The sequence below is a fragment of the Panthera pardus genome, unplaced genomic scaffold (genome assembly GCF_024362965.1).
Source record: "Panthera pardus isolate Hobbes unplaced genomic scaffold, ASM2436296v1 HiC_scaffold_7, whole genome shotgun sequence".
Classification (NCBI taxonomy): Eukaryota; Metazoa; Chordata; class Mammalia; order Carnivora; family Felidae; genus Panthera; species Panthera pardus.
The window spans coordinates 15,495,355-15,567,443 of record NW_026527002.1 but is presented as its reverse complement, the minus strand read 5'-3'; the positions used below and the strand labels follow the sequence as shown (position 1 = coordinate 15,567,443).

Sequence of the window (72,089 nt, the reverse complement as noted above, 5' to 3'; positions counted from 1 at the left end):
ATGCCGCCTCTGCTGTGGATTGGGAGCTGCAGAATTCGGAAGCCACCTCTGCTCTGAACAGGAAGCTGCTGAGTTAGAAAACTGCTTGACAAATCAGGAAGTTGCCACCGTGACTGCTGGCTCCAAAATCCTGCTGGGGATTGGCTCACACCAGAGCATCCGAACAGCAGTACCTAAATCATATGCGGAATCTTTGCTCCATAGGAGTCTGGGAAATGGTGTTTTAGTATGAAAGAGAGGCCCACACTGGTTTTAATCTTGCTTGGATGATGATGGGACAAATTTAACGTCTGTGACCCCCAAATAAGACGATGGATATGAAAGCAGTTTGTCACAAAGACTTGCAAAATGCCAGTTATTTAGTGTCATTCCCCAGGCCGTTGTACCCTCCTAGTTATTCCTACTTCTTTTAGCCTATGTGGCATGCTAGTGGGATGAAATACAACTATCTTACTAGAATATCACTCACTTATTCAATCCCTGAATATATCTGCCCATGAAAATAGTACAAAAGGGAATGGGGAATATGATATCTTTAGCTTGGACTTATTTCCATGGCTAAGTTTAGAAAAGCGTTTTAATGAGTCTTCTTGTTAGCAGGCTATAGCTTAATGCCATTTGGCTCTCCCTGAAGACTCTTCTAAAATTATTCCTGATCTTGGGACTTATTTTACTTTAAAGTAAGCGGACATGCTGAGTCTTGTGCTGGTTTATTAATTGGAATGAGTGACCGAGAAAACTTGGCTGGTGTCATTTGGCAAAATTTGGGGCTATTAAAAACATTCTGAAAACCACATTCAGAATCTAACTTGCTGGCCTGGGAAAATTGACCCCCCCACTCTTCACTCCCCGTTTTCCAGTGGTTGCACTGTTTTGTGTCCTCCGTGACCCAATTCAGCTTGATCTCAAGTTGCTACCCTTCTTCTCACTGGCCTTCCGCTCACTTCCCACAATCTTTGCCGTGACCCCACTCTGTTGTTTTTATTTCCAAGTCTATGAAATAAAAATGTAAAGTACTTTCCTACATATGTTCTTTAAGTTCTCTTGGATAATGAGCCATCGTTATTGTGGGTGAGAAAGATGATCACTGATTCATTTTGTGGGGGAAACATGATACAAATTAATTTTCAGTATTGGCAGGTATTTGTACTTACACTTCCCTGTGCTTAAAATAATATTTCTTGCCATTTGAAAAATGAATTCAATATTATGATTTGTAAATATTGCTTATAAGAATTATAAAACTTTCTATAAATGTAGGCTATCTCAAGTGTGGCTGCATAGTGCTGGTAAGTCAAACTGTCTCTGACGGAGCTCAGGTCGTTGGGCAACCTCTCTGGTCTTCCATTTTCCTATGGATAAATCAAGATGAGTTTCATCTCCAGCAGTCTAACATTTCTATGAGCGGATGAATGTTTAGCTACCCGGCTTGAAAGTGATGGCTTGCCTCCCTCACTAACCTATCCCAAAATAAGGATCTTAGGATATGGGATTAAAAAGTGCATTACCGAATTCACTTCTCTATTTTTTTCTCTTCCTTCTTCCATCTCTCTCTTCTCCCTGCACTAATAGATTTCAAGATGAAAGAACAGACCCTGAGGGGTTGTCTTTCTTTACATGACCAGAGCTAGAGGTGGACACGGTCATTAGGAGGGAACAGCGGAACTATTTTTGAGCGTTTCTTTTCCATAAAGGAAGTAACAGGACGCACCTCACCGGGACAATGTCAACAAGGAAAGTTTTTACTTTCTTCCTTAGCCTGGTTGCTCACGATGAGCAGTTACATATTCAAATGAATCTGTCAGGGACAAGAGTCTGGTGCTTGAGTTCCTGCTCGGCCCGATGACATTGATTTGTGAGCATAATGCTCGGCTGCGGGATGTGTGACAGATAAATTTTATCAAAATTAAGGCACAATTAAACATTTCATCTTCCTAATTACTGGCTGTAGATTCAGCCTGATGACCATGTGCTGTAAGAAATCAGCGACCATTACACATTTTAATGGAGCACAGCTGTCTTACAGCTTGGTAATATTTGCACAGTGCCACAGAACTGTAATTTATGATAAAAAGAAAAAATGTGTATTGGCGCTTTTTTGCCAAAATAGATTAAGGATTCATATACTTTAATGAGATTTGGACCTAGTCTTGGATTATCGTTATAAATGATTTATGTGCATGTTGGTGGACTCCTGTAGTTCAGAGTTGATTTGTGTTTTGGTCTACCAATATGTAATTCAATATCTATTCTTGAGCCAATACCCATCACTTTCCCCCTTTTCCATTTCTTTTGCATCTTACATTTCTTTCACCTCTCACAAGGAAGGACAGATGGGAAGGGAACAAAGCAAAAAGGCAATGGCGGGAAGGCAGGAAGGACCTTGTTGAAAACAACTGTAGCTTCTTAAAAATTCATCGGGAGCAAGCTGGGGGAAGGGTGGAGGTGCCCGGACTGCAGGAACAGAGGCCCCCGTGGACCTGTCTTCACCAGCCCTGGCCTTACGTAGGGACACAAAAATCCGCGGCTTAGTGGGTGGAGCGGCAGACAGGCCCACGAGGACCAAACCAACCCTGACTGCAGAACTGATCTTTGCTCTTCTGAGAGGAGAGGTGACTGACAATTAAACCCTCCTCTTCTGTTTCTTCATCTGTGATGGAGGGAAAGGCTCTATCCCCTTTCCTGAGACTCCTGAGAGCACTGAGGGAGACTTCCAGTTAGTTATTACTGTAAAAGGCAACGTGGCAGTGCTAGTCTCCTCACCACTACCACCGTAAGGACTTCTGGGCTGTGAGTTTGGCTCCACTTCCTGTTAACCACCGTTGCTGTGTGTCTCTTTATTACCGTTCTTACTGGAAGAACACTTCAGCATGTTTGATGAATGAATTGCTGTGAACAAATTGGTCACCAGTAGGGTCATGAATTAAAAAATGTACACAGAGATTCTATATAAATTGCTAGTGCGTGGTGCATAGCTGTTGTGAATAAATTGGGGAACAAATGTAAATTTTGGTATCTTACTGGTGATTATTATGATGATTAGATTTGTCCAGGTAAATTGATGGCACATCTCCAATCCTTCTTATGTGCAGAGGATGCACATCTCTTCAGAAGTATTTCTTTTCAGAAAGCACACTGTGGATGAGAGAAAAAGGCAAGATACCAGAATCTACATGAATCTGCTCAATTTAGGTGTTAACTTGCCTACTGAAAACAGAGAACATACCCTAATGAATTCAGAAGGCCTATATATATATATGTAACAGGGAAAGAAGAGCTCATCATTTTATCATCCCGATCTTCTCCAGGCTTGATTTATTTCGGCACTCATATGCTGGAATGTTTCATACTGTACCAGGTTGCATATGCTTGCACACTAATTCTCAATTGCCGTATGCAGTTTGTGACAACCATCTGCTTCGACCTCCCTTTGAGTTCTTTCTCCCACTCAGCCCAGCTGAAGTAAAAATATGGACAGAAACAACTTCTGCAGGGAAATGAAAAAGTTAATAGGAGAGTTAAAGTTACATTGTGTATCTGCCTTTTGCATGGATGTGCTCCTGCAACTTATGCTCCACTTATCAAATATTTCTGCAATGCAAAGCCTGACACTTAGCAGAAAGCTGTAAAGAATGCCATGTTTCTTCTGACAGTCTTGGCTGTGGAGGAAAGGTAATAATAAAATACATACATCTAGTGCACATCTCGATGCTGGAGCCCACTAGCACTGCTCCCCAGCCTAGACCTACAGTATGTAGCACCTTGTCACATACCAGAAGATGAGGGGGGAGGGGAGGAAGGAAGAAAGAAGCAAGCGTATTTGGAAAATGCCTGACAAAAATCAACAGTGCATTTTGGAATTTGACTTGAAGAGGAGGGTTGATATATGTATCCTAAAAATTATTGAATGAGGGCATAGGAGAAAGAACTTCCATAACAACAGAGCTCAGATCCCATGTCTTTTTGCATGGAGCATGAAAGGAGAAATAGGAAAAGGTGTCTGAGAATTTTATACATGTGTATTTGTGTTTGAGAGATTAAAAAAAGAGAAATGCTTGAGTTATTAGAAAACACACTACGTCATGAAAGTGATTGTGTTTATTGTACTTCATCAGATCAAAGGAACCACCAATTGTATTGGACCCGATCTCATGAATGCTGAAAGTTGAAAAAAAAATTATGTCTTAAAAACAATGAGAAGTTCGATATCTCTATCTATATATGTATATGTAATTCTAAATCCACATCCATATCTGTATCTCTCCCCAAATGGATCAAAGTATGGTATCTCGGTCTTCCGTACTGTGAGCATATGTCTGACTCTAAGAACAAAAGAAAAATGACCTGGAGACCATAAGAAAAATTATGGTATGGGAAATTTATGGGAGAAGAAGAAGGAGAGAAGAAATAGGAGGATGGGAATGGAGGAAAGAAAAAACTGGGTATGTATAGAGAGGACTAGAGAAGCAATCTGAAATAATGCTGTCACACCAGCATTCGGAAGACCACCATCACAGCCTCTGTGTTCCAAAATCATTAATATTACTACAGGAAAAGCACAAAGTGAGAACATGAAATGAAATTGGCAGATAAAGAAAAAAATGTCCTGGATATAGCACTGATGAATTTCAGATGGAGTCAGATATAAAGCCTGGTGAATCATTACTAAAATGGGCAAAATACAAGTTCAGTGTGTTCTCTTAGCGTCTGAACCACCAGATTCTGTCTAAATATAATTGATTAATTCTAAAAGCCACAAGACACGCAAATATTATTTGCTGCGTTTTACCTTTTCCTTCAAACTTAGATGGTCTATCGGAAGAATTTCAGTTGAATATGTCAGAACCAGATTATGTAATTGGGGTATATTGCCTGACAATTGTTGAGAGAAATTTAAAATCCTTTTGAGACCTCCAAAGGGAATAGTTAATGATCAATTAGTAATGATTTAGAGCGTGGGCTTTGGAATCAGATGGACTGGGTTAAAATTCAGCTCCACTTTTGACTTGGCCATTTTTAACTTATGAACTTGAGCCCCAGTTTCTCTATTTGTAAGATGGCCGAGAAGAGCACCTACCTCACTGTTGTTAGGATAAAGTGAGAACATATATGTAAATCACCAGCACACTGTTTAGTACATAATAAATGCTCAATTAATGATAGCTGTACCTATTGCTATTGAAAAGTCTGGAGAGAACAGATGATAAAAGCTTCATGGGCAGTGGGAAGGAAAATGCAGGAAAATGACCATGGACAGTTTGTGGTGGATGGGGCACTGAGTTCTTTCCTGGGCAGGTAGGGGCATGAGATGTTAAATTTGCTTAGTTGAGAAAATGTGATCTTTTGTTATCATATGATGATGAAGCTTAAATATAAAGATTACACACACCACCGATTCTTTGGCAAATATTCTATAAAACCACAGCACATGGTTCCATTTCTGGAAATATAATTCCTTCTCTATTGAACTGGAATATTTTATGAAGGCTGAGATTTGCTACCTTTGTTTGATTAATGCTTGAGGTCAATTTGAAATGTGTGTGTGTGTGTGTGTGTGTGTGTATTACATATTTGAATACATAGGTATATATAGTTCCTGATATTAAAAAAGACTCCTGTAATTTGGATTTTCAAAGAGTCTCTGCTTTGTTTCTCTTAGTTTCTTCCAGAAACAGAAAGACTTGATCACTCTCATTTTTATTTTCAGCTAACTGGTTTCATCTACTTTGATTTGTGTTATGCAGCAGAATTTTTGGATGCCAGATGTCTAAAACACATAGGTTAAAAGCAGGTCAGTTTCAACTCAAGACTATCATTTTACAGTTTAGTGAATATATTTACAAATTCCATAGTAACAAGCCTGTTGACACTGGCACAGTGAAATTATTATCCTCAACAAATAATCCAGTACAAAGTGTTTTCTTCAGACCCTGTGTGCCTATCAGTCACTGATGAGAGCCCAGCACCTGACGATAGGGCTTATGAAAGTTTGAAGTGGAGGAAGAGGAGCTGTAGCTTGGGGCTCTTGTTAATGACTCCCGCATCCTCCCTCTGCAGCCAAGCCTGGCAAAGTCCACAAGAAACAGCAGGGCTTAAATAGCTCACTGCTAGTCCTAGCAGGGTTCTTGTCAGTCAGATATATTCACTGCATACCTATTGTGTGCAGAACGTAGCGTTTCACTTGCCAATTCAGCACTGAGAGGTTGGTTTAGCCCTTTTTATCTTTATGACCTGCAGACTGGTAACAGCATTTCTAGCAGTGTGTTCATTTTAACAATAATTTATTCCAATAAAACAAGGTGGATGTTCCCTAGATATGGACACCATATGCCCTGAATTTTCTGGGCTAATCTTGATTTCATGTAATTTTATTTTCATTACAATAAAGGCAATTAGTGAAATACATAATGAAATGTGATTTCAATTTTTTATATTATTCTGAGACTTCATATAATGAATTGGCATATCAGGAAAAAAATATTTTGCTAGATTACATGTATGGATTTCTTTGGAAAATGTGGTTACTGGGTAGGTCATGGTGATCCTTATGAAGGGATTTTATTTTTACTTCTTGAACAAAAACCATGCTCTTTCAGGAGGGTGTTCTAGCACCTATGTAAACCTTTGGCTCCACTGATGACTTCCCAGCTCTTCCGTTTCCCCTTCAAGGAGCATTAAAGGCTGTATTCTGATATAGCCATGGATCTTAACATCTGTTAAGAAATTTTAGGTTTCAAGTAATAGAGACACCAGCTTAAACTGACATAAAAATACGGGAGATTTATTAGGTCATATACTTGAAAAGGTAAGTCAGGGCTGGCTGTAATTGAGGCTTAACTTGGAAACTCATATATGTTGTCCAGGACTTTTTTTGTCTCAAGTTTCCCTGTCCTTTGTGTTGACTTCATCCTCAGATTCCACACAGGGCTGTGGATAGCCCTCAGTTACCTTCAGCGTCTCAAAATGGCCCTCGCAGTTCTAGACCTTTCATCTTTACTCCTCACTGGCAAGGAAAAGAAAGATTTCTTTTGGTAGCATCCATGAAGGAAGTAATTTCAGTACCAGAAACCCTAGCAAACCTTTCTTCTGCTTCATTGGTTCTGCTTGGGTTCTGTGTCTTGTTGTCAACCAATTAGGTCCCACTTTAAAATTTGGGGTGAGGTCAATCTATATCTATGCCATGCCATGTGATTAAAAATGGTTCCTCCAAAACAAAATTAGGGAGGGGAAGGATGCTGGAAAGAATGAAATATCCAATGTCTACTGTAAGTCTCTGTGTTTGTGCATACCGTTAAAACACAATTTCCTAGACTAAAAGAGCAATTTGCAATGCAAAGCAGTCAAATCATATTATCTGTACATGTTGAGTGGTCAGCCAGACTCACACACTGGCTGAAAGGTTTTTTTTTTTTTTTTTTTTTTTTTTTTCTGAAGACGAGGCACATAGTTCATAAGGTGAAATTTCATGCCTGACACAGAGTGTTGCACCCAGGAGATGGGCAGGTTTACTCATATTTAGTCAGAATTACAAATAGATCAAGAAACTCCACGTCGGCAGAACAAAGAAATATAATAATATCAGTATTTCTCTTAAAAAGCATGGGAATTATGAGGATTCCAGAGGCCCTCAGATCATGGAACAAAGAAGAACATCCTAGAATTATGAAGCTAAGGTGAAATCCTGAATATGCTGTCTCCTGTAAACTTACTCCACTATAAGAATTATCTGGGGGAACTTGTTTAAAACACAGATGTTCAAGTTCCACCCCAAACTTTCTGAATCAGTAGTTCCAGGGGAAGGGCCTAATAATCTGTATTTTCAAAAGCAAGCAAATTGGGAAACATCAATTTACTCTACATCTCCCACTCATCTGTGAAAATCACATAAATTTGTATTAGAACAGGGAGGATACTGCTTGCAATTGCCTCATTTATTCATTCAGCAAATATTTATTTTACATTTATTCTGTTCTAGATACCATGCTTCTAGGCAGTAAATATACAGAGAAGTATAGTCAGATAAAGCCTCTGGATTCATGGAATTTATGGTGTTATAGGGAACACAATTAATAAATTAGAATTACATAGACACATGATTACTACAAAGGGGAATTATAGACTGCTTGAGGAATGATTAGGAGAGCTAGTGTCATCAAGAGAGCCTTAACTACTTACCCATTGGTGTTTTCACGCATGTGAGATACAACTGAATGTCCAGTAGGAGATGACAAACGTGAGAACGAGTCCAAGATAGACCACACTCCACTGATGACCAGGGAAGCAAACTGGCCAGATCATGTAAGTATAAGAACATCATGGAAAGAGATCTTGAGGAAACACCCCCATCACTGGTGTTTATTCTATCTTCATACATCTCCCGAATGTTTACTTAAACTGAGAGGTGAAGCTGTTTCCTGATCTCAAAAACCGAATTCCTAGAACCAAGGGATTGCTGATTTTACTACCTTCGGCACTTAACAATGGCGAAGTCAAGCTCATGCATATAGAGTTAGATGTTGGTGCTGTGTGCTTGTAAAGAGCTTTGCAATTTGGGGCACCTGGGTGGCTCAGTCGGTTGAGCGTCCGACTTCAGCTCAGGTCACGATCTCGCGGTCCATGAGTTCGAGCCCCGCGTCAGGCTCTGGGCTGATGGCTCGGAGCCTGGAGCCTGCTTCCGATTCTGTGTCTCCCTCTCTCTCTGCCCCTCCCCAGTTCATGCTCTGTCTCTCTCTGTCCCAAAAATAAATAAACGTTAAAAAAAAAAAATTTTAAAGAGCTTTGCAATTTAGTCAATTTAATCAAATAGATAAAACTTGCCTTTGTCGTTTCTCTCACATGCAATTTGAATATCAGAAAAGATGAAATCAGAAGATGTTCTGTCACTTGCATTCACGAGAATAGAAGACTTTCTATCCACTTTTCTATTACTGTTTCAGTGTGGCCATTCAGTAACATGTGAAACAGTGGTATTACAATGCTTCTTTTGTAAATGAGAATTACTGTTGGGATGTATCACAAATTTTCATTGAGGGGGGCGGGGAGAGGGGCAGAGGGAGAGGGAGGGGAAGACTCTTAAGCAGGTGCCATTCCCAGTGTGGAACCCGATTGGGGTTCCATATCACAACCATGAAATCATGACCTGAGCTGAAATCCAGAGTGGAAGCTTAACCAGCTGAGCCACCCAGGGGTTCCCCAAGTTTTCCGTTTAAATACCAAATTTTTATCTCTGAAGATTGTTGATTCAAATCACAGAGTAGTAATAAATATTTTGACTTTCTGAATATACTTTCAGCTCTGAATCTGGTATAGAAACTGCAATTCTATTAATTCCATTATGTTGATATTTAAATGTTGTCTAGTAAAAATGCTATATGTAAGGCAAAGGAGTAAAAATATCAGGTGATTCTTTATAACACACAGATGAAAATCTATGGTGTATTAATTTCAAGTTGATAGTCCAATATGGAAAATTCTTGTCTTACTAATACCCAGGATTTTAAGATTGTGTTATTTTTATTGAAAACCAGCTTCTTGTTTTCCTCCAAAGTAGTTTATTGTGTAAACATAATGTATTGTTTGGCTTAGACAGGATTTTTTAAAAGTATCAAATTTATAAAATGCTGCTTTGAGACTGAATTGCACTGGTCAATATTGCCATGATTTCCTGGCATCTTGGAAATATAACTCAAGATTCATTATAAAATACTTCTTACTAAGACTAAGTTTGTGTCTTTGGAGTAAGAGCCCAATGGCCATAAAACCAACTCTTCTGTACACACAATTAGTTGCTTGTTTTTCATAAGTATGTTTTGAATTTTGCCTACATGAGGCTGAAATATCTTCAGGAAAATTAAAAATTCAATTAACAAATCAATATTTTAATTTTATAGCCTAGGCACTTGGAAATACAGACTGCTGGGACTTTTGTTGATGATGCTATTGTTGCTGTTGCTGTTTGGTTGATTTTTTTGGTTTCCTTCCAGATGTTTTACAGCATAAAGATAGCCATAGAAAATCCATTCTTAAGTAAATGGACACGTTTCTCTTCCTTATTATATAGAGGAGATAAAGATGACTGTAATCAGTATACTTGTTGGCAACTACATAATAATCTTTTGTTTGAGTTATACCTGGCTTAGAGGCTACAGTATCAGCATAATGAGATAGAATTCTTGAGGGAAATCCTTGGGGGGAAAGTCAAAAACAAAAACAGGAAAACAAAATGATTGTCCACTTATGATACTGGGTATTTTGGGGGATTCAGATGGTGTGCTGTTTGTCGGGCAAGAGAGGATAGGCAATGAGCAAAAGAAGACATAATTACAGAATGGAGAGACGGAGACCTGATAACATCATTTGAATTCTTAGATCCAGCCATGCTACATGCAACTTTAGACTTTCCATATTTATTAACCAATAAATTTCTTTTTTTTAAAACTTATGTTACATTGTGTTTTATTTCTGGCAATTGTAGCCAAAAGTCCCAACTTATATATCAGGTGTTGAAAAAAAATGGTGCAAAGTTCTATTTGTGGTTATGAGAGAATAAAAATATAACACCATGTTATCTATTATTCATGATCTTTAGTAGCAATATTATAAGTTTTGATAAAATGATATTTCTTATGAATTGAAGGTGGGTTCAATTAGAAAGCGGGTTAGGGCTGATAACAGTTTTACTGAAGGCAAAATAACAAACTAAGATAAAGTTTTTATGCCTTTAATTTAATAACTACTTTTGTACTTCTATGGTATAGGAGGCTCTGCCATAGCACATTCTGCAAACCCTCTTTAGAAGAAAAAGACAAATGAGGAGAATTCACTGTAAAATATATTATGGTGGTTTATTGTGTTTAATAGAGTCAACCTGATGTCCCAAACCTTCTGCCTTTATAACACAGATGACCATAAGTTCAGTAAGTTCTGTTAACTAACACATAGAACCGTATATTATACGTCTGGTGAATGTTGCTATAAAAAAAGGAAATTTAAAGATTTGGAGCACTAGGGGCTCCTGGGTGGCTCAGTCCGTTGAGGGTCCAACTGTGGCTCAGGTCATGATCTCATGGTTCATGAGTTCAGGCCCCATTGTTGGACTCTGTACTGACAGCTCAGAGCCTGGAGCCTGCTTCAGACTCTGTGTTTCCCTCTCTCTCTCTCTCTGCTCCTGCTCTGCTCACACTCTTTCTCACTCTCAAAAATTAATAAACATAAACATTTTTTGAAAAAAATTGGAGCACTAAACTATCCATAAAATTATTGAATAATTCTAGATAACTGAGGCCTTGCAGAAAGATGACAAATTTTAATGATCCTTAAGCAAGAAAAAGACATTTGATATGTGGGAAAGATTGTAGAATCCCTGGAGTTTAAAGACGTTTCCTTCTGGTTTATTGTCTATTGCATACCTGAGGCAAACGCAGTCAACATTTTAGCCCGTTGTTTCCTGACACCTGTGTCATTGAGTGAAAGTTTGTACTTGTGCTTTATTTAAATGCTTACTATAAATGAGACATACTTCTACTTTGTACCTTACTGATAAATGGACTTTGTTTTCCATACCAAACTTTACCTCTGAGCATTCACTTCTAAACCATCGCCACCATAGATTAATCTCTGGCACCAAAGATAAGATAAAAGGTGCTCAGATATTTGAGATATGATAGGGAGCCACTTACAGATTCCCGTACTCAGTCGTTGGACAATTTCTTCTTACCTGATAAGCATGCTTTCCTACAGGAGACTGCATTTTCTTTTTTCTGATTTTTTTTTTCTTTTTCTTTTTACATGCCAGTTTAACATACAATGTTACATTAGTCTCAGGTGTACAATATAGTGATTCTATATATTACTCAGAGTTCATCAGGATAAGTATCCTCTTAATCCCGTCACCTCTTTTACCATCCTCGCTCCCCCCTTCCCTTCTAGTAACCATCAGTTTGTTCTCCATAGCTAAGAACTTTTTTGTTTGTCCTTTTTTGATTTGTTTGTGTGTTTTGTTTTTTAAGTTCCACATATTATTTAGCATTATACCCTTTAGATCCATCCATGTTATTGCAAATGGCAAGATTTCATTCTTTTTCATGGCTGAGTAACATTTTATTGTATGTACATACCACATCTTCTTTATCCACCCATCTATTGATGGATATTTGGGTTGCTACCATAATTTGGCTATTGTAAATAATGCCGCAATAAGCATAGGCATACATGTATCCCTTCGAATTAGTGTTTCTGTGTTCTTTGAGTAAATACCCAGTGGTAGAATTACTGGACCATAGAGTAGTTCTATTTTTAATTTTTTGAAGAACCTCCATACTGTTTCCCACAGTGACTGTACCAGTTTGCATTCCCACCAAAAGAGCACAGGCGTTCCTTTTCCTCCACATCTTTGCCAACACTTGTTGTTTCTTGTGTTTTTTTTTTTTTTTTATTTTAGCCCTTCTGACAGGTGTGAGGTAATATTTCACTGTGGTTTCGATTTGCATTTCCCTGATGATGAGTGATGTTGAGCATCTTTTCATGTGTCTGTTGGTCATCTTTGGATGTCTGGAGAAATGTCTGTTTATCTCTTCTGCCTGTTTTAAATTTTTTTGAGGGGGTTGAGTTGTATAAGTTCTTTTTTCATTTGCATTTTATTCATTGCTTATGTTGCATATTCAAATACAATAAACCTCATTTTAAAAACGTAAGGCACATAAAAGTCTCTGTCCAAGGTCTATATTATTCTTTAAATTTCTGTTGGCTAATAAAGATATTCCCACTACAGAACTGGAGCTATCTAGAAATGGACATGATAAACTTTTTGCATGCAGGATACCTGAAATATTATATCTTACCTCATGACACAATTGAACAGTCTCAAATCAAATGTTTGTATGTGAATAATGATTATAACTATTGTTGTTATTTGCAAAACCTTAATCAGCTTATCCACATATGTGCAGTCAGGTCCCCAAATGTTAATTATATAAAATCTAAAGGAAGAATAGTATCTACCTGCATCTGTGTTCCATTTCTTTAAAGGGAGTTTTGGCATTTTTAGTCCTCCTTCCATGAGTCATGTTGCTACTTGCAAAGGCCAATGTTATACAGTGCTGAAGACCATGGATGGATACTGCTCATATGACACCTGAATCCAGCCATCCTGATCCATATCACAACACCTGAATATATCTGTCAACCCCTGCAAGATGATGCAGCCCTTGATGAAGTCATGTGACTTGTATGTCACATGTGACTTCATCAAGTCATGTGACTTGTATGTCACGCTTGTGGATGAAGATGTCGTGAAACTGGTCAGAGGGCCCATACACTGAAAGTGCTTGCTTGAGCTCCTTCTTGTCAACCATCCTAGAGTGATTCCTGTTCATAAGTGTGGAAGACATTCTGCCAGTCTGTGATGTATTTCCAGATAACAGTGAACTCGCTGAAGGTCACACCAGCCTTGTTTTCTTGGTCAAACGTAGATATCATTGACCTGACAGTCACTGGATTCAGTGGAATCCACGTGCCATTGGATAGTGCTTGCTGAAGTTCATTGTCCAGTATCATTTGGCTCCTATCTTTGTCAACCCTCTGGGAACGCTTTGGGAAAGCTCTGATCTGTCAGCACTACACCTCTGGCAGGGCGGGACGGAAGGACAGCAAGGGTAGGTGGTCATGGACCCAGGCATGGTTGGGATGAGACATGGGAGAAATTTTACATATTTTAAATACTAACCCTGTATTGGACATATCATTTGAAGGCAAATGCCTTCTCCCATTCAGTAAGTTGCCTTTTTGTTTTGTTGATGGTTTCCTCTGCTGTGCAGAAGCTTTTTTATTTTAATGTAGTCCCGATAGTTTATTTTTGCTTTTGCTTCCCTTGCTTCAGGAGACATGTCTAGAAAAATGTTGCCACTGCCAATGTCAGAGAAATTACTGCCTGTGCTCTCTTCTAGGATTTTTATGGTTTTAGGTCTCACATTTAGGTATTTGATCCATTTTGAGTTTATTTTTGTGTATAGTATAAGAAAGTAGTCCACTTTAATTCTTTTGCTGTCCAGTTTTCCCAACACCATTTGTTGAAGAGACTGCCTTTTTCCCATTACATATTCTTGCCTCCTTTATCAAAGATTGACCATACAATCGTGGGTTTATTTCTGGGCTCCCAATTCTGTTCCGTTGATCTATGATACATATTTTTGTGCCAGTATCATTCTATTTTGATTACTACAACTTTGAAGTATATCTTGAGATCTGAGATTATGATAACTCCAGTTCTGTTCTTCTTTTTTCCTTTTTTTTTTTTTTTTTTAAGACACGTGTACTTATTAAGTGCTTCAGCTTGTCACATTCTTTTTTAAAAAAATGTTTATTTCTTTTTGAGAGAGAGAAAGAGTGCATGCTCACAAGTGGGGGAGGCGTAGAGAGAGAGGGAGACACAGAATCCGAAGCAGGCTCAGGCTCCAAGCTGTCAGCACAGGGCCTGGCACTGGGCTTGAACTCAACAAACTGTGAGATCACGACCCAAGCTGAAGTCAGACACTTAAACTACTGAGCGACCCAGGCCCCTTGTTCTTTTTCAAGGTTGCTTTGATTATTTGGGGTCTTTGTGGTTCCACACAAATTTAGGATTATTTGTTCCAGCTCTATGAAAGCTGCTGTTGGTATTTTGACAGGGATCACATTAAATCTATAGATTTCTTTGGGTAGTAGGGACATTTTAACAATATTTGTTCTCTCAATTCATGAGCATGGGGTATCTTTCTATTTATTTGGGTCCTCTTGAATTTCTTTCATTAATGTTTTATGGTTTTCAAAGTTTGGGTTTTTCATCTCCTTGGTTAAGTTTATTTCCGGGTATTTTCAGTGCAATTGTAAATGGGATTATTTTCTTTTTTTTTAGGTTTATTTGTTTATTTTGAGAGAGAGAGTGAGAAGAGGCAGAAGGGGAGGGAAAGGGAATCCCAAGCAGGCTCCATGCTATCAGTGCACATCCCGACACAGGGCTCTATCTTACAAACAATGAGATTATGATCTGAGCCAAAATCAAGAGTTGGACGCTTAACCACCTGAGTCACCCAAGCACCCCAGGGTTATTTTCTTAATTTCTCTTTTTGCTACTTCAGTATTAGTATATAGAAATGCAACAATTTTTGTGTATTGATTTTGTATCCTGCAACCTTACTGAATTCATTTATCAGTTCTACCAGTTTTTTGGTGGGGTCTTTAGGGTTTTCTATATATAGCATCATGTCATCTGCAGATAGTGACAATTTTACTTCTCTCTTACCAGTTAGGATGTCTTTTATTTCTTTTTCTTGTCTGCTGTGGGTAGAACTTCTAGTACTATGTTGAGTAACAGTAGTGAGAGTAGACATCCTTGTCTGGTTCCTGATCTCTCTTATAGTTGATCTATTTCCTCTGATTTCTCTTTTTTTAAATTATTTATTTATTTTGAGGGGGGAGAGGGGCAGAGAAAGAGGGAGACAGAATCCCAAGCAGACTCTGCACAATGAGCATGCAGAGTGCGATGTGGGGCTCAAACTCAAGAAACTAAGATCATGACTTGAGCCCAAACCAAGAGTTGGACGCTTAACTAACTGAGCCATACAGGCACCCCTGCTTTTTGTTTTTAAAATCTTTTCTCTGCTTCTCATATTCGCATGTCCTCAGTTTCTTCTTTCTTACTGGTAGTGTTCCTATTCATAGCTAACAACAAACCTCACCAATTTTTATCAATTTTTGTTTTGTTCATCTGTTTATGTGTTTATTATTTCTACTGGCACATACTATAATTTTTATGATTATGATTATTACTGAAGTATGTGGTTAAATTTGACCATATACTGGTTATTAAAGTTAAAATTATTTGGAGAATTAGTATGAGCCATATGGTGATGATGGCTTCCTCCACTGAGAGTGTCATGGGTAGAACTATGTCCACCAAAAGTTAACATGCTGAAATTCTAACCCTCCATACTTCAGAATGTTAACTTACTTGGAAATAGGGTTATTGCAGATGCCATTAGTTAAGATGAGGTCATCTGGAATAGGATGGACCCCTAATACAATGTGACTGATGCCCTTAAAAGAGAAATTTGGATATAGATATGCACATAGGGGGAATGTCATGAAACGAGTGGAGTTGTGTTATCACAATCAAGAAAGTACCAGAAGCTAGGAGAGAGGCCTTCCCTAGAACTTTCAGAGAGAGCATGACTCTGTCAACACCTTGATCTCAGAACTCTGGCTTCACAAAGTATGAGACAGCAAGTTTCTATTGTTTAAGTCACCTAGTTTGTGGCAGCTAGTTTGACCTCATTGTGGCAGCTTCAGGATAAGAAAGTGTACTGCTTGCACTCTGGGTGGGGATAAAGAAACCCATGCCTTTGGCTGATGAGTATACCTTAGGCTTAGGAGCTGGTCCTCACAGGGTCATTTAGAATCTCTCTAGTGCTCCTCAACCACCTGGTAGATGGAGACAGTTCTTGACTCAGTGGTCAAAAACAATAGAGTTCAAGGGCAGCATAGAGTTCCCAATCTATGGGAAGACCCTTCAACTCTAGATTTAGCACTGATTTTCTGTTCTATGTACTGTCATATTTTACATATCTGTGTTTACAAACTCAGGGCATTGGTGAGTGACTCTTTCCCCTTCACTACTCAGTCTGAGTTAAAATATGCTTTCACAAAGATGCCTGGATACATTTATAGTTTAGTGAGCCAAATAGCTTTGTTTTCTAAAGGTAGGTCAACTGAAAGAAGAGTTCAATACACTCTTTCCAGCCAATTAAATATTTTTGAAAATAGCTCTTTAGTTAGGCAGTTTAACCTAAATTTTCAGAGAAATAGTGAGTAAGCTTAAAAGCAGATTAACAAAGCAAATAAACCATTCATTATAACTAAAGACTTTATTGATTGAAACTTGACTTATGTTGTTAACCTAATTCTAGATTTTATTGTGGCTTGAGCAGAATGTTTTCTCAAATTGTTCTGACTTTCCCTAGTCATCAGGCTAACTTCTAGACTGCTTTTTTCCACCTTGCATGCATCATCCATATTCAATCATAAATGTCTATTTATATAATTCTTAATACCAGATCTTGAATTAAAAGCAAAAATAATGGTGATTGTTTATATGTATAGAATGCCTTCCAGTACACAAGGCACTTTATATAACAGAAGCTTTCCTAAACCACTTTCACATATACAGTCTACTAGATGAAGAAAACTTTTCATTTATTTCTGGGCACACTGAGGACCAGGGACTAGTAGGCCCCTTGTCAGCAACCTGGTCACCTTTGTGCCCCACAGTGGAGGAATTTGTACCAAGTTCTCTGTGCCCTCAAAACTGTTTAAGTGAGGAGTACTTGTTATTGTAATTGTATGATTTAGATAAATGTTATATAAATCAGTGACATAGGAGTGCAAAAAAGAGAATTGTGTCTATAAAATCTAAATCTTCAGAAGGACCACAAAAGACAAATCACATCAAAAATCAATCTGAGGTGTGCCCGGGTGGCTCAGTTGGTTAAGCATCCGACTTCAGTTCAGGTCATGGTCTCACAGGTCATGAGTTCGAGCCCTGCATCAGGCTCTGTGCTGACAGCTCAGAGCCTGGAGCTTGCTTTCAGATTCCGTGACTCCTGCTCTCTTTGCCCCTCCCCTGCTCACACACACTCTCTCTCTCTCTCAATAATAAATAAAAAACATTAAAATTTTTTAAAAAATCAACTTGAAATTGGTTGTGGAACAGACATCATAAAAAAAATTGAGAGACAAATCTGGAAGAATTCTTCCCAGGTCGCTTTTCAAATGATTTAAATTGTTACTTTAACTTTAAAGACACACAATAGAAATCATAGACAATACACTTTATGAATGTTTCACCAAGGAAAGAAGATTCATCTTCAATGACACAGTCAGGCTATGGTTGGCAGAATAATATTCCCACCCCTATCATCAAAGTTATCTACATCCTAATCCTCCAACCCTGTGAGTTTGTTACCTCATATGGCCAAAGGGGGTCTTCCAGATGTGATTAAATTAAGGATCTTGAGATGGAGAGACTATCCTGGTTTATCCAGTTTGATCCAAGGTAACCCCAGTGGTCCTTGTAAGTGGAAGGGAGATAGTAGAGTCACAGTCCGAGAAGGAGATGTAATGAGGGAAACAGAGGCTGGAGGGGTGATTGCTGGCTTTGAAGCTGGGAAGGTACCATGAGCCAAGGAATGTGAGGGACCTCTAGAAGCTGGAGAAGGCAAGGAACAGATTCTTCCCTGAAGCCCCCATGGGAGGCTTCCCTGTAGCCCTGCAGCCCTACAGACACCTTGCTTTTAGCCCAGTGAGATCCATTTTGGACTTCTGACCTCCGGAATTAGAAGAACAATTTTTTATCCTTTTAAGCCACTGTGCTTGTGGTAACTTGTTACAGCAGCAATAAGAAATTAATTCACATAATTTTTTGAAGTTCGTTTATCCACATATGTATAATAAGTGTACATTCAAGTTTGAAATTAAAATTAAATCATTATAGTGTGTACGTATCACTTTTTAACAATTTCCAATTTACCCAACTTTTTGGTTAATTGACCAACCACAGGCTCCAATTTTTTTTTTTTTTTTTGAGTGACAGGACTATTATTCTATGTGGTAACTCATTTTATCCACAGTTTTGTGAAGTCCATATCACAATTGCTTTCAAAGTTCTAGTTTTGTCTTTGTCTCTGGCTTTCTGATTGGGGTGGAGGAAGTCATTTAATTTTCTTCTTATTTTCATTTATGAAAACTGGGGGCTTGGACTTTTACACTCAAACAGTGTATGATTTAAAAACTTTCATCAAATAATCTCACTTATCTTCTCTCACCTGTTTAATTTGTAGCTGAAACCCTTGGGTTTATCTGTGCTTTAGCTCTGATTTAACTTGAAATTAAAGTCCGTGTGCTTCACAGCTGCTGGCTGCCCTTAACCAGGGACTTACAACTGAAATGTTTGAAGAACAGTGGAGTCAAGAGACCAGGATTTCAGATCTGATTGACATTAACTAGTTGGGTGTCCTTTGACAAATCTTTTAATCTCTCTGGGCCTTAGTTTTCTCATTTATAAATTATGAAGTTGGAGTCAATAATTTTTAAAGTCTTTTTTAGCTTTACAATTTTATGACTCCATAATTTAATTCTAGAAAAATTCGGCTGTAAGAAATGCTAAATTTCTCATCAAGGTGGGAAGAAAAATATTGTGGTTTGTAGGATATGCATGCATGTTCCTGTATATTCCTATGAATATCTTTTCCAAGAAGTTGAAAACATGTATTTACATTCTGTAATTTACCTAGTTCCCCCCCCCCCCCCTTATCATACAAACCTAAAAACTACATTTAGACACAAATGCCTTTTTGTTGGAATGACCTTGTCTTAGCCATGGATACATCCTGCAAGACACAGCAAGTTCCCACTCAGTTACGGACATTGAGCTCAGTACTAGAAAAGCTCCAACATGTCACATAGGAGGAATCAGACTTCAAGACAGATCCATTCTAGTATTACCTGATAAGTGCTGTCACAGAAGGTAGTACAAAATGCAGAATATGGGCAAGGGAAGAAGTGGTTAATCTCGTCTGTAGTAGTGACAAAAAAGGTTTTTGCACCTTTTTGAACAAAGGCTTTTTGACCCACAAGATGCATCCTGAAGGTTCTAAAAAATAAAAAGCATGTTTGGGGGTTGGGAGAGTATTTCAGTCATAGAAAATAGCCTGTTCCAAATGCAGGGGTGTGAAAGGCATGGCATAATTGGAAAAAAAGGTGAAAATTTCATCATGTTTAAATAGAGAGCAAGTGTGATAAAGGACTGGGAAAGTGCATAGAAGATAAGACAGAAAAAGTGCAAGCTGTTTTCTACCAAGCTAGAGGTGACAAGAAATCAGCAAGTGTCTTCCTGGTGAAATGACATGATCAGGTGTTATTTATAAAGGGATAATTCTAGGGACGCCTGGTGACTTTGTCGGTTAAGTGTCTGACTTTGGCTCAGATCATGATCTCACCGTTCATGAGTTCGAGCCCTGCGTCAGGCTCTGTGCTGACAGCTCAGAGCCTGGAGCCTGCTTCAGGTTCTGTGTCTCCCTCTCTCTCTGCCCCTCCCCTGCTCACACTCTGTCTCTCTCTGTCTCAAAAGTAAATAGTAAACATTAAACAATTAAAAAAAAATAAAGTGATAATTCTAGCAGGTATTGGGCAGGTGCAGACTCAGTGCGGGAGGCTTTGTAGAAGGAAAGGGGAGAGGAAACTTCAAGAGATAGTGAACATTGAATTAAAGCAGTGCTAGCAGCCATTTCAGAAAAAGAAGCCATTGGCTTTTATAAACGGGTATTCTTTCCCAAAGCACTGCCCCCTACCCCAGCAAGGGCTTCCAGGTCACAGACCAAGTCTTAGTTTATTCACCAGAACGGTACATGAAGAATATTTTACAATACAGAGCTCCTGACCATCAACACCGATAACACAAAACACATGTATTTTAAAAACACATGTAAACAGAATTTACAAGGATCAATGGATTATAAAGTGGTTTCTTATTCCCTCTCAAGGCTATGAATACATTGTGAAATCTAGGGCAGTTAAATACTGTATTTAAATTCGGATATGGTATTTACATATGTTACTTATTCTTTTTATAAAGATATGCCCTAGCGAAATTTAATCAGCCTTTGCAAGTTTATATACTGTGTCTGTTGGAAAAATATTTTAAATTAAGCTGTTGCTTTAACCTGACTAAATTGTCCAACCGACCTTACTGGCAAAGGGATGTATTAGAATCAGGTTTCACTACGAGTGACAGAAAATTCAAATAACAATGGCTAAAACAGATAGAATTTCGTCTCCTAGATAAATAAATATGATATGTTAACACAAAACTGGGAGTAGATTCAGCAGTCATCAGAAACTGAGGCTCCTTCTATCTTACTGCTCTGCCGTCCTTAGTCCATGACGTCCATTACATGATTCAAGATAGCTGCTAGTGCTCCAAGTATCATTTTCTCCTTTACCAGTAGGAAGGAGGAAAGAATGTAGACAAATGTACCTCTTTAAGGACTTCTCAGATCTCATGCGTGTAGCAAGGTTGGTGAAAAATATAATCATTATTCTAGATTGCATCGTTTTGACTAAAAATTGGAGAGTCTATAAGGAAGATGAGACAGCATGTATTAAAAGATAACTAGCAGTCTCTGCTGGAAAGGGAAACAGGACCGAGTGTGAAAACAAAGCAGGGTCAAAATTAATTGCTTTAGTAATCCAAATGATCATTTGGTGACCAGTTCCATAATTACAAAAAAAAAAAAAAAATTCTTGGTAGTTTGGATACAAACTGCCTAGGAGATACATCAGCTGGGAGATTGGGAACTGAATGGTTTGACTGTTCCAACTTTCTCATCTTGCTTATATATATGGCATATATTTTTCTAAAAAAATGACAGTGGGTTGGTATGGCAGTTTGTCTCCAAGATGGCTGCCATAAATTCCTTCCTTCTATATATATATACAGATGGAGAACTCTTAAATTATTTGTGTTCTTTGGGGAAAAGAGAGATGATTGGTGATTTATATTCTTTTGGTGTTAAATATTTTATATTATTACATCACCTAACACCCTTGCCAACACTCACTCACCAACCACCACCCTCTGTGGCACCCCTCCTTCTTCTAGACTGATGAACATCATGCCCTGATGCTATCCCAGGTGCCTGGTGTCACCAAGCTCTGCTCACTTCAAAGGACAATTGCTGTTCCAACACCATTTTCTTCCACTTCATACTCTCTGTTTCCCCCCCGGGGAAAAACCAAACATCTTATAAATAAATTGGCACTTCTGGATAAAGAAGTACTCATGTTTGATTGGTCATATCTCTCTCTCTCAGGTCATGTGTAAGCTTGTGCCTAGGCTTGTGCCCACCAGAAAGGTGTTAGTGACTCAAATCAGAGACTGGGGAGGCTGGTTATGGGACATGACTTTGGAGTGTCAGGGCCTCATAGTGCCCTTAAATAGTTTTTCATGAGGTAAGGTGGGGGTCACTTTCCTGCTTGAACATAGCGCTGGCACGTATGTAACACCCTACAGATTAGGTAAGCGCTATTAGAATTTTCAAATGGGGAAGAAAAGTAAAACATTAAAATGAGAATTGTAGGTGTGGCAGTTTGGCTTCCAGATGGCTGCTGCCATCAATTCCTTCCCTCCCTGTAGGATCAAACCATCCCTTCATGGAGGGGTGGAGTCTGTTCCTCCCTCCCCATTGGATCTGGGCTGGACTTAGAGACCTGCTTGATCACTGAATGAAACCTGGCAGGTTCTACCTGGGCCTTGGGAATGCTTGCTTTTGAAAGGCTTATTAGGAGGAGAACAGATGTAAGAAGTGTGACTGTCCTGTGACCGCCATGCTGTGAAAAGCCCAAGCTATGTGCAGAGGTCCTGGAGGAGGAGATTCTGGGTGGGGAATGAGGGACTGACTATGTACATGAGGAAGCCTTCTTAGAAATGGATCCTCCAGACCACCCACCCCAGCTGAGACCACATGGATCAAGATAAACCATCCAGCCACACCCTTCTCACATTCCTGACTCACAAAATTGTTGAGTAAACTAAAATTAGTGTCTTAATCCCTGAAATTAATCCTTAAATCCCTTAAATCCCTAAGTGGCATAAATAGATAACTGAAAAAGTAGGTTAAAGAAAGAATATAATACGGGGAAAGGGGGATGGAAGATAAGCAAGAGGTAAAATAGGGTTGAAGGATTCAAAAGAATGTAGAAAGCTGTGAAGTCTTTGGTATGAAGCTGAATTTCAATAAACGAGAAGGCCAGGTGATAGAGAGCCGGATCCATAAAGACAAAGTAGAAGAACTGTCTAAGAAAAGTACGTTAACATAAAGAAAGACACTCCCAAAAGGAAAATAAGAATCTCAGGAAGAGGGAGAATTTGACTTGCATTGCAAAAAATCTGGTCATACCCCAGAAGAATTGTGTAAAAACCAAAAATGTAATATGAAAGGGAAGCTAGGAGAAAGAAAGAAAAATCTCATTGATGCCAACGTTCACATTGGATAAGTAACATCTATATATTGAAGGTGCATATGCGCTAGAAGTTGGTGGTTTATAGGTGGAGGAGACATAATTCTTGCCTTCATAGAGCTCACAAACATATTACATCAAATTTTTGTCCTAAATGACAACACAGTAACCCCTCCCATTATGAAGAAATACTGGAACCTCTAGTTGGTAGAGAATAATAACATTTCTGCATGGTTAATATGAAGCCATATCCTTAAGAAGACTGACCTATGAGGGAGCTGTAGAAAAGCCAAGCCTGGAAGCTAAATCCTGACAATTGGAATGATCCTAATACAGGGCCATGCCTTTTAGGAAACCTAAGTTAAAGTTTGTTGGTAATTGATGATGAGAGTTCAACACTGGATACTATCATAAGGAAGTTACTCAATGAGCTGAAGGGGAGCCTGGTATTACTTTTTTTAAAAAAGAGAAGAGAGGATTAAATAAGAAATACAGAAATGTATCTTGATTCTTGTATTTCTGAAGGAATACAGGGCTCTGTATATCCTGTATATATCCTCTGTATATCTTGGGCTCTATCTTAAAAACCTTAGGATATCTCTTGTCAAGAATCTCATAGTAAATATTATAGTGTATTGCTAGGAGCGCAAAAGCTACCCAGACTTACCTTCCTTCATTTAAAAACAAAATCGATTTGGATCTTCCCATTCACGGTTAAATTTACTGAAAGTGGGGTCTTTCCATTTTGCAATGTAATGGGGGAGTAGATTTTTTAAACAGTCAAGATTTACACCACCAGTAAAGAACAAAAAAAGATACAGTCTCTGATGCTCCTAATCATTTGGCAGTTTTAGCCAGTTTCTTGCAGTGACCATATTTTTGCTTCCCTGTAACTCAGCCTAATCTGTTTTACAAACTTTTGTTCACTCCCACCTTCCCCCCTTCACTCCACCCATGGCCAATGTCCCTTTACCTGTGGCATTTTACACTTGAGGAGAGCTGCTAACAGTTGACAACAAAAGGACCGCTAATCGCACCAATTAAGAGGTGTGAATGTCACCCGTTACCTACCAGCTTTGTTACTGAACATGTTAATTAGTAATTGTACAGGTGCAGACTTTTAAGTTTACAAGGTTAACACTGATGCACAGCTTTGTTTTGGCTGTTTGTTTAAATATTGAAAAATCATGGGTAAAGGGCTGGTCTGTGTTGAAGAATGAACAGATGTCATTGCTGTACTTTCTCAGACAGAAAATCTTTAGACCGACTTAAAGCAATAAAAGTGACCTTCCAAGAAGTGATTCTCTGTGGTCAGTCTATCAAAGAGTACGTGTTATTGGTTTTCTTGCCCCCCGTGGAAGAGCGCGGAACTTGCCTTCACAGGACTGTGGAACTCTACTGGAATGTCATTTGAAGGCACTATACTAGAAGCATGTAGAGTTCATTAAGAGAAAATCCCCTAAAGGTGTTTTCAGTAAGCCCAAAGTTTCTATATATTGATCTTTCTGAAGGCTTTACTCATTCATTGAGTCAGTGTTATAGATAGATCTTGTAGACTTCTTTTTAAAAAAGTTTTGACTAATAAAACACCTGGATGAGGGAATCTATCTCAGAATCACATACCATCAATTTGATAAGAACCAAGGGATCACCCTGACTAGCCTCTGATTAGGGAAAGTAACAGAAATTCATTTTACAGGGAGGAAAACTGAGGTCCTAGGCATGACATGACTTGCCTGAGTCCATTAAACCAAGATTAACCTCAGTTTGCAGAGTGAGGTAGATATTTGGGAAGAGCTAACCTTCAATTGTTCTCTAGCAGAATGAGTAATTCCTGAGGAACTGGTAATTTTTAGCTTGTCCTCAAGCCTACTGAAATATCTTTGCTCTTTCCATGCATCTGTAAGAGCAACTGTTGTTTTCAGTCATTCAACGGGAAAGTGTGCGGTAAGGGCCTCTTCTATTTTTGTGGTAGACTCCACAACAAATAAAGAACGTCTCTCTGGCTCCTTGGAACCAAAACTGCAAGGTTTTGAGAACTGCTGTGCAATGGCAAAACTAGTTGATTGGTTTGGGACCAGTGCCCAGACCACATTTAAGGGAGTTGATCTAGGTCCTGGGTGACCAGGACCCCCTTGCCCCTAGTGATGTGTCTCACTAGTTATCTGCCTTACTTCGAGGGGGAAAGTGAAGGTATGAATAGCAGGATGTCCAGGCATATGGGCTGCCCTTCTCTGTGAACACAGGGCATAAATCTAACTTTTTATCCATGATTAAACAAACGAACGCACTCCAAATTTTTAGCATGTGCCTGGCTCATTGTAAATGCTCAAGAAATGGTAGCCATTATTGTTAGCAGTTTATTAGTCTCTGGGGACATTTGCATCTTACATTTAATAACCATAAAAATAACTAACATTTGCATTGGACGTTAGCCTTTTCTTTTTCATGAAGCTGGGACTCTTTTCTTCCCTTCATTTTGCATTTAAAATTCAGTTTTAGGTTCTGGTTGTTTTGCAAAGACATGAAATGTATAGTGTAGAAAACTGTAAAAATTTATGTCTTATAATTAAAAATCTATAATCCTGCCTCTCGAGGATAACTGTTATTAACACCTGGGTATGTTACTTTAAGCACTATATTCTATACATGCATAAACATTTAAAAAAATTAAAGTGGGAATTGATTATGCAAGCTGGTGTAGAAGCTATATTTTCATTTATAGCTGTATTTAAAACATTTTTCTTTAAAAATATGTTTTTATTTCCATTGCAGTTTTTGTTAGCTGAATATTTCTTTGTGTGGCTTTTCCATAATTTAACAGATTTTCTATTTTTGCATATATTGTTTGTTTCTAATTTTTCATAACTATAAGATACTGTAATGAGTAACATCCTTGTGGCTAAGTTTCTTTAGATAAAATTTTAAAAAATTGTTTTAATGTTTTATTTATTTTTGAGACAGAGACAGAGCATGAGCGGGGGAGGGCAGAGAGAGAGGGAGACACAGAATCTGAAGCAGGCTCCAGGCTCTGAGCTGTCAGCACAGAGCCCGACGCAGGGCTCGAACTCATGGACCACGAGATCATGACCTGAGCTGGAGTCGGATGCCCAACCGACTGAGCCACCCAGGCACCCCTAGATAAAATTTTAAATGTAGAATTTTTAGGTTAATATACACATATTAGTATCAATTGCTGCATAATGAATTATCTCAGACTTAGCTCAAAACACCACACTTTCATGAGCTCAGTTGCTATGGGTCAACAGTTTGGATGTGACTTAGCTAGTGTATCTTCAAGGCACCAGTGAAGGTGTCAGTCATCAGTGCGGGTTGTGGTCTCACCAGAGGCTGTGCTTGGAAGTATCCACTTCCAAATTCACTCAGATTGTTGGAAGAATCCATTTCCTTACTGTTTTAGGACCAAAAGCCCCTGTTGGCTATAGGCTAGAGGATGCCTTCAGCTCCTAGAGATAGCTGAAAGTTCACTGCCATTTGGCCTCCTAACAGAGGCAGCCCCCGGCATGGCAGTTTGCTTCTTTAAGCCAACAAGAGAAACATACTCCAGCAAGACACATGTGAAAATCTTATGTAACATAATCATGTAATCACATGTATCCTCCCCCTCTTTTTTTTTCTGTATTCATTCTATTGGCTGGACATAAATTACAGGTCCCATGATACTCCGGGGGAGGGCATGACATAAGGGCATGAACACTCAGAAGCAGGGTCATGGGGGTCATCCTAACTATTTGTCCACTATAGTACATGTTTAAAACTTTTATGAATATAACCAAACTGAAATATATCTGTATTAGCACAGAATTAGTGTGACCTTTTTTCTATCACATTGGTTAATTTCTATATCATCATTAAAAAAAAAGAAATTACCAATTTGATAGAAATTGTGATACATTTTTATTTGAATATATTTGTTTATAATTGAAAATAAATGTATAGTCCTATGTTCTTTGGTTATGTGTACATTTCTGTTTTGAGAATTGCCTTCCATGTCCCCTGGGTAGAATATTAACATTGTTTATTGTTATACTTGTTGCAAGTATTTTTCTCCCATATGTCTGCTGATCTTTGTTTTTTGGGGAGGGAATATTTAGGAATATGACTTATTGTATTGTAGTTACCTTCTTGGTAAGAATACCTTCTTGGTATTTCATTACCACCACATAGAGTGTTTTCCTGCCCCAGGATTACAGAAATATTCTAAAATATTAAAAACAAAATTGTAAGGTAATCTCATGATTATTTTTTCATTTACATTTAATCTATCTGATATATGAAATAAATTCATTATTATTATTTATCACAAATGGTTGGTAAATTTCTAGAAGCTTATAAAAGACTAAAAATCCCAAAGGACCTTAAGCTTAAAGAATTTTTAGCATCCTGAGGGGCATATGGAATAGATATTTATTTAGAAATGGGAGCTTAGGGGCGCCTGAGTGGCTCAGTTGGTTGAGCATCCAATTCTTGATTTTGGCTCAGGTCATGATCCCAGGATTGAGCCCCGCATTGGGCTCTTCACTGAGCATGGAGTCTGCTTAAGATTCTCTCTCTCTCTTGCTCTCTCTCTCCTCCCCCCACCTTCCTCCTCTCCCCCCTCTCCCCCAGGCTTGTACGCTCTCTCTCTCTCAAATAATAATAATAATAATAATAATAATAATAATAATAAAATGGGAGCTTAATCCTTCTTGTGGTACCTGCCTGCTCTATATGCTTTAAGGCCCCTCTGATATGCCATGAGTTTAGTTTTTGTCTGTGAATGTAGCAGAGGGGTGGTGTAATAAACCTCAGAGTGGTCACTGTGAGGTCAATCTGACAAAGTGTGGATGACTTTCCACTGGTCCCTCCTATTCTAGTATGGCAGAATCTGCTAACTATTCTACGAAGTGACTTATTCCTCTTTTTAAAAAAATTTTTTTAATGTTTTTTATTTATTTTTGAGAGAGAAAGGGAGAGCATGAATGGGGGTAGGAGGCAGAGAGAGAGGGAGACACAGAATTTGAAGCAGGCTCTAGGCCCTGAGCCTCAGCACAGAGCCTGACGTGGGGCTTGAACTCACAAGCTGTGAGATCATGACCTGAGTCAAAGTCGCATGTTTAACCAAAGTTGAATGTTTAACCGACTAAGCACCCAGGCGCCCCTCTCCCCTCCTTCCTCTTAAAAACAAAACCTCTTGAGTTGTAGCAGGATTCATGAACAACCATTTATAGTCTACATTTCCCAACTTCCCTTGCAGCCATTCATGGCCATATGACTAAGATTAGGCCAAGGGATGTGAGTGAAAGTTATGTGTACAATTTCCTGCTTACATACTTAAAGAGACTTTTTCTTGATGCTTTTTTCATTTTCTTTTGTGCCGGAACATGCGTGTGCAAGAGATTCGCTTTGCCCATAAAGGCAAAGGCAACACTGTAGGGCTTTGGATCTCATTGTGCTGTCTCCAAACCATCAGCATAAACATCCCATGAGAACTTGTTAGAAATGCAGGGTTTTTTTTAATGTTTATTTTTGAGAGACAGAGTGTGAGCGGGGGAGGGGCAGAAAGACAGGAAAACACAGAATCTGAAGCAGGCTCCAGGCTCTGAGCTCTCAGCACAGAGCCCGATATGGGGCTCGAACTCGTGAACCGAGAAATCATGACCTGAGCCGAAGTTGGATACTTAACTGACTGAGCCACCCAGGAGCCCCAGAAGTACAGATTCTTGGGTCAAACCTTTACCTAATGAATCAGAAACTCAGGTGGGCTCAGAAAGCCCTCCAGGTGATTCTGATGTCCTAAAGCAGGGACTGACAAACTATGGCCTGTGGGCCAAAATCACTGGGGCAGCCTGATTTGGTACAGCTGGTGAGCTAAGAATGGTTTCCATATTTTTGAAGAGTTGCCACAAGAAGAGCAACAAATAAAAACAAGGAATCTTTAATTGAGACTACATGTGGGCTGCAAAAACTAAGATATTTACTCTATGGTCCTTTACAGAAAAATGTTACCAACCTCTACATGGAAGTGTCAGAACTACTGTCAGAGGAGCTGCTAAATCAATGAGATGGGAGGAACTTAGATTCAAATAATTTTGTGGATTCAAATAATTTTGCTCATCAGTATGGCCAGTTTATCTCAGGACTGCTAGGCAAAGGAAGAATTAGCTGTGTCCTAAGTGACCCACATGTATGTGGGGTCTCATTGTTACGGCAGCCGAGCCCGTACCCTAACTAATGGTTATTTTACCATTTGTTTTTACCCTAACAGGTAAGAAGCTGCTAGGTAATACGCTGATCTCCCTTTCCACACCTGTTAGCCGGTGGTCTGCAATTTGTTTTTAGTCTCCCACATTACGTCTTTCCTAGTGGCTGTTTAAAGATTCAGATGTTAGGTTCACCTAACAATCTTCCACATAACTTGAGCCCCAGAGGCTTCAGAAAAGTTCAAGGTCAAATTCAGTCTACCTGGCTGATGATACAAATGTTTTCTATTATGATAATTTCTTCAGAATAATCAGTAATCTCATAATCAGTAATCTTGTCTTTACATATCCTTATTCTGATATATTGGTTTAGAATGGTTGGTGTATCAGCGCTGAACAAACCGTCATGACCTGTTTTCTGGCTGATGCAAACAGATTCACCCTTGTAAAAAATACACTGAGTGGCATTAGCTCTTAATAGATAGGATTTAATGGTAGTATCTGCAGCTGTCGGCTGTGGGATTTCTTTTTAAGAGCGCAGTTATGATTTAGGCCAGACACATAAGACTATTGCAATTAGGGAGGTAACTAAAAAGGTTTAAATGACCTTGTAGGGAGAGGGGTCTGTATTCCCAGCTGCGCTCCCAGTGCCGGCTAAGCATCCTGTCTAGATCGGGAGATGGTGCAACACCCCAGCCTTGGAAAGCATATCAGAGGGGAAGGAAGGGAAAGGGTGGTTTGAACTACAAAGTTCAGTTGGCAAACACAGCTCTTCTCTGTCTCTCTGGAAATTTATAAGCCAACTAGCAAGCAAGGTGGCAAAGCCGGGTTTCCAGTGGGAGCAATGTGTCCCGAGGTAAGACACTGCACACAGAAACTGAGCTCAGGTTTGGGGCAATCGGTGGGTGAGTGGGCAGAAGAAGAGGGTTGGGTTTGCAGGGACAGGCAATGGCTTCGCAGCACTTCATAAGCGCAGTTGTGGCCACAGGCTCGCTCGTGTCATTTTGTACGCAGTAATGAAGCCTGACGAGAGGTCTCCTGCTTGCCGATAGCCGGCTGTTGTCCTAAAAATGCAAACCATCGCCTCAGGCCATGGAATCGGGAACAGGCAGAGGACAGAGGCTCCGGCTGGGCCTCCCACTGCTAGCTCTCCCTTCAGCACTCCCGACTTGGACAGAGAAAGCTGGTCTTTACCCTTGTACATAAGGACACAGAAGAAAGGGATTTTTTAAGGTGTCCCAGAGGCCGATGGTTTTAATCCAGACTTTTTGCTGAGCAGATATTAAAGATGGGGGAGGGGGGATGGCTACCACCAATCCTCACGTCCCCATGTGTTTTCTCATGCAAAATAAGCTTTTTGAACTTGAAAGCTGCATTTTCGCTTAGTTCCCCAGTGCCCCCCTCTCCCCCCTCCACCTCTATCCTCTTTGTTTTCTCTATAGAGTAGGCAAGTAAATCGGACCCTCCCTTAGCAAGTCTTTTAACGATGGCTCATTAATAATCGATGGGCCTGGCGAACGCAGGGGTTCACAGCTCCGGGGGCGAGGCAGCCACAGACCCCGCGCCACGTGGGAGACCCCGGCCTAGAGGAAGCCCCCGGGCCGAGGCTGGCGCGGCGGGGCCGCTGATCTGGAGGCTTCGCCTAGACCCGCAGATCCACGGAAAGCAGGCCAGGTCCGGGGCTGCCTGCCTGGACCGAGCTTAGCTATGCAAACCGAGTCGTCCCTTTCCGCAGTGTTTGTTGTTTGTTTTTGTTTTGAAATGCTGCCTTCCTGCTTCCCCAGCAGCCTGCCGGTCCTAAGACTGCAAAGACTTCCTTGACTTGGGGAAAGGTAAATTTTGAGTGGTAACTTGTCCCCCATTGGCTCTGAGGGTCTTTGTTGCCCACTGCTCTTATTTCAGAAGCCCTCCTCCTATCTCTTGTCAGTCTCCTTGGAAGCAAACCCTGAAGTTGGGGAAAAAAAAAAATGCATGCTGTTTCCTTGTGTTTTTAGGCATCTATTATTTCTATGGAATTCTTGACAGACAACAAAAGATTAAAAAAAAAACTGTCGATTTTTGCTGTCAAGGAAACAAGCTGTTCTCCCCATTTAAGGCTCCCTTGGTAAACCTGGTTAGAAACTTTATTAAGAATTGATGGATATAGTCAGTCTCTCACAGAAGTCACCTGGAGCTGTTTCTAGATCTCCACTATACGGAGAGCTTGATGAATCCCTGAAAGTGAATCCCGGCTGGATGAATGACCCTGGTTTTCTGAAAGGCCTGGTGGAAGGGGGCTGACCCAGGTGGGGCTTTCACGTGGTGGATGCCCTTGCGCTGCTCTGGAATAGGAACAAGAGCACTAGCCCCTCACACCTGTGTAGCGTTTCCTGGTTCAAGAGCCCTTTCAAAGAAACTATCAACTTTGCTCCCCTGTAACCCGGCGGGAAGGTAGAACATGCGGATCAGGTGGGCCACAAGGAAGTGATAGGGAGACCTCCAACTTGCTGCCCCCTTAGGGTTGCAAGTAATGGTAGCATGTAACCCCTTCTCTATATGTTTCCATCTTCCTTTGACACATTTTTCTCTTTATTCACCATTACGTATTTGTTAATTACTTTCCTTAAAATGCTACTTTCCAGGGAAATGAGGCAGGTATTCTGGGTCATTCTCCTTGCTGTGTTCATATCCCTATTGATTCTATCTCTTCTTGGTTAAGAGCCAATCTGTCCCACGAACCACTGTGATTTCAGTAGGACTTAATGAACTTGAATTGTGACCACATTGGTAGGACTCTGTTTATGTTTACACAGTGGTTTTAACTTTGTTGTCTTAATAGACCCTGACAGCAGTGATTTGGATATCTGGACCCACAAAACGGAGGCCACCCCAGTAGCCCGGCCCATGTCACACATCTAAACCTAAGTCAGCCTGCACTTATGGGAAATATTTTGCTCTTGGGGAAATCTACCACCCACCAATCACAATTCTCCAACTCAGCTCTAGCTAGTTTAACTTACCCTAGAAAGTAGGCCCTCATGGGGTGCCTGGGTGTCTCAGTTGATTGGGTATCCATGACTGATGACTGAGGTCATGATCACTCAGTGGGTTCAAGCCCTGAGTCGAGCTCTGTGCTGATAGCTCAGAGCCTGGAGCCTGCTTCGGATTCTGTATCTCCCTCTCTCTCTGCCCCTCCCCCACTCACATTTGTCTCTCTCTCAAAAAATAAATAAACATTTAAAAAAATAAATAAAAAAGAAAAAGAAAGTAGGCCCTGCTGGCTCTATAATCCCCGGCCGCCTAGCCAATTCCGCCTTGTATCTGTGTTCTGCTTCTGATGCTCTTTGAAACTTGCTCTTGCCCAAAATCCCTCGAGAAGAGTGGCCCACTGTTTGTGAGGCAATGTACTACTCCAATTCATTAATTATTTTCCCTTGGATAACGAGTATCAGACTTGTTATTAAATTGTATTACTTTTGTTATTTGACAACCTTCATAGCAATCCCATGAAGTAGGGATTTTCAACATCCTTCTCAGATAAGGCAGCTAAAGCTCAAGAAAGTTATGAATTTTCTCTGCCCCCCTTTGTCATGCTGCTACTTGCCTGGCAACTAGGGCATGTTCACAGATGTACAAAGCTTATCGTCTATTTGGGGGAAGCCTGTAAGCCAGCAGTTAAGCTGTGGTATGTACCCCAAGAATCATAATTCAAGGTAGAATTGTAGTCCTCTGAAAAGAATATGAGCAAAGTACTGTATCATTTCAGAGTAGGGAGAGATTCCTTTTAATGGAAGGAACATATAGAGTGGTTGGTTAAAGTCATGGTCCTTGGTATCACAGGGACTTGAGCTGAATCAGCTTCATTATTTGGTGGCTGTTGATATTGGACAAATTATTTAACCTAAGTTTTAGATTCCTCATCTGTAAAACTAAGTTTGTTATACTTACTGAATTTCCATGGGGATTAAATGAGATAATCCATGTAACTCATGGGGACTAGACAGAGTGAGGACTCAAAAAATGGTGGCAATTGTTGGAATACTCTGCATGCTTGGGATTTTGACAGCTAGAGATGGGGCAGATGATGACATTTCTGTCTTTCTTTTCTTTTCTTTTCCTTTTTTTTTTCTTCCAAGTGTGATGGAAAGAATTTTAAGAAGGGGTAAGCAGGTTGTATTTACATTTTATATAAATCACTTTCTGACATTTTCTGCTTCATAGTCCTAAAATTGCACTGTGTGGTACAAGTCGCTTGCAAAGAAGGTAATTACCAAGATAGTTTACAATTTGACCAGTCCATTACAAAGCACTATTACCTCTTCTCTACAACAGTTTCAATAGATATTGTTGTCTCCTATTAATAGAGGAGAAAATAGAAGCTCAAGAAGAAAAATAACTTGTTTCCGGTCACACTTTTAGTAGCCGGACCAGATTCCTTCCTTTTTCTGATTCTTGTTCACGACTTCTTTCCTTGAAACTATGCTATGTCTCTTTTGCCTAACATTTTCAGTATACTAGGCATTGCTTCAAGTACATTATAAACATTTTAAGTCAACTAACCTGTACTGCATTTCCTTGAAGTTGGTACTTTTGTTAACCTACAGGTAAGCGGGTGGGGACAGGGAAGGCAAGTGACTTGCCCAAGGTTTCTTAGCATGTGCTGGACCTCTGCTTGGCACTGTTCCCATGAAATTATGCATCCCCTGGTTGTGTGCTCCGTGACCTCCAGTTTATCTTCTATGATTCCTTCCACCTTGTTCCAAACCGAATAAGAACCAGCCTGAGGTGAACAGGTCGTCAATAGGTGTCTGCGACACCGGGCAGCTCACCTCGCAAGGAGACAACAGCCGAGAGTATTTGAATTGCTCTGTTGCACACTTTTCAGGCTCCCTGTGACCAGGAGAGACATGGCTTAGCAGAGAGGCTGCACAAGTGAAGGTGCTGGGGCAGCTGGGGTGGGGAGATCATGGGATTTGAAGTAAACAGAGCTGGGATGAAGACCAGTGCAGCCATGGGCACTTGCTCTTCCAGAACCCTAAGCAAATCATTGACATTTTGAGGGGGGTCTATGCTATGTCTGAATTGCTATGTCTGAAAAAAACTGGGAGTAATATGAGCATTTTCCCACCTGCCTCACACATTGTTCTCAGGATAAAATAAAGCAGTGTATGAATATGCAATGTGAAGACTCTACACTGTATATAAATAGAAAGCACCAAAGGCCTCCAGCCATTTTTAATATCAAATAAAATCCTGATTTGTCTAGTTGTCTAGAATGACGAGTGGAAATAATTTGTTTCTGTAACTGAACCCAGATTAGATCTCTGGACACCACCCTTCTATTAACGCACCTTGATTTTTGAATCCATGGAATTATTTTCACTTCCACGTCTTTTAATATTGCCACCACATTCCTCATTTTAGGAGAGAATCTGAACCCACAGGTCTCATCAGCTTAACACCTTTGTCCAAAGAAGAAAGAGGGGACACTTTCCTGGTTTGTAACATTAACTGATAACTTTAGTCAATGTGGCCCCCTCACCAGGGTATGGGATATAGGATAAGGTCACATTCATTTTGTTATTCAAATTATAGTAGCTGTGTTTCATCCAGTTTCCTCTTTCCCCAAGGGGTTCCATGAAAAAACCAAGACCCTTAGAAATTTACTCAGTCCAAAGAGCTTAGTCTCCATAGATACATCACTTGACAAAGGAAGAAACTAGAACATCTGGCCAAATGGCAGAAGAGCCCCTTTCTCTGCTGCTGTTGTTGCCATCCACAGCAAACCCTGCACGTTGAGGAGCCGATATCCTGCCTATTGACAAGCTGCTCTGTCAAGATTGTAATGGGGTCACTGGTGGTTTGCCAGCATGAGGATCCGGGAAGGGATCCGGGAAGAGAGCCCCTTCCTGCCCCAGGATTCCTGAGCCTCCGGGGTGAGAGCCCCACGGGAGCAGCAATCTCAGTCTTCATGCCCACAGCACTGCTCTGGGGCTGCAATAGTTCCAGAGCCACCATCAGAAGGGAGTTGAGCCTTGGCCACTTCGGGGGGCCTAGGACCAGTCCTCCTCTCCAGCAATCCTGGTACCAGGGTTTAGTCACCACTTTGGGACTCTCCTTTCCTTCTAATGACTTTCCTCCTCAGGGTCCTTTTGTTTCTCCTGCAGCCTAGTGCAAGGGTCGTCAAACTACAGCCTGTGGGCCACATCAGCCTGCTGCTGTTTTTGTAAATAAAGTTTTATTGGAACACAGCTATGCTCATTTGCTTACATATCTTCTATGGCTGCTTTCATACCGTGGAGTGGAGGACCTATGATGACACGCTGTGGCCTACAAAGCCTAAAATGTCCACTACCTGGCCCTTTGTGGAAAAAATGTGTTCAGACACCCGTGACCATCAAAAGTGTCATAGTGACATTGATTATGGCAGTAAAATGTTCTTCTACAAGGTTCTGTAGTCAAATAAATGGAAGGATGTAAATGAGTGCATGTGTGAGGGATAGCGCCAATCATCAAAGCAGCTACACTCCAGGTTCTTGTCAAACCACCATCGGCAATTCTTTTATACTCTGTCCCCAGCCGCAATGATTTTCTCCCCCAGAACAAAGAAGATGAGCTCTAAGTTGATTTGAGATCTCCACTTCCAGAAATAGAAATAGGTAGCAAGTTTTAAATAGAGAACAGCCTGACTCATCAGTATCCCAAACACACGCCCAGGGATAGGAAATGCTATCATAGGGAACAGCCAATGGCTTCTCAAAATAAATAAGTGCTCGTACTCCGAGTAGTAGTAGTCACGTCAGGTGCCTTTTGGACTACTAAAAGATAAAGAGACATGAAATCAAACTTTTTTGGAAGATTTTGTGAACGGTAATCTTTATATTGAAAAACATTCACGAGAAAAGCACTAGAGTCATGTTGACCCAACTAATTAAAAATGAGAAGATTCACAATGTAGTTGGCTTTTCCTCTCTTGCTTCATGAGCCTTGTTGTCCAACAGCCTGAGCTAAACATGCTGTGTCAATCTTCTCTTTTACATTTCCTGGGTGTTTTCTTCTGAGATTCTGCAACAACCCTGTCATTATTTTAAATATTTTTGCCTGTAAATTTCAGAATACTTGATCTGATTTTAATAGGATCCATGTGTGAAATCCTTTATTTTTTTTTTTCATCTATCGTTCTGATTCTTTCTGCTCTTTAGTACAGCACAGCTTGGTAGCACTAGGTACGTCTTGTTGAAAGTATGTCCATAAATATGTCCCTTGCAGCATGGAACAGCTTGTTAAATTGGCAGTCCTCAGCAGTTTGCCTAGAAAAGTTTGCCTCACTTGCGATAGTCCAAATGTAGGGCAGAACACAGCGTAACTTTTTATCTAATTTTACCAATTGACATATTCTTCAAATTTTTAACTACCTCGTGTCTTTTCCTTACAGTGCCGACACCTGACTTTAAAGTGGCTAAATGTTCTCCCAATTGCCAAATGTGGATAGGGAAATTACCTTTTATTACTGGATATTAATCTGGGGAGAAATTAAAGAAAATAATACAATAATTTAAAACAGGATGCTAAATACACTGTGGGAAATGCATCCTGAATGGCTGGGGCCACTGATTTCTATTCCTTAGGTGGGATTGGTGGTGGTGTTCTTTATGGCAAGGGTGGGGCTCACTAATTTTAATTTTTCAAGTTTTGTTGATATCCTTTAGTGGTATACAGTACTTAATAATACTCCCTCCCCTCCTTGTTTTGGAGAAAGAGAGGGCGAGTGCAGGAGAGGGGCACAGAGAGAGAGAGAGAGAGAGAGAGAGTAGAGAGAGAGAGAGAGAGGGGGAAAATCTTAAACAGGCTCCATGCTCAGTGCAGAGCCTGATACAGGGCTTGATCCCACGACCCTGGGATCACAACCTGAGCCAAAATCAAGAGTCAGACACTCAACCAACTGAGACACTCAGGCACCCCTAAGATACACCGTTACTGAGACTGATACACTTTGGGATTTTATTGGTATGCTCTGATTTTCATCTCTCGCTGCTTAGGATCCTGGTAGAACTAGGAGTGACAAATATAGAAGGACTTTCAATCCATAATTTAATGTCACAAGGATGAGCCTTCAATGCCACAGCCCTTTGCCCTCACCTCTGTGAGAGGAGGCCAGGTTTTCTCCCTCCCTATGTCTATAGAACATGGTCAGGCAGCACGTATGTCTTCAGGCCTCAGAACACCAGAAAAACTCCTTGTCAGCCTGTAATTACACTATTTACAATGTACCAAACCTTTTCCTGGGGGGAAACCGCACAACGAAACAAGACAAAACAAAGCACATATCTGAATGTGGCATCGGTGAAGGGACCCACAGCTTTGTGTTCAGTAACCCTGTTTTGGTGGCCACACCCTCCAGATGGCCCTAAGTGCTTTCATGAAGTTGCCTGAAGAGAATGCATTTTCCATGCTTACTCCCTGTCTTCAGATTTTATCACTCAGCAGAGTATTTGCCTGTTTATGAAGAATTTATTAGAAAATATCATTGCTGGAACAATTCTTGAAGAAAGCCTTCTCAGAAATCCAAAGTGGGCTTTTTAGCAAAATGACACATACTTTTCCACCTTCTTTTTTTTTTTAATGTTTATTTATTTTTGAGAGAGAGAGAGAGTCAGCAGGGGAGGGGCAGAGAGAAAGGGGAGCAGAGGATCTGAAGCAGGCTCCACGTGACATAGAGAGCCCAACACAGGGCTCAAACTCACTAACTGTGAGATCATGACCTGAGTCCAAGTTGGATGCTTAACTGACTGAGCCACCAGGTGCCCCTCCACCTTTTAAACATGCTTTCCCAGCTGCAGGTGAGTAAGGTCCACTGCATTTAGATCATTTTAGTTTTACTGAAATTATGTGAGACATAGACTCGCCTTTGATTTTCAGAGGTGAACATTTATATTCCACACCTCTCTCAAGGGTAAGAGACAGAATCTGAATCTCTGTCTTAGTATTTCTTAAAAGGGGGGGGGGGGTTGGAGTTTTACTGACTTCAGAATCATCTTGGGTAGAAGTTACAAGTGCACATTGCTGGGATTCACTTCTAACTCACTGAATCAGAGCCACTAAGGTAGTATTGGGGTAATTCTGATGCATATGAAAAATTTGAGAGCATCACATCCATTGCCCTGTACATAGCTGGTGTTCAATATATTTGTGTGTGTGTGTGTGTGTGTGTGTGTGTGTGTGTGAAGGGAATAAAAATATTCCAAGGAAATTTAAAAAATTATTCAAATATAGTACTGTTTAAAAAAGAATTAAATGTCCTTCAGGCTTTATGTTGATTTAACCATGTTAAAACTGTGACCAAAGACATTCTAAATTGTGGAACTGTGGTTGATAATTGAAAGAGAAAATCTCTTGGCATCTTGAAGAATATTTTCTAATACTCTTGGAGGGGTCTGTAAAGCACATTTAAAATAACTATCCTGGATCACTTTACTATTTTTTTAATTAGAAAAATTTAATTATTGCCAAAAGCTATTTGCTGGAATTATATAAAAATGTTTACAGATGCCTTAGGAAGAAAACAGCAGAATGTGGAACTAATTGTGTTGATTCAAGATAATTATGAAACACAAATGACCATTACTTACAACAAGTCCCCTGACAACCAAGGGTTGACTCCAGGGATCAGGCTCAAATGAAGGAAATAATAATAATAATAATAAAAGAGCGGTGATATACTTATGTGGTAATAATCAAAGTAGAAAATGTGCCCTATTCCCAAGTTAATAAAGGCCTTTAGCGACATTTCGGTTTTTCAGTTACACAAGCTATATTTTCACTAAGTAAAGCTTCTTCCCCCACCCCCTAACTTCAAAGGAGTATCTTGTTTTTAAAAATCTTGAATTCCTATCGCATTGACTCTTGGGAATACGAGGTGAATGAATTACGTTTCCTGACTTTCCCTTATGGTGGAGAGAGACATATTTGGGTATGAATTATTTTCATTTCTTTTCCATCCTACATTTTCAGTGAGATTTCTTGCCAGGGTTGCAGGTAAGAGCCCAGAAGAGACTTTCTGGGTGCTATAAGATGCCTTGGCACAAAAGACCTGAGCAACTATCATCGGGGTGTTTGCAGGTGGTCCCCAACCTATGTGGACTTCTTGTTCTATTGTGATTTGATCATGCTCTATTTAGACTAAAAGGTAGAATTAAAAACACAGAAAAGGCCAGAAACTTCTATCGGGAATCACCCCAATAAGAAATGTTAGAGGACCAAACATGATTTTGAGTCTTCTATTGAACAATAACATCTTGGAGAGAGACTCTAACACCTTTGTAGGAAAACAGTCAGGTTTCAATTTCACATTACTAAACTGAAAGACAAGCTGTAAATCAACATGTAAGTCACCAGATCAACAATGTCTAATAGAAATAGAAGGTGAGCCACAGATACAATTTAAAATGTACTGCTAGCTACTTCAAAAAAAGTAGAGAGAGACAGGTGAGAGTAATTTAATATTTTATTTAACCCATTATTTCCAGAATATCATTTTAACATTTAATGACTATAAAGATCGTTAATGAGATATTTGACATTCTTTCATCATACTAGGTCTTCACATGTCACTTTGAATTAGCCAAATTTCAAGTGTTCAATGGCCACATGTGGGTAGTGGCTGCCATATTGGACAATTTAGCCCTGGACTGTTAATCTTCCATCCATGTATTAGTTCTCTAAGAGGGACTCTTTTGAAGGATGAATTATTTCAAAGGCTGTAAAATGTTGTCATTTCCATGTGATCTTAAGATGAGTATGTGTCAGTGAATGACCAGGAGTGACAGTGGGAAATGTGCTTTCTGTTGATGTATTTGAAAGTTACCCTTGGGTTTTCCCAGGCTGCAGAGGCTGACCTTTTCCAGCACTGTTACTTGTTCAGTTGCTGCATTTACTAGGTTGGGCTGTCAGACAGACACTGCAGTTTGCAATGTGCTATGGCTGTGCTGGACTGTTGGACTGTTGGATGATACTTTAAGATGTCTTTACTCTCTGCTAGTGGCTGTCTCACTGCAGCTTGCTATCTAGCAACTGCTTATGCCTCCTCTGCCAAAGATGCTGAGCCAGTGGACTGGTCTCATTCTAGGCTTTCACTGTTGGCTAGTAACTGGACAGAGATCTCAAGGAGCCAGACGTGGTGTTCATGGCAAATGTGAGTCTCATAGGCAGAGTGAAGGTTGAGCAATACCGTGACTCAGTGTTTAGACTTAATCTCAATCTGGACTGTTACACATCAATAATATATTATTGACTTAGAAACATATCCGCTTTCTTGAACTGTTTTCATTTATTTCTGGATTTCAAGTTCAGAAAGTTGATAATTATATATCATATAATTCATGACACCATATCATTGGTTTGCACAGGTTTCTGTCAACCAACTGACTGATTCACTTATATGTCACCTATCTCTCTATCAACTGTCCATCCATCTTTTTATCAGTCCATCTCATTTGATTCCCATTTTTCAACTTCTGTCATTCTGGTTCTTTCTCCTATCACAAACAGTCATATTAATATGTTTAATGATATCTTTTTGTTTTCATGTTTTTATAAGACATTTGTTCGTGCATTCTAGTTTATACAAGTGTCATTATGTTATACAGATCATTCTATTTTCTTTTTATCATTATAGCCTATTGATTCTAAGACCTATCCATATAGCTATGTAAACATTCAGCTATTTGTTTCTAATTACTGTAGAATACTTCATAGTTGGTATCTACCATGGTTTACCTGTCCACCAGCAATAGACTCCATGATTGCCTCACACCATGACAAACAGCATTGTGATAAATATCATGGAGGATGCCCCCCTTCCCCGCCCTTCCCCCCCCCACTGTATGAGAATATTTTTGAGAATTGTATCCAGGAAGAGTACTATTTGTCATAGGGAATATTTAATTTAACTAAGTACTACCAAGTTGCTTCCAGAATGTCTGCACTGGTCTATGCTTAAATCATCAGGCATATGAAGGTTTTCATATAGCCATATGCTCAACAATAATGGCATTATTCAGCTTTTCAATTTTAATCAACCTAATGAGTTTCTTAAACTTTTTTATGCTATCATGTCAAAGTGTATGGTAAAACATAAAATTGGGAAGCAAACCGAGGTGATAAAATCCAGTTTTCTATTCTTTTTGAAAAACATTTGACCATGTGCTGGTTGATACAGGCCTAGAGACAAGTCACTATGCTTAACAAAAGTAGTGAGAGTGGGAATCCTTGTTTTGTTTCTGATCTTAGAGGAAAAGCTTGAAGCTTTTCACCATTAACTATGGTATTAGCTGTGGGTATGTCATAAATGGGCTTTATTATGCTGTGGTACATTCTGTTTATACCTACTTTGTTGAGAATTTTTGATCACAAATAGATACTGAATATTGTCTAATGCTTTTTCTGCATCTACTGAGATGATCATATGATTTTTATCTTTCATTTTGTTAATTTGGTGTATTGTGTTGATTGATTTGCAGATGTTAAACCATCCTTGTATCTCTGAATTAAGTTCCACTTGATCATACTGTATGATTGTTTTAATGTAATGTATTATTGAATTCAGTTTGCTAATATTTTGTTGAGGATTTTTGCATCTGTGTTCATCAGGGATATTGGCCTGTAATTTTTGCGGTGTTTTGTCTGGTTTTGGTATCAGGGTAATGCTGGCCTTGTAAAATGAATTTGGAAGTGTTCCCTCCTCTTTAATTTTTTGTCAGATTTTGAAAAGCGTAGGTGTTAAATCTTTGAATGTTTGGTAGAATTCACTAGTCTGATCCTGGACTTTGTTTCTTGGGAGGTTTTTTAAGACTAATTCGATCTCTTACTAGTAATCAGTCTATTTAAATTTTCTATTTCTTCTTGACTCAGTCCTGGAATAGTGTATATTTCTAGGAATTTATCCATTTTTTTCTAGGCTGTTCAGTTTGTTGGCATAAAATTGTTTGCTTATGATCCTTTGTATGTCTGTGATATCAATTGTAACTTCTCCGCTTTCATTTTGATTTTATTTGAGCCTTCTCTCTCTCTTTTTTTTTTCCCCTTGGTGAGTCTACCTAAAAGTTTGTCATTTTAGTTGATCTATTCAAAGAACCAGCTTTTAGTTTCATTGATCTTTTCTATTGTCTTTTTAGTCTCTTATTTCTATTCTGATCTGTATTGTTTCCTTCCTTCTAACTTTGGGCTTCATTTATTCCTTTTCTAGTTCCTTTAGGTGTAAATTTAGATAATTTGTTTTGGATTTCTCTTATTTATTGAGCTATTTAGATTTCTCTTATTTATTGGTATGAATGTCCCTCTTAGAATGGCCTTTGCTGTATCCCATAGATTTTGGTATGTCATATTTCTGTTTCTAAATATTTTTAAATTTCTCCTTTTATTTACTTGATGATCGAGTGGCTGTGCAGTTGCATGTTGTTTAATATTCAGGTTTTTGTGTTTTTTCCAGTTTTCTTCTGTCCCCATTTAGGTCTGTTAATATTTGCTTTCTAATTTTGATGGTTCTATGTTGGGTGAATATATATTTATAAATATGTATCTTCTTGCTAGATTGGCCCCTTTATCATTATTTAATGCCATCCATTGTCTTTTATTAGAGTCTTTGTTTTACAGTTTATTTTGTCTGATGTAAGTATGGCTACATCAGCTTTCTTTTAATTTTCTTTGCATGGAATATATTTTTTTCATCCCTTAACTTTCAGTCTCTGTGTGTCTTTAAATCTGAAGTGAGTCTCTTGTAGGCAGCAGTCTCTTTTTAGTCACAGCCTTTGACTGGAAAATTTAGTCCATTTACATTTAAAGTAGTTAGTAGTTAGTGATAGGTATGTCATTTAATTTAACTTATTAACTTAACATTAACTTATTGACATTAAAAAAAATTTTTTTAATGTTTATTTTTGAGAGAGAGAGACAAAGAGAGAGACAGAGAGAGAGAGAGAGACAGTGTGATCAGGCGAGGAGTAGAGAGAGACACACACACAGAATCTGAAGCAGGCTCCAGGCTCTGAGCTGTCAGCACAGATTCTGATGCAGGGCTCAAACTCATGAGCCATGAGATCATGACCTGAGCCAAAGTTGGATGCTTAACTGACTGAGCCACCCAGGTGCCCTGTACTTATTGACATTTTTAAAAATTGTTTTATGGCTGTTTTTGTACTTCCTCTCTGTTCCTTTCTTCTTCTCTCTCTTCCCTTGTGGTATGATGAGTTTGTTCAGTGTTTTGTTAAGATTACTTTCTCAATTTCTTTTGTGCATTTACTGTATGTTTTTGATTTGTGGCTACTGTGAGGTTCACATGTAACATCCTATGTATATAACAGTCTATTTAAATTGATAGCAACTTAAATTTGAACACATTCCAAACTCTACATTTTTACTCACTCCATCCTCATATTTTATATTTTTGATTTCACATTTTACCTCTTAACAGCCTGGTTTGTTCTTGATGTGTCCCTGTTGTTGAGGGTATGCCAAGACCTGTCTGTGTTCCTAGGGGAGGAATCTCATTTAGCACCTAGTTTCAGGCTGATGAGAAGCCAGAGCCTCAGGCAGCAGCTTTTAAAATATGCAAATATACATAGTCCTGTGGGACCACAATTGTAAACCCTGTTGGCCTCCAGACCAGGAGATCTGGAGGTTGCCCCTGGGTGATGGTTGTAAAAATTGGAACTCCAGATGTGTGTGTAAGCTCCTTTCTGAGAGGTATTTGCCAAGGGAGTGTGCCATGATGGTGTCACTCTGCTCACATTCCTAGGAGTACCTCCATAACCTCTAGATGTGTGAGAAAACTGAATCCTTGCTCCTTAGGCTGAAGGTACAGGATAAAAGAATAGGCCTTTTTCAAGGGAAGACTGGGCTTGTGTTTCAGTTTGCTGTCTGTGCAGAGCCCTGGGCAGGGGGGTAGGGGCTGCCAAGACTATCCTTCTGATTGTTACAACCTCTTGGAGCTCAGGAACTCCAGCCCCCTTGGCCACAAGGGCCAGGCAAACATGGCATCCCCTGTGTGGTTTATGTGGACCAGCCATCTTCAGTAGGGCAGCTGGAAATATAGGGGCTGGGGCACATTCACCGGCTTCAGAAAAGGCAGTGGGAAAATGTCTTGACTGTTTGGCTTCAGCAATGTTGGAGGAGAATGCCTTGACTATGGGTATATGCTTGCCCCAGGACAGAGGTTGAAGAATGCCATGACTGCTCCTATTTGCCAGCCCCAGCCAGGGTGCAGGGTGAGTGTTGCAACTGCCCATGCTCACCAATGTTAGCAAGGGACTGGAAGAATGCTATTACAATCATTGGTGCTCACTTGCCCCAGCCAGGGAGCAGGGCATCACTGCAGCTGCCTCCACTCTCTGGCCTTGGCAAGGCAGCGAGATAGTGTCATGACCACTTACCCCTTCCTGACTCAGCGAGGCAGTGGGAGGATGCCGTGCCCGAATATACCACCAGCACTGGTGGGATAGGTGGAGAGCACACAAATGGAATCCACAGTACTTCCATCTCTGGAGAGCACTCCCAACTGTCCCCTGCCCCTCCAGCAGATTCCCCCAGGCCAGAAAATGAATCTCCTTTATATACAGTTGAGGCACTTTTCAAATCAGTGCTTTTTCACCAGATCCTAGGGTGAGAGAGACTGCCCACGAGCTATTTAACAAGAGAATCTGTTTTTATAGCATTTTGCATCCCTTGGACATTAGCCTCATTGATTTTCTAAGCCAGACATTTTTGGGGGCTTCTATCTCTGATGTAGATCCCAAGGGTTCTGGTGTCTGATTTGGGGGACCAATCCCTCACTCCGCTGGGAGAAGTGCCAGACATGTGAGATCCCTCTTTACTCTGCATCGAGGCACAGGGGTAGGGTTTTTGGTGGAACTGTGTCTCTACCTCTCCTACTCATCTCGATGTAGTAGTCCTTTTATCCTCTTGTGGAGAAGCAGTTGAATTAGTTTTCAGAGGGAAATGATCAGTATGTAGCTGTAGATTTGATATGTCCATGGGAGGAAATGAGTTCAGAATCTTCTCATGTTGCCATCTTGAATCCCACTTCTCATTCATCATTTTAAATAGCTTCCTTATGTCCATGCACTTAACAAACTTTCAGTAAACATTTGTTGAGTGAATAAATGAGTAAATGAATGGCAAAATAGAGGGCTATTAACTTGCACGCCATGTAAAGGCAAAAGAGTGTGTCTGTTACTCTGTAATATGAGTGACAGTGATTATGGGAAGGTGAGAACAGGATCTAAAGACAGTAAATTAGAGGATATGTACAAAATGAAAAAATTACAAATAGCACAATTTATACACATATTCTCTTAGATAATATTCATAATTAGGTTCAATGTAAAATAATTTCAGAAATTATCTTACACAGTTGGTAAACACTACTCTTTGGAGTTTTAAGAAAGTCCTTACCATTTGAACGAAAGTACAAGGTCATTCCATAATTTGTTACCAGTATGAGATTCATCTTCGTGGACTCACTTCCCAACTGCACAACTTACTGACTGAGAACTACTCTCAGTTTTCCAGTCCATTCTTTAACGCCTTACAAGAGACGTTGCAAAAAATTCTAAACCTTCCCTTCTGACTTTGGATCACTCTCAGTTCAGAAGCTGTAATGGGGTGTGTGCTTCTCAAGGCCTAAGCTTTGGTCCTGCCCTTCAAAATCAGGTGTTAGCTCATCTCCAGCTTAGGGTGCTGAGAGAAATTTCACAGTCAAAGGCAGATTGGTTAAAGCTAATAAGAGTCTAAAAACCTATGAAGACAATAGATAATGTAGCAAGTCAAAATTGCAGAAGTCGTTACCACTGAGTATTCAGGAAGAAAGAGGTAGAGCTAAGCACATGGACCAGAGATGTGAGACATTTGCCTACCTTAGTAAAAATAAAGGACCAACAATACTAGATTCTGCCAGATGTTTGACATTACATCAGAAAGATGCTGAAGTTAGCACCACAACACACTTTGCTCACAAAGGTTGGCAGATTCTGGGATGAGAGATCCAGATGGCTGAGGGTGTGGCTAGTTGTGCTGGGGCCAGAAGCTCTTTGCCACTTGTCTTACCTCCAGATATTTTGGGCAAACCTAGAACCATCCCACCTCCATTCAGGCAAAAATAGAGAAGGTCAGAAGGTTGTTTTGCATGCTTCCCTTCCATTATCTGATTGCTGAGCACCCAGTTTCTCCAGGTTTTCCAATTTTCATTGGAAAAGTCAACAAGTAGAGGCTACAGTAGAGCCCAAACAGCAAAGAGCAGAATGAGCTGATCTGGTCTTTATATCCCTTCCCAGACTGTGGCACTGATCCTGGAGCTGCACTCAGGCCGGGAGGGATATTCTTCCTTTGCCTCATTTCCTCACATCGTGAGGAATTAAGGGATAATATGGACTTTCCACTTTTATGGGTTGGCCAATACTTTAATGAGATCAGATCCCTTTGACTCTTGTTAAATTAGTAAATGAAAAAGTAGTTGAGGGGCAAATTAATCTCTTGTACCAGTTTTGCCCTTCTAGCAGATATTAGTTAAGGGTTTTAGGGGCAACGGATGATTTTCTTTAAAATTTTTTTTCTTTTAATATTTATTTATTTTTGAGAGAGAGACAGAGTATGAATGGGAGAGAGGCAGAGAGAGAGGGAGACACAGAATCCAAAGCAGGCTCTAGCCTGCTGGGGGTGATTTTCATAAGCAACTGACCCAAAAAATGTTTCCGGCAAACAAATTCACAGCAAATTTTGGGCTACAGACATTATAAACTTATGATCGGGATAATATGTCTGTTCTCCAGTTAAAAGTATGTGGTCAAGGGGCTCCTGAGTGGCTGACTTTGGCTCAGGTGATGATCTCACAGTACTTGAGTAAGAGCCCTGCATAGGGCTCTCTGCTGTCAGCACAGAGCCCACTTCAGATCCTCTTTCCCCTCTCTCTCTGTCCCCCCCCACTCATTCTCTCTGTCTCTCTTAAAATAAACTTTTCTTAAAAAAAAGTATGTCATCAATATATTGCCTTATATGTTAATGTGTGTATCAGTATATGCTGATATGTATTACCCTTACACATACAGATACATAAATAAGAGGGGGTGAAAACCATAGCCTTTGCCTTCTCTATACCCTCTACAGAGAGATCCTAAGCAGAATCTTGGTGTTGTTCCATACAGAAATGGAGAAGAGTATTAAACCATATTTAAGAATAATAATAATAATAAAACGTAAGTGATCAAATGCCCTAAGCAAATAAGCCCATTAGTTCAAAATATTATTATTATTATTTTTACTTTTCATTTTCCTTGGGCAGCAAAAGAATGACCACTGTCCTCCTCTGACCACCTTGCCACACCGACTTGTTATTATTTAAATTTGATACATAATTATAAAGCATCATCAAGGCACCTCAATTCATTCGACTTAAAACTCCCTGGTATTCTAAATGCAGTAGCAGTTTCCAACATGTAGTCCTCTGACTGGGATTTTAATGAAGGATGTTCCTTTTCCTGTTTTTTGTTTTTTTTTTTTATTTGTTTGTTTGTGTGATTCTGTGAAAATATTTAGCCATTTTCAGCTTCTGAGATAGTTTTCCAACTATAAAATAAATATCTGGTGTCAAGCATTTCTGCTTCAGAATGAAATGAGAAGCGAAAGGCAGTATCCATTAATTTATAATTAAACTGGTTGGGAAAGGGAAGCACATGCTAGCAGATTGGTCCTCGGTGACTGATACGCTCCCTGCCACAGAGCCACTGCTGGAGGATGATTTATTATTTTTCCTAATGTTCCTCATTCTCGTTTCAGCCGAGAAGGTCACCCACAAAAGACAGAATCCAGAAAAGAGGCGACACAGTTTGACTTTGGGTGGCTGCCTTTTTTTTTTCTCCTTTTCTTTCACTTAAATTTCAGTATTTACAGCTTACCAGTCTTAAATTTGACACTCAGCAGACATAAACTGTATTCTTGAGAGGATTAAAGGATTATTCACTCACTAGCTTAATCAGATTAATCAGAGATTTTGAACAAGATATCTAATGCCATTCACAAGATGAGACGCAGTGATCACTGCCTGCTAGTTGAACTTGGCTTGAGCAGGCACACACACACGCACGCACACGCATACACTCATGTACACACAAACACATACATTGATATTTTACACACTATGATATTATTATTTAAAAATACTTGTTTTTAAAAAAGTTTTTTTTCAATGTTTATTTTTGAGAGAGAGAGAGACAGAGCATGAGTGGGGGAGAGGCAGAGAGAGGGAGACACAGAATTTGAAGCAGGCTCCAGGCTCTGAGCTGTCAGCACAGAGCCGGAGGCAGGGCTCGAACCCACCAACTGTGAGAACATGACCTGAGCCAAAGTTGGAGGCTTAACCAACTGAGCCAGCCAGGTGCCCCCAAAATACTTGTTTTTTAATCATAATCAATTAGCTTCTAATGCTTACTTTATCTAATGAGAGAAAGAAAAAAAAAGGTTATGTGCCTCTATATTTTCTAATGCTATTTAGATTTGAATTACTTTGTTCATTATAGGTTGAATTTATTTTTGTAACTGCCTATTTATTGTCATATCATTCTTTAAAAGAATCTCTGGAACTTTTTAAGGAAAAATAATTATTTCCATTTTTTACATCCATAGGAAGTAACCCTTGAAATCTGAATATTACTGAATTAAGTTACAGTGTAAGAATAAAAAATAACCTGAAAAATAGATTTATTTGTTATTAATAAACAATAATAATTATTGTTTTTCCATTCCTATTAGGAGCTTAAATTCTATTCTACATTTATTTTAATAAGCTCCTTTTTCTGCAGGAACAGGAGGCAGCAAAGACCCTTTGTACTGCAGACATATTAAACCAGGATGGGACCAACTGTCCCATTGTAGGAACTCTTATTTTAAAGCAGCCTGAGTTAAGCAGATTTTGTTGGATTTACTTTCATTTGGGTCTTATGCTATTTGGAGGATAGAAAATATAATATTGGAAGTATTCTCAAAGATAGGAAGAAGCAAAATTAAAATGTGAGCCCTATGCGTCCACTCTATTAATCAAAATCACCTGATCTAGGAACTCCTGAGACCCTGGGAGCAGAATTTAGTTATTGCTCCGTATTGGCATAGTGGTTCAGAAGGCTGTGGATTTTGATGTTCTTGCTTCCCAACTAGAATCTTATCTCTGACGGTTACACAATTATTATGAAATCTTCATTAATCTGTACAATGCTCATTAATGTTTGGTGGTGATGCTGTCTCAACATAGAATATGAATACCTGATATTTAAGCTTGTATTGTGTCTCTGATGTTTTGAAGTCCTTTCACAGATTACAGCAACCCCATGAAATAACAAAGCATTGCAATACCTATTTTATAGCTACAGAGAGAAAAAGTGCTTTATCCAAGGTTAAGCAATAGAATTAGGGCCAATATCCAAGTCTTTTAGTTTTGAGTCCAAAATAATGCCACTCTTTCTCCTGTTGTGGAGGTGTTGTCTCAGTAATGGCTGTGGGTTTGGATGGCTCCAGCAACACCTACCCTGCCCAAAGAATGTGTGTGTGTGTGTGTGTGTGTGTGTGTGTGTGTGTGTGTGTGAGAGAGAGAGAGAGAGAGAGAGATGGGACACAGCTTAGTAAGTTTATAGGTATGGTTTGCAGCAATGAAATAAAATAAACAATAGTTCCAACTTAGCAAACACTGGAAACCAAAAACAGCCAATAAAAGTGAACAATGAATTTTGGTCAGTTTCCTGGGCTTTTGAGCTGCAATGAGATTTTATGGCTACGCCACAGCCAAAAGTTAGCAAAGGATGAAATCACGAGCCGCTATTTCACTGCTCATCAGAGCAGTCGGAACGCTGGCTAACTTTTACAGTGTTTACGATTTGCGATGCACATAACCTATATTATCTCATCTAATCCTGAGGTACGTTCCTCGTTGTCATCCCTTTTTCAGGTGGAGAAACGGGAACACAGAGAATTTCAGTAACGTGCACAAGGTCTCAGGGTTACCAAATGGCAGGTGGAGCCTACAGCTGGACGCAGGATGTCTGTTCTTCATCACCGTGCCCACTTCCCTGCCATCAAATATGCATTTACAGTTCTGGCTGCTTTACAAAATATGATTTCTACACTGACACCTAGTAATCTTCATTGTTGCACTGTGTATGTATTTGTAGTCCTTTTACCAGAAATGGTGACGCCTGTTCTGGTTTCATTTCAGTCATAGCATGCTTTAAGGGCTTAGTCCGCACCAGATACATGTGAGATGTTTTCTCATTCATCTCAGTTAATCCTCACTTGGGAGATTGGAATTGTTTAGCTCATTGGCAGATAGAGAATGTGAAACTGGGAGAAAGTAAGCAACCTGCCGAAGTACAAGGCCAAGTAAAAAGGCTGCAATTCAACCCCAGCCTGATTCCATGCCCTCTTGGCCTCTCCCTGCACCTGAACATGAGGCCGCAGTTGGGGGCAGGGAGGGGGGTGGGGGCAGCGCACTGAGCTTTTCAGCCTAGCCTTGCTAGAAGGGACAGAACCAGCACACAAAATAAAAACATTCCAGATTTGCAGGATTACCTTCTCCCCACATGGGGGCCAGGAAGTCTCCTCTCTCTTAGCATGTTTCATTAACACTAAGTAATCAAGCCCAGTTTCCCTTTCCTTTTCCTGGGCCCTAGTAATCTTTTTCACTTTATAAAACTACATTTTTATTTTTAATCAAATGCACTATATTATTTCTGATTCTCTTCTTTCCTTTTGGAGAGGGTGAACCGTATTTGGTTTTCAATTTGCATCCCTATAAATGGTTTTTGCTCCAAAAGCACAGAACAATGTGATGTTACAAAGATCAAGATCATCTGTTTAACTAGGGTAGAGCTAATCCCAAACTTATTCCTATCTGTGCTGGGTAGAAAAAGGATAAACATTGGGGAGAATGCTGGTATTTTTAAAAATCCATGTGCTATGTTCAGGGACCAGGAATTATTTTAGACAGACATGACTAATTTTTTCTTGTGTTTAACTATCATTTGCAAAATATCTCAAGTATAGTGAGCACAAGAGCCTCCCAAATACACACATTTCCTGCACATATCCACACCTTCACACAGTGTTATGGGCACACATTTCCTCAATGCCCCAAAGTGAAAAAAAAAAAAGCTGGTTTAAGAATAAACCTCTTCTCTGAAAAAACATTTGCCTTGGATTAAAACCACACTAAATTTCTTCCTCTAAAAATATTTGGTAGTGACTTTATTCTGTTAAGAGCAGTTGTTTTATTTCACAGAAAATGTAAATAAAGCCGTACCATCATGGAAGTTGATGGGTTTTATAAATGAACTTACAAAAATGAAGTTGGTCTGTTTGATACATTATTGTCTTTATTCAACTATCCACTGGAAAGGTCCCTAATATGTCAACTGACATGGAATGGAATAACAGTGGAATAACTTTGGGCTTGGTGTAGGAAGTTATTTGGATGCAATTACTTTTTGAGGAGATGTAAGCAGCTTTGTGTGTGTGTGTGTGTGTGTGTGTGTGTGTGATTTCTCATAGTCACTTTTTTTTACAACTACTCTGTTGTAGCTTATTCTGCACTCCCAATAAAGGCTAATACTTTATTGGGAAGAGCCAGATCCTTGAGAAATGGTGTGTACGAGATTGTGGACTTAGCATTTCACGGAGAGAGAAATCCTGTGCCATTTTAACATAAACCAAAGAGATTATGTGACTTAGTGGGCTCTGGGATCACTTATATTTAGTGTGTGAGCGAAGATATTGGATCTCAGTAATTGCAACCATTGGGTTAACATGGCAGTTATTCGAAATGAATGACTCATGTAGGTGAGCCTTCAAGGTTATGGGTCACTGAAAAGCTTTCCCTAGATTCTGCATATAGCTGCTCACTGATCGGGGCTTTCCTACATTGCTGGGGTCTCCTGGTGGCAAAGGCCAAGCTCTTCTCTCTTTCCCTCTCTCTTCTGTGTGTGTGTGTGTGTGTGTGTGTGTGTGCGTGTGTGTATGTGAGAGAGAGAGAGAGAGAGAGAGTGTCCATGTGAGAAGAGACTTCTCATCTCAGGTGTACTGTTTATGGAAAGAGCAGTGAAGACAGGGGACATGGGCTTCTTAGTGAATCTGCTTATAAGTATTTATTTATTTATTTATTTATTTATCACAAGCCCGCTGCTGCTGGAGTTTTGGAAATGTCCTATATCCGGCCCTGGGTAAGTATTTATATGTAAAAACCAAAATATACATTTAAGATGTAAGTGCTCTACTATATGTAAGTTACACCTATGTAATCAAAAAGTTGAGAATCACTTCATTTACAAATAACGTGTTATTTTGTCAGTATTAATTTTTGCACGTGTTACAGTTTCACTTAGTTTTCTTTTGGACCCTCTCGGAATTCCTAACAGTAAGTGACAATGGTGGTTTGGGAGAAGTTGCACATTTTTAACAGCCATCGGTTGGCTCTCTGAGCTGCGCTTGCTCAGCTCTTCAGACGTGTCCCCAGCCTTCCACATTATGTCTCTTTTGCAATGGAGAGTTTGCTAAAAGAAATTTTTCTAGAGTTCCATCGTACTTGGGGTTTTCCATTCTTGGTAAACAGTGCCTCGGTCCCTTATGTTTGACACACAGGTGGTCCCCTTCCTGCCATTATTGTAGAAAAACAATGTAGAATTGTAAAATATGTAAAACGAACCAGAAATCCTTAAATAAAAAAGAATGAGGCCAATACAATGGAAGCCATGATCCCAATAACAGAAAATAGGATCATGTCGCTTTATTTCTGAGCAGCCGGCCCTCCTGACCTCTTAAAAAAGCAACACATTAATGATGCATTCGCAAACAACTTGTTTTTACCTTGTGCTGACAGTCAGGCAAGTGGGAGGTTAGAGAAAAGAAGGGAAGGCCAGGCAAGGGGATTGCTTTGCTGTACAGTCTTGGTTTCCCGGCCTTGGCTGATGGAATTATTGTTTATTTTTTTAATTTTCAGAGGTAGGCTGATGACAGCTGAAGAAGACTGTATTTGCTGAGGAGCAGCATGATGGTAGAGAGGAGCAGAGCTCCTGAGGGAGACCTAATGGTTCCTCTCCTTCCTGCACGGAGATAAAGACTTATAATAAGCGTGCATGTTCACCATCTGGCTCTGTGCATGTGGTCCTTATGGAGGGGAAAGCAGCACAATCTGTAAATGATCAGGAGCCATGGCGCTCTCTCCAGAGAATCCACGATGCAATCAAGGTGACAGATGGCATGGCCACTGCTGTGGCCTCATGGAGAAGATCAAAATCACCTTCAATAAACTCTGACTGAAATGGGCATGAGCACCTCAAAAAAGTCAGTTTGTCAGTCAAACTGCGACAGCAAGCTGCATTGGGGAAACATAGCGGCCAGCTCTCTGTTTTCAATCGTTTCCGTCTGACTGGGCCTGAACTATGATCTTTCTCAAATTGTCCTTTCTGTTTAGCTGAAGCAGGCCAGCAAATTGCCAGATTCATTGCTTTATTGAAGAAAATTGAAAACACGATGTCCTCAATTCCAGGGACGCGCGACTGGCAGGTGCTGGGACACCCAAGCGCTGAGAGTGGATCCCCGTGTCTTCAGCCCAAGTTTGCTCAACTTTAGGCAGATTTTTGGATATGAAAATAAAATGCAAATATGTGCCTGGCCTGAAAAGATCAGCTGGCAATGGATATGTGAAGGGTATTAGATGTCCAATAAATGTGTGTAGAATAAACACATGCTTGAAAGGAAAAGGAGGAAAGGAGGAAGGAAGGAAAGAGACAAAGTCTCCGTGTTGTTGGTTTCATGTATTTTGACAGCAGGCTGCCTTGATGATAGATTCGCTATCCATTTCCTTTTCTGTGCATGTTTATCGAATATAGATTGCTGTGAACTTGAAGCCTGGGACATAAGATCAGTGAAATACAGGTGTAATATTTTGTCCTAAACAAATTGTATAGAATTTGTAGAGGTCAACGAGTTCAGACAAATTTCCATTTTTGACCCCCTTCCTTCCACAGCTGAAACATTTTTGAAAGGTCCAACTGCTCATAAAACTAGAGGGGGATGAGTAAAAGTTACCTGTAGTGGGAGAAAAATACTGTACTGTCTTTTTGAGAGGTAAGGGCACTGATTTCAGGTCAAAGATGATGGATCTTAATGAAAGGACTCTCCCCCTCCCTCTCCCTCCTCCTCCCTTGGCAGAGTTCCACTGTTGTTCTTCCTCCCAAGCTCCAGGAAATGTACATTTCAAGCAAAAGTCGACTTTCCCAACCTTGTGGTTTCCCCAGAACCCCGTATCTGTTCTCTGATCCTGGTGTTTTATATTATTAAGCCTGTGAGGATATCTCACAATTCCAACATCCCATTGATTTTCCTACTCGAGACCATAATCTTCTAGTTTGCATACTTGCTTTATTTAAAATCCAAATCCTGCTCCCGCCCCTGTCCCCATACTCCATGTTGTAAATTATTTGCTTGACAGCTGAGAAATATCTTACTATTGGGTCCTGGATTCTCATAATGGCTTTCTTTTCCCTCATAGTTGCTTCTGAATGCTAATGTCCTGCTGTAGAGATTTACAAACAACTGAAGGACTTCATCTCTAATCTGTGTACACAAAGTGAGAGAAACTATGAAAAAGGGCTCATATTTTGAGTAACAGAAATAGCAAGAACTTCATATAAGGACTGTCTTTTCACAGAACATGTAAGTGTAGCTGACTTGTTATGTGTCACAGTTCCATGTGGTCTCCTGGGAGCCAGGGACTAAATTTATTCAGGAGGAAATATCTATGGAGTGCTGAACACCTACTAGGTATAGGCTGTGTCAGGAGCTGAGAAATAAAACTTCATAAAGAAAAGTAGGTATCACACAGCACTTTGATGGGCATTCTCCCCTCCGGCTGGCTCTCTGCTGAGCCCGTTTGCATTCTCATCAATAATAGCTCTTGTGGAACACAGGACCCAGACGTGTGGGCTGGTGGGAGCATGCTGTCCTGTCCCCGGAGACGCTGTGTGTATTCTCCATCCTGGCCTTTGGCTCTCTGGAATGACAGGCTCTGTAATAGACATGTTCATCAACACGGCCACAAGGAGGGGTGGCAGGATGGGTCATTTCTGTCTATCGGTAGCAGTTTCTTCCCCCCCAGACTCCAGCTGCTCACATGGAGTTATGCTTCAGAAAGGCAAATGGGTCTAATCCTTTCCTTAAGGAAAAAGATTATATGGGGAAATTCAGCAGGGGCCAGAAGGTTGAAGTAGCCTACACTGGAACACGAATGTTGCGAGGCAACCAGCAGGAAATTTAGTAATCAGAGCTCGGCCTAAATTCAGATAATTACGTTCAAGTTCTCTCTTGCATGCAGTGTCACCTGATCGTATGCAAATTGTGTAACCATATATCATTACTCTCTTTTATGTCCTATCATTCCTAAATAATAAGTTGCTTAGAGAAAGTTTCTTGTGGTAATTTGCAAATGTGAGTCTGAAAGCAGAGCTTTTCCTTTATAATGCTGCACATATACCCTTGCTCTCTCGGCCCGTGGGTGCGGCAGGTAAGAAGATATGCAGATCTTCAGATCCCACAGGCTCTGAAACTCACAAGGAGGATGGCTTGTGGTCAGAATATGGACAGTAGCTGCAACATGGACTGAATAATTTTTAATCATGGAGAGTGCTTTTTATTTTAATGTTTTGAAAGATTGACACAATGCTGAAAGGAGAGGCTACACAGAAGTTTTACAAGGTACACACAAGAAGATAAGCAATCTATTAAAAACTCAGATTTTGAAAGCATGCCATTGGCCTGAAATGGCCTTGGGGTAACAGTAATAAATGAATGTTGATTTCCCAAGTTCTCTGTGCACCAAGCCGTTTGGACTTCTCAAGAGGACAATGCTGTCTTCTTTCAAAAGAGGGAGTAGATGGCTTGCTACCAGTAAAACAGCTCAGACATAGCTCTACTGATTTGGGAACAAAGAAATGGAATATGGTTTTGTGTGTGTAGGATGTCATCATATGAGCTCATACCAGCTCTAAATTGGGTATTTGGAGGCTACTACATCTTTTGGTCAGATTTCAAATCAAATCCTCAATGTCTGCATTTTTCTGTCCATGCTTCTCTGAACAAGAATGATGGTGAATGAGGATGCCACCCTGTACCTCAAATGTTTCTCAAGCTGCTGGTGTGTTTTGGTTCAGCTTTCATGATTTTTTATACCAGATTTGTGACTTAAAAAAAAAGCTCTCAGCAAAATATTTCTGTTATAGTATGATGTCGTGCTTAGAAAGGTTAATAAACGTTTTACAGAACACATTCATGTTTCGTTCTACTGATTGCTTGACACTCATTTTAATCTTCCTCAGGCTAGCAGTGAGCGAATGGTTCCTGTTTCCCATTAGATTCCTCCACCCTCCATAACGAATGAGCTGTTGATTTGATTTCAATGAATTCTCTTTGGTGAACAATTCACTATAACAAATGCTTTCTTTGGCCATAAAACCATTTATCCTCCATACAGAAATGCTATTTCTGGGGCATTTTGTGCTGGTGTAGGGCATAGTTCTGTTCTTGGGGGTTCTTATAATCAGAAACAGCCCACTTTCCATTCTTCCCCATGACACTTAAAAAATTATTAAGGTCATTTTTTCCATGCTTCTCCATAAGTGTATGAAGACTCTAAAGCAGCAGTGTCCAAGAGACGTAGGATGTCATCTACAAATGTGAGTCACGTAAGTAATCGTTCCTTTTCTAAGAGCCATATTTTTAAAAAGTAAAAAGCAAATTAAATTAATTTTGATAATAGATGTTATTTAATCCACTAGATAAACAAAATGTATTGTATCCATACAGTAGAATATTTTTTAGTCATAAAAGGAATGAAATTCTGATCCATGATACAACATGGATGGACCTAGAAAACATGATGCTGAATAAAATCAGCCAGATGCAAAAGTACAAATTATATGATCCCATATGAAGTATCTAGAGTTGAAGATACTCTAGACAGAGTACTTTCAAGACAGAAAGTAGAAATGTAGTAACCAGAGACGGGGATGGGGGGGGAGGGGAGGAGAAATGGGAAGTTAGTGTTTAATGGGTACAGGGTTTCAGTTTGGGAAGAAGAAAAATTCTGGAGATGGATGGCGGGTGATGGTTGCACAATAATATGAATGTTCTTAATACCACTGAATTGTTTTTAAAGATTAAAACTGTATTTTGTATTATGTATATTTTACCATACATACACACACACACACACACACACACACACACACACACACGGATCAGATCATGCCGTTCTTTTGCTTAGAAACCTCCTCTGTCTTCCCATCACTTTATAAACTATTTTTAAAAAAATTTTAAATCTTTATTTATTTTTGAGAGACAGACTGCGAGCAGGGGAGGAACAGAAAGGGAGACACAGAGTCTGAAGCAGGCTCCAGGCTCTGAGCTGTCAGCCCAGAGTCAGATGTGGGGCTCAAACTCACGAACCTCGAGATCATGACCTGAGCTGAAGTCAGACGCTTAACTAAACCACCCAGGTGCTCCTCCCCTGCCCCCCTCCATCACTTTATGAACATCCGAGTGCCCTTTCCATGAACTTTGCATTCTTGTGTACCTGGCTTCTCCTGCTACCTTTTCCTGACTTTGCTACTTACAGGCCATGTGATCTTCTGTAATTTACTTAGCCTGCTTAAGCTTCAGCTTCTTTATATATAAATTTGGGATAATTTTAATCTGTCAATCACATGGGATTAGTGAGCATTCAAATAAAATAACACGTGTAAAGTGGTTAGCACAGTACCTGCCTGCACCTAGTAAAGTCTAAATGCAGGCTTAGCTATTAAACTGTGTAGTTGTTATGTGTATATTTTCACATCACATGTTTAACACATTATACATCTATAATTAATTACTTTAGAAGACCTGAATAAAAGATACAGCAGGCAAATTAGTGATGTGTGAATAGAGAGGGGGCAAGTATATGTTAACAGGGTTATTTGTTGAAGAGTGGTCAATGTAACCATACTGACCTAAGCTTTAGGACAACATCGTCTAACACGTAGATGGGTACAAAGCTTTCTGTAGAAAAGATTACTCCCGTGGAGCCAGCATGTCACAGTGGTCATTTCTGTTGATCTGGTTGTCATTTTTTGTGCATTTTGCAGAGCATCAACACTGGCTAAAGAAAACTGAGCCATATCAGAAATATCAGAAATTTTCAGTTTGGCACTTTCCTACAAACAATATTTAGAGGGAATTCATTGTTTCACGAAATGAGGCAGACATCACTTGCATTCACAAATAGCTATTCCCAAGGGAAGGTTCATTTTCATCACTGGATCCACCTTGACCCCTCCTTCCACTTCCCCCCACAGCCAAGATCTGGGCCAGTGTGGAAGTGGTCTAACTGGCTCACCTCTGTATGTGACCAAATCATCTTGTTTTTACCAAGATTAAAATTGGAATCAATAAGATGTGGTTATGTCAATCTTTTTCTTTTTTTCTATCCTTTTCTTTCTTTCTTTCCTTCAAAAACTTAGAAGCAACACTTTGAAACATTTAAAGCATAATCACTCTGTTTTCTACTACATACATGGTGAATGCAATCTATCCCTGAACATCTAGAATCTGGAGACCTTTGCTATCTGTTTTCTAAGGCTCCTGCTCTGTTCTCTCTCGTTTGCTGGCTAGCAACAGGGAACAATAGAAAAACTCAAACTAGTTCAAAGTAATTAACAGGTTTTGGGGAAAAGGAGAAAACATACTTACAATGAAGTAAGTTGTTGTTCTATGATCTTTTTGAGTCCTAAGAACAGCATTTGGTTTAAACAGCATTTGTTTTTTAAAAAAAAACCACCACACACACACAAAAATGAAGAAAGTACACCTTCAGAACCTTCCCTAGCCAATTCTCTGGCCAAATAACTTCTCTGGGGCTCTAGGTTTCCTTCCCAGTTAATAGTAGTATTGCCAGTTCTATGATATAAGAAGTGTTAGCTATACTGCAACTTTTATCACCTTATAAGCTAATAAAGAATCAGACATCCAGAATGCAGGTTTGAATTCATTTCCTAATTATCTATTATTTTTACCATGAAAGGATTGGAAAATTATTTAACGTAAGGGATTACTATCCCACAAGACTATTGGAATAATGGATTTGCATGTGGGTGGTAGTTGGGCACGATTTTACATTACATATTATTCTGGCAATTCAACTTTGAAATAATCCATTACTAGTAAGAAGCTGTCAAGCACACGAAGGGTTTGAAACTCTGAACAATATGCAGGAACAGTTATTAAGGGCTGAATTCGGTGAACAAAGTGAGATCTGTATTTTGGCTATTTTACGTTATCTCACATTTGTTTTTTGTTTTATGTTTCTTAAATTTGACAATAATTGCAAAAAAAAATTACTGATCCAGACTTTATTTTGCAGATGACTAGACAGTTTCAAGATACAACTTAAATTTTATTTATTCTGATTGCTATGTTGGAACAAAATGATAGTCAATAAGTATTTTATCGGAAGGCTATAATTTCTATAATTCTTTGGAGACTTCATTATCTGAAGATATGCTATGTGGTCAGGAGATATAGGGAGGTATTTATAGAAACCTTAGATATAGAATCAATTATTGAAATTTTATAAAAATAAAACTCCAGTGTTGGGCGTAAGAATATGAACAGTTGGTTTTATATTTTCAGTTGATGACTGGGTTTTACATCAGACTGTTGAGTAACAGAATAATGAAATTTGTGGGTTTCCTGAGGAAATTATTTACTTTTTATTTTTATCTTGTCAAAGGAAAGGTAGCCTTCTTGTCTGTTTTGCAAATAATGAGAAAAGTGTGAAGACACACAAACACAGGAGAAGAAGCCAGTGGGTCTAGATGCAATAGGTCAGACTCAATTTTTAGAAAGGATTTCTCAGTTAGGCTTTCTCTTCCTAACAGACGCAGAGCCTTAGGCAAGGGACTGCAGGTATCCTGGCCTCCAAAGACTTTTCTTATGTCGGTTGTGGCTAGATGTGACAACTCAAGGTGCACAACTAAAATTTGTAAAGGCTGCCAGAAAAGCCACAACAACAATAGCATGCTCCTACTTAAAATATTTAGGTCTATAGCATATTCAGCTTCTCTGAATAAGGTTTCACTATTTCTACAGTTTCTTCCAGTGGCCAATGCAGGTGGGGACTGTTGAGTCATTTGCACCTCAGCCACAGTGTGGCAGAGAAGAAATACCCCTTTGTGCAATAAAAGGCATTTTCTCCAGCAGAGCATCCTTTTGTGAGTACATCATCCAGATGGCTATTTCTGTCTGTCTCCAGGGGTGAACCAAGCAATAGAGCAGCATAAAGAGGATTAAAAACACTATTTTCTCCAACCTCCATTCTCCCCAGTGTCACTCCATTTCCTCTTTCAACACATTAAGCACTATTAGCAACTAACTTGTTTCATAAGATTTTACTTTATTCAAAATGTTTCTTAGGATTGGAGGAATGGATGTCCGAAGTCTGTAAGGCATTTGGCTTCCCATTTTCAGACATAGTTAACTTCGTATACAGGAGGATGGTACAAAGAAGAAAAGTTTGAATAATACATGATGAGTCATTTCTAGTGAGTTAAGTCTAGCCCAAATGTTTCTAGGTGTACAAATCTTCAATCTTACTGCTATGTGGTTAGCTCCTGGTTGCTCCTGGTTAACTTTATTAGAATGAGGAACATGCACCAGAAAGAATGCAATGCATTAAGATAAATATTAAAACAAAGTAGATAATGGCCTTAATAAATTCATAGCTTATATAGTATGTCACAAATTTTATGTCCTTAATAGATTTCCTTTGTCTTACAAACAAAAATTAAGCAATATTATATATATTTTAAATATATATTTATATATTTATATTATATATTAAATATATATATAAATATATATATATTTATATATTATAAATATAAGTAATGAATATTATAAGTAATGTAAGTAAGCAATATTATAAATATAAGTAAGGAAATATAAGAATGAAGGATCTTACTGATACATATTATTCCTGTTTTAATTATTCAGCTTATTTTATTATTTAAAAAAATTTTTTTAACATTTTATCTTTACTTTTTTAAATTTACATTCAAATTAGTTAGCATATAGTGCAACAATGATTTCAGGAGTAGATTCCTTAGTGCCCCTTACCTATTTAGCCCATCCCCCTCCCACAACCCCTCCAGTAACCCTCAGTTTCTTCTCCATATTTAAAAGTCTCTTCTGTTTTGTCCCCCTCCCTGTTTTTATATTATTTTTGTTTCCCTTCCCTAATGTTCATCTGTTTTGTCTCTTAAAGTCCTCATATGAATGAAGTCATATGATTTTTGTCTTCCTCTGACTGACTAATTTCACTTAGCATAATACCCCCCAGTTCCATCCACTGGAACTGGTAGTTGCAAATGGCAAGATTTCATTCTTTTTGATTGCCGAGTACCATTTTATTTATTTTTGTGAGACAGAGAGAGAGACAGGGCATGAGCAGGGGAGGGGCAGAGAAAGAAGGGGACACAGAATCTGAAGCAGGCTCCAGGCTTTGAACTGTCAGCACAGAGACCGACACGGGGCTTGAATGCATGAACTGTGAGATCATGACCTGAACCAAAGTCAGATGCTTAACTGACTGAGCCGCCCAGGCACCCCTCAACTTATTTTAGATGATTAGACTGAAAAGTACATATCTGACCTATACATCCCATGAATCTTACTTTATTATGAAAGGACTATATTACTTTTCTGATTCAGACAATTTACAAATATAGAATATCAAATTAACCACTTGAATAACACAATGAATTTTGGAATCATATAAAATAAAGAATCAAAAGGCTAAATTTACATATGAACATTCTTTCCACCAATCCCCAGTTTACAACATCAGAAATATAGTTTTCTTTCTTCCTCTGCTCCTTATCACAAGAAGAGGATACGAGGGTGGAGTGGGGACCGAAGAAGATAGAGATGAGAACTAATTTTGGTAAAGGACAGTGACCAAGAGCAAGAATTGTAAGTTCTGGACTGGGCTCTAAATTCTAAATTGGACTGTCCAGTCTTGTGTGAGCCATTCTCTTCTTTGTCTATTGAGATAGCAGCCTTGTCTATTGAGTAGTGCAGCTTGGAGAAATACATATACCTAGGTTGAAATCCTCATTTCAGCTCTTACTAGCCACATGACCTTGAGACATCCTCACCTTTTAAATGTGGATGTCAATAGCTAGGCTCCAAAGTGGTTGGGAGAATCCAATGAGATTATATTGGTAAAACATCTAACACAGTGCTTGTTACATAGCACATACCCAGTAAGTACAGCTCTTCATTATTTTCAAAGGAAGTGGTTAGATCAGTTCCCTATGAGTGGTAGTATTCTGTGATCCAGGAGCTGGTTGCTGGCATCCAAATATTGGCTCGGGTAATCTGCTGACACCCTGCCCCCACCACATATGTGGTAGCCATGCACTGGTAAGAGTTCCCAGTCACACACAGAAGGTCACGTTCCAGACAAAGACATTGGCTCAGCTTAGTTTAGTGCCTAGTATGGAAGCAGGACACCCCGGAACTGTGTAATCACAGTGTTACACAGAACTGTGTAAACGTGCCTCAGCCACGTTTTAATCCTCCACCATGACTGACTAACCTATTTTTTTTCCCCAAAGCTGCTATAAAATCAGAGAAGGAAACTAGCCCCGAATCATAGCCCTGTGGTTCTCTGTCATATACACTCTCTTGGTTTCCATCCAACCTTATTTTAAATATCCCTAGGGATGCGTTTTCATCACTTTTCTTGCAATATTTTTCTTAAATAATAATTTTTACTGTCAGAAAGTTTTCTCTCCTATTCAGGGTAAAATTTTCTTTCCTTCTTTACACTTCTAGCTATCCTGTCCTAAACCTGATTAAATAATTCTTACTGCCTGTTCAGTATTTCTCCTGTCAGATTTTTGTAGTCAATTATTGGTCCCCCCTCAGCCATTACTTAGCAACACCAGACATAATCTTTATCTTTAATCATTTCTCATAACTCACTCCTCCATCACCACCATCATTATTCTCTCCTCTGAATTAATCCATCTGTTCTTCTGAAGGTAACCTCAGTGTCTTAGGAGCATGTTCCCTTGAAGTGAAACACATACCTATATTTATTTCAAATTTTACTGAAATAACATAACAGTACAGACACTTTTGAAAACAAAGAAAAATAGACATGTTATTCTAACATGATGGTTATTGTTACCTTTGTCTTTTCCATTTTTATTTTTTTTCAAAGGTAAAGGTGTGGAAAAAATGTTTACTGATATAATGTAGGTGGGATTTAAAACAGATGCAATTATTTAGAAGTAATTTGCGATATATATTGAAGCTTTCACCTTATGTTCTTTGATGGAGCACTTCTGCTCATAGAAAGGAGAAAAGACCTTTACATATGATTTGAAGTAAGTTACTGCGAGAGTGCATCTTCTGGAATCTAACTTGTTATATTTAGGCAAGATTCAGGTAAAATCTAACAAAGCAACGTTATCTTTCCTAGGACTCTGTGGAACAGAAATGCCTGTAGATTTTCTTGTTACCATTGTGAAGAAATGGACATTTGTGACAGACATTAGCCATGAGGAGAGTCTAATCCTGGCCCTCCAAAAATTAGGTTTGAAAAAAGAGAGGTATTTTCATACTATGAGAAAAGTAAAGAGGCATGCAAGTCCTCTGTCTCCTCTTGAGGAGAGGGGCTGGAGCAAGCTGTCAAGCACCCTATAGATGGTGCTCCTGCCTAGAAGAAACTCTATAGGAGAAGGCAGTCTGGGAAGTCCATCCTTTTGGGAGGGGGTCACCGTTAAATCCTAATAATGTGCTATCACATCTAATCATTGCCAGTTACAAATTTCTTGGAGAGAACCTCCCATCCCTCCTACTACCAACTTTATTAGAGAATTATGCTAACTTGGCTGTCTGAGAAAAGTTTTCCACAGGAAAAATAAGAAACTATCCCTATAGCCCAGCAATACAGTGGACTTGGGTATTGCCAGTGTCAATATAAATCTTGGAAGAAAATCGGTGTGTCTTCTCTTCAAGAGGGAAGGAACCAGCAAAATAGATTAGAAGGGATTATGAATACTTTTCTCAGGCCAGGTGAACCAGAGAGAAATGTGTTCTTAATCTTACTGCTTTCTGGATCTGGGTGTGTGTGTGTGGGGGGGGGGGGGGGTGACCAAGTAGCTGATTTAAAAAGCACAATTAGTTGTGTGGGGGCACATGGGCATTGATTCACTTTCTCAATAATGCATTCATTCAACAATCACTTGTTGAGTGTCTATTATATGCCTTGTATTTTCTAGGTGCTGGTGATGCAGCAAAAACAAAACATATTCAAGTCCTCCATTATGGAGCTTACTTTCTAATAGTAATTGGAGGTAGATCCAAACACAGGGCTGCATTGCCTTCACAACTGAGTTGTGAGGGATAGATATGCAAGAAAACGAGTGACAGTAAAACTGGGCACAGTGTAAGGAAGGCTGGAAAATAGCTGGACTGGAAGACATCTGTATGGAAAAATGTCATGGGAATTTGGGCTTTGGACTGAGGTCATGTGCTGGATGGGGTGTGATGTAATCTCTTCTTATACACTGCCAAATCTTCTTTTAGTCCAGAGAAATAACAATTTAAAATTTTTTAATGTTTATTTATTTTTGAGGATGAGAGACAGAGTGCGAGAGGGGAGGGCCAGAGAGAGAGGGAGACAGAATCTGAAGCAGGCTCTAGGCTCTGAGCTGTCAGCAAAGAGCCGGACGTGGGGGCTCGAACTCTTAAATCGTGAAATCACGACCTGAACCAAAGTCATTTGCTCAACTGACTGTGCCACCCAGGTGCCCCCAGAGAAATAAAAATTAAATGTTTCCTGAGATAACATTTCTGTGGACTGTAGTGACAGGACCAAGGTCTGCACTGTAATGGCCTTGAGAGTGGGAGGGTGAGTAAGCAGCCGCGAAGGGAAGTATACATCTAGGTAACATCCACCTCCATGCTGCGTGTGCCTATAGTGAGCTTAGAAAAAGTTGTTAACATGTTATCTCTTCATCTCTGGGCATTTGGGGACTTTTTTCCCTGTTTTACCTTCCAGCATTAATTTTTTTAAAAAAAGAGTAATAGTATCTTAAAATTGTGTTTACAATTTTGGTATCACCTTAAGATTTCTATGGTTCCAATTTTTACCCCCTCATTGAACATTTTGTTTTGTAGCTTGTTCTAATTTCAGAATAGGGGAAGGGAAGGAAAACTAAGATAAAAACAGAGAGGGAGGCAAACCATAAGAGACTCTTAAATACAGAGAACAGAGGGTTGCTGGAGGGGAGGGAGGTGGGGGGATGGGCTAAATGGGCAATGGGCAGTAAGGAGGGCATTGTTGGGATGAGCACTGGGTGCTATGTGGAAATGGGAAATCACTAGATTCTACTCCTGAAACCATTATTACACTGTATGTTAACTAATGTGGATTTAAATAAAATTAAAAGCAATAAAAAAGAACAATGCAGTTTGTCTGCATGTCACTTTGTTCTGTTTCTTCCTTTACTCCCAGAGGGTTCTCCTAATTTAATTTTTATGTGAAAGTTCAAAACTCTGGTGATTGCTCCATAGTATTCAGTTCGGGGGTCCCCAACTTAAAATGAATTTTTTTCATCCAGAAAAATATAAAAATGATTATGGGGTGAGGAAGTAAGAACTCTACTGAAAGAGTCTAGGGGGTGAGATCATATTTGTAAAATACACACGAAAGATTTGTTTAATCCATTGTGCTTCACATTTTGGTCTCCATTTCTCAAGAAATTTATCTGCATTTGGAACACTTTTCCTAAGAATTCTGGTTATAACTATTCTCAGAACCTCTCTTTTAGAAACTGTTATTACTCTGTCCTTATTTATGTTAACACTAGAACATATGTGTCCAATATTATATTTGTCTTGGGTATGGAGCTTGCAGTTTACATGAACAAATGAATAAATAATGCCTCAAATGTTTTTATATTGAGAAAATGCTGATAACCAGATGTTTTTAGTTTGTATTCATAAATAAATAAGAGGAAATTACTCTACACTGCAGCCTAAAATATTTTGGTTTTATACAGTGTGGAATTACTAATAGATATGTTTGTTCAGTATTAGAATGGGGTCATCATGTTTCTGGAAGAAATCTGTGTGAGCCATTCAGGGTGTTTCTCCAAAGCTGCAAATGGCCTCTTCTATGTGGCAGAAAACTGGTCTTTCCCTGCTGCTCTGACTCAAGTGTTTGTCTTACAGATAAAATTGTTAGGCTTCTGTCCTTTATTCTATTTCTTTTTCTACTTTTTTTATGCTCTTTCCTCATATCAATTTTTAATGTCCATGAGAAGGATATATTTTTGTGCACATAAAGATTATTTAGAATTATTTATTTTGTCTAGAATGATTATATCTTATAGTATTTTTTTTTATTGGATAGAGATTGTGTGCAAGTGAGGGCAGCAGGGCAGAGGAAGAGAGAATCTTAAGCGGGCTCCATGCTTAGCACGGAGCCTGACGTGGAGGCTTGATTCCTAGACCATGAGATCATGACTTGAGCTGAAATCAAGAGTCTGATGCTCAACTCAGACTCCGATCAGACTCTGAATTACTATTCAGTGTTTATTAACTTAACATTTGGATTTTCATAATAAACAGAGAGCAGTCACCCATACTTTTTATCTGATTAAAATTCAATGGACAACAAGGACCCAAGCAATGGAGGGACCTGAAGTTTATAGTTTATAAGCTTCGTGGTTCACCCGGATGAGGTGCCACTCATGAAGGCTGCAGGTGAATGATTCTGATATAAGTCCTTGTTTGCCAGGAAGTCCCAGATTGTATTTTTATTCTTGTTCAAATTTTAGTAATTCCCTTGTCATTCTGTCCTACTTTACATGACAAATTTATATGGTCACTCTATTTATGTTGACCACACAAACCGAGCCCAGCTGAGATGTTTTGGGTTCTAACTTGAGCTTCTTTCTGCATTGCCTTTCTGTCCCAGTCTTAAAGTGAGGCAATCACATTGACCTACTTGTAGTGGATTGTAAGGCAACTTCCTGTTGTATGTTTTTCTATCATCTTAAAAGTCATTATTTTTGTATTACATAAATTAAGACAAAAAATTCAAAAGGGGAACCTGGGTGGCTCAGTCAGGTGAGGGTCCAACTCTTGATTTCAGCTCAGGCCATATCCCAGGTTCATGGAATCAAGCCCCATGTCAGGGTGTGCGCTATGGAGCCTGCTTGGGATTCTCTCTCTTTCCCTCTGCCTCTCTCCCTGGCTTACACTTTCTCTCTCTAAAAAAAAAAATTCAGTGAACAATGAACTAAAGTTTGAGATTAAACTCCCATAAACAGAGTCTAATTTATAACTTAGTTACTTAAATTTCCTGAAACATTTAAACTATGTACCTTTTACTTCAAGATTACATATTTCAAGCCAATTATTCAATTACTTACTTTAAAATAGAAGTGAAAGGTAAATCTGTCAGAATTTCAGTATGCAGAATATTTAACAATTTTGAATGTATTAATGCTGAATTTAAAACAGAATTGTCATATATATGTTGGTTTAATTTCATCAACTATTTTCTTCTAAATCTTTTTAAGGTTGGAAATATGTACTAAGGCAATAGTTTTATCTTTTCAAAAAAGGTAATGTATCCCCAAACTGGGAGAGTTACCATCCCAGAAGAAATTTTGCACCTGCAAAATGAGTAGAGGTTTTTCTGGATTTCAGTTACCTATGTTGGGTAGCAAACTACCCTTCAACTTACCGATATGAAACAGCCATTTTACTACACTCCCTGATTCTGTTGGTCAGGGGATGGCTTATTTCTGCTCCATAGAATCACAAGGTCTGAGACCTCAGTTCTGAGGACAGGAATGGCTGGAGGCAGGAATCGCCTGGAGGAATGTTCAATCTCATGTTTGAGTCTGGTCTGGGGTCACTCACAGGCAGGGTTCAGCTGCGATGGTTGATCAGAGTACCTACACATGGCCCCTTCATGTGGCTTGGGCTTCTTTAAAGCATGGCATAGCAGCCCAGTTCTGGGCAGAAACATCCTGAGGGGGAGTAAGCACCCCAAAGGAGTCAGGTGGGAACTGTGTGGTTATTTACAATCTAACCTCAAACATCACATAACATCAGTTTGTGGTATTCCATTGGTCGAAGCAGTCACATCCCTGCCTGTTCAAGGGAAAGAGTGATAGACACCCATCTCTTAATGATAGGAATGTAAAAGAATTTGTAGCTATTAAAAAAATTCCCCATTCTGCCAGACCTTTTTGATGGAAAAATGAGAACTTAGACTGCGGATATCCAGAACAACCATTTTCCCACCCAAATGGGAATACTGGGACCATTTTATAGTTGCTTTGAAAATAGAAGCCTCCAAGTCTGTAACCCTGAGAAGGAGATTTCACAATCCTCAGAGTTCAAGATAATCTTTTAAGTGTTTTTCTATCATTTCTCAAACCTGATTCGAGCAGATGCAATTCAGTAACATCTACCCTGATTGTTTACCCACCCAAATGTACTGCATGAATCTATTTTCTCTCTTGATATTGGTCATAGCATTAAGGCTATTCTAATGATAGCATTTTTTCTGAGAAAGAAGTTGCTAGAACTTCTACCTTCTTTGGTTTCTCCTTTCCCCATTTATTTCCTTTTTTTCATTATCTTAGACACATAATCATCGACAGTACCATCATCAACATCCCCCAGCCTACTTTTAAAAGTTCAAAGCACCTCTTATGTTCCTTTCTCTTCTCCTTACATCTTTCTATTTTTGCTTGTCTTGTTCTTATTGTAAAACAATGATTCTGTATCATATATCCTTTACCACCATTAAAATATGTGCCACCGAAAGGCTGTGCCAATTTTTAGCAGTGTGTTCTCCCCAAGATTTCTCTCATTTATTAGAGTGAAATCAGGGAGGCATTTGGGAAGCAAATGGCTGGACTGAAGACCTCCCAGGAGCTTTCCTGCCCTGTGAGTCAAGAGTCGTAGGGAGGTTGTGTAATAGTCAAAAAAGTAATAGCCTACCCTTTCACAGAGATGTTTATTAAGGAGTAAATTATCCTTATCCCCAAGTCATTTCATTATAGTTCTTAAGAGCATCATTTTCAGAGAAACAAAGTGAAATTGCAGTTAACTAAATGCTAGCATCTGTTTAATTGTTTCAAATCTACAAAATGCGGTGATTCGTAAAAATTCTCTGCCATGATGTACTGTTTATAAATCCCTGCAGCTGTAATCATAATTTATTAATTAATTCCCTCATTTATTTGTGTTTTTTGGTAAACATTTATTAAATAGTCATTAATTCATCAAGCACTGTACCTAGGTAGTGGGTTACAAAGAAAAAATAATTGAAGGGACTTTTGTTAAACTATTTTACTTAAATATAAAATAAAGCTATTTAAATAAAGTAGCTTTTGAGGTTGCCCTTAATACATGTTGGGCCTTAGGCTTAGTGCTTTGATACTGAGAATACAATAGGTGTATCAGTCAGAGTTTAAACAGAGAAACAGACCTGTAGAAGATATACATTAAGAGATTTATTGTGAAATGTTGGCTCATATAATGTGGGGTCTGGCTAAACAAGTCTAAAATCCAGAGAGCAGGCTGTCAGAAAGGCAGGATGGAATCCTTAGGCATGGGCTATAGTTGCTGTTATAAGCAGAATTTCTTCTTCAGGGAAGCCTCAACTCTGCTCTTAAGACCTTTCAATTGAGTGAGTCAGGCCTATACAGATTCTCTAGGGTAGCTTTCCTTATTAAAGTCAACTGATTATGGACTTAAAAAATTTTTTTTAATGTTTATTTGTGTGAGAGAGACAGACAGACACACAGAGTGTGAGCAGGAGAGGGGCAGAGAGAGAGGGAGACACAGAATCTGAAGCAGGCTCCAGGCTCTGAGCTGTCAGCACAGAGCCCAATGCGGGGCTCAAACTCATGAACTGTGAGATCATGACCTGAGCCGGAGTCAGACCCTTAAACCACCGAGCCACCCAGGTGCCCCTGATTATGGACTTTAGTTGCATCTATAAAATCTTTCATAGCAACACCCAGATTGGTATTTGATTGGATAACTTGAGGAGTGTAACCGAGCCAAGTTGATATTTAAAGCATTTTATCCCTTGTCAACATGCTGTCCATTCACATCTCTTTAAGCCATACTTAATCTACAAATAAAGACAATAAAAAGTCATACTTCTGCCTAACATAATATAACTATTACCTGTCAAACCAAAAATGTGGTTACCCTTTACTTCAAAGAGGATGTAAAGTATTTTACTCTTCTTTGATATCCCATAACTTAAACACTGTGATATAAAGTTAACTGTTAATAATACAGCTTATGTTAGATGATAAGGGTATAAGAGAGGGAAGAAAACAAAAATATTTAGTATATATACATATATATGCACAAATATATTTATAATAAGTAAGGAAGAGATATTTATAACTATTATAGTTCTTATTTCTGCAACTGAACATACAGTTGTAGCTGGAATTTACAACTACCTTCTATCACCCATTCCCTTTGCCCTTAGGAAATACCTCAGCTGGCCATGGTTTTTTGCCTGGTGAGGTGACTCAGACCTTCATTCTTGTATCCTCTGAGTCATTATTAGTTCTGCCTGAATTGTTGTCGTTTTCCACCCTAAGGTGTAGTTTTCCACACCCTAAGGGATCTCCTATATTCTTAGACATACTCTTCCCTACCTCTGTTGTGTAGTAGCAACCCAATGTCTCCTTGGTAAGGAGGATTGTCATTCAAACCAGTACAGTAACCTCCTTCTTGACCCATTCATTCAAAGGCATGAATAGCCCAAAGTAGCCAGGTGGCAGTCTCAGTTCCCAGTTTAGTAGAATCATTGTTGCATCTCCCAGTGGAAGCACTCTTCCCTGGGGAAATAAGGCCTCTAGATAACCAGAGTCTGAAGTTGTAGTGACAGGAAGCACAAATTTTGCTAGTGGATCAATGGGAAGGATAGGAGGAAACTCCCATTTCCACCCCTTGATTCCTAGACCGATGAATCCTGGCTATGGGAGATAGAGCACTATGTATTGGATACAGATTTAGAGCATATGCAGCCTCCTGGAGAACCTTGCTCTGGAACTGCAACATTTTTCTACTTTGTTGGCTCTGAAACTGGGTTTGTAAACTGTTTTAAGTCTGAGAATTGACTGAGGGGCCATGACTCTGTTTTGGTGATTCAATTAGACTTTTGTGCATTAAACCCAGAACTCTTCTGTTTATATAGATCAAGTTAGAAATTAGTAGGCTGTCAACTCTATATTTTTTAGGGAACACCCTGATCAACTAGTTAACACTGTAAGTCTCTGCAAGTCAGACTATTCCGCCAACCTTGTCTGTCATGATTAAGGGCCACAACATGGCCCCTGCCATCCTGGGGCCTCAATTATCTCCACTGCATTTAGGGTTCTCATTTAGAGTAGAAGGCCCCATTGTAATTTCTGTCCTACAGAAGAGAGTGACCATGGACCTCTTCAAGAATTCTTGGGTGCCCCCCTCTGAGAAAGGTTCCCCTCCCTTTCTCAGTCATGATGAAAGTATGTCTCTGGATGCTCCCATGGTGGGTGTGTATGGCTTACAGGATAAATCTGCTCTAAGTGCTCTTCCACATGCTAGCTCTTTAAAAATCTTATATCATTATTTACTTCACTTTTTTCAAAAGGCACAAGAGCCAAGAGAAGTTATTGTAATTTTCACTGGAAA

General features: G+C 39.4%; 1 protein-coding gene and 1 long non-coding RNA gene across 3 annotated transcripts; one reads left to right on the top strand and one right to left on the bottom strand.

Annotated features, from left to right (window-relative positions):
* Positions 1–13,087: 13,087 nt before the first annotated feature.
* Positions 13,088–21,090, bottom strand: LOC128775275 (programmed cell death protein 6-like). Its single transcript, XM_053896152.1, is given in 6 exon segments — positions 13,088–13,222; positions 13,260–13,367; positions 13,369–13,600; positions 15,986–16,071; positions 19,534–19,681; positions 20,948–21,090. Coding segments are annotated over 6 exon segments (852 nt in total).
* Positions 21,091–29,631: 8,541 nt separating this feature from the next.
* LOC109250236 (uncharacterized) lies at positions 29,632–55,716 on the top strand. Of its 2 annotated transcripts, XR_002072931.2 has the most exons (3): positions 29,632–30,105; positions 52,430–52,474; positions 53,251–55,716. It is a non-coding gene; the product is annotated as an uncharacterized LOC109250236 (long non-coding RNA). The 2 variants fall into 2 exon arrangements; XR_008419963.1 differs by lacking the exon at positions 52,430–52,474.
* The last annotated feature ends 16,373 nt before the right edge of the window (positions 55,717–72,089 follow it).